General features: G+C 31.6%; 4 protein-coding genes, 2 long non-coding RNA genes and 1 pseudogene across 9 annotated transcripts; 6 read left to right on the top strand and 1 right to left on the bottom strand.

Moving 5' to 3' along the window:
• Nucleotides 1–12,194: 12,194 nt before the first annotated feature.
• LOC106356156 (UDP-glycosyltransferase 72D1) lies at nucleotides 12,195–14,087 on the top strand. Its single transcript, XM_013795966.3, has 2 exons — nucleotides 12,195–12,451; nucleotides 12,541–14,087. The coding sequence occupies exon 2, from the start codon at nucleotides 12,544–12,546 to the stop codon at nucleotides 13,975–13,977; it is 1,434 nt and encodes a 477-aa protein (XP_013651420.2). The 5' UTR covers nucleotides 12,195–12,451; nucleotides 12,541–12,543; the 3' UTR covers nucleotides 13,978–14,087.
• A 2,898-nt stretch (nucleotides 14,088–16,985) lies between these two features.
• LOC125576710 lies at nucleotides 16,986–19,940 on the top strand (annotated as a pseudogene).
• LOC111213937 lies at nucleotides 19,854–22,291 on the top strand. The gene is made up of 5 exons (XM_048737326.1): nucleotides 19,854–19,864; nucleotides 19,919–20,249; nucleotides 20,477–20,799; nucleotides 20,896–21,095; nucleotides 21,650–22,291. The coding sequence occupies exons 1-5, from the start codon at nucleotides 19,854–19,856 to the stop codon at nucleotides 22,246–22,248; spliced, it is 1,464 nt and encodes a 487-aa protein (XP_048593283.1). The 3' UTR covers nucleotides 22,249–22,291.
• A 4,990-nt stretch (nucleotides 22,292–27,281) lies between these two features.
• Nucleotides 27,282–28,671, top strand: LOC111213308 (geranylgeranyl pyrophosphate synthase 7, chloroplastic-like). The gene has a single exon (XM_022715033.2). It carries the CDS (start codon nucleotides 27,422–27,424, stop codon nucleotides 28,499–28,501), a length of 1,080 nt encoding a protein of 359 aa, XP_022570754.2. The 5' UTR covers nucleotides 27,282–27,421; the 3' UTR covers nucleotides 28,502–28,671.
• Nucleotides 28,672–37,358: 8,687 nt separating this feature from the next.
• On the bottom strand, nucleotides 37,359–39,081 carry LOC125576715. The gene is made up of 2 exons (XR_007315155.1): nucleotides 37,890–39,081; nucleotides 37,359–37,802 (listed from the first exon to the last, which is right to left on the bottom strand). It is a non-coding gene; the product is annotated as an uncharacterized LOC125576715 (long non-coding RNA).
• A 2,238-nt stretch (nucleotides 39,082–41,319) lies between these two features.
• On the top strand, nucleotides 41,320–43,549 carry LOC111213307 (UPF0496 protein At2g18630). 4 transcript variants are annotated; one of them, XM_048736504.1, is made up of 3 exons: nucleotides 41,320–41,689; nucleotides 41,885–43,066; nucleotides 43,333–43,549. In XM_048736504.1, coding segments are annotated over exons 2-3 (1,176 nt in total). In that variant the 5' UTR covers nucleotides 41,320–41,689; nucleotides 41,885–41,891; the 3' UTR covers nucleotides 43,334–43,549. The 4 variants fall into 4 exon arrangements, with proteins under 4 accessions (XP_048592461.1, XP_048592460.1, XP_048592459.1 ...); XM_048736503.1 differs by having other exon boundaries at nucleotides 43,328–43,549; XM_048736502.1 differs by having other exon boundaries at nucleotides 41,321–41,689; nucleotides 41,889–43,066; nucleotides 43,328–43,549.
• Nucleotides 43,550–66,628: 23,079 nt separating this feature from the next.
• LOC125576081 lies at nucleotides 66,629–68,541 on the top strand. The gene is made up of 4 exons (XR_007314597.1): nucleotides 66,629–67,146; nucleotides 67,385–67,462; nucleotides 67,632–67,786; nucleotides 67,988–68,541. It is a non-coding gene; the product is annotated as an uncharacterized LOC125576081 (long non-coding RNA).
• The last annotated feature ends 3,548 nt before the right edge of the window (nucleotides 68,542–72,089 follow it).

The following is a 72,089-nucleotide window of genomic DNA, read 5'->3' as shown; positions in this document are numbered from 1 at the left end:
GTTTTCGAAGATGAGGAAACCTGTGATCTCATTCAAATCCATCTCTAAGCGTAGGGCAAAGAAGGGTACAATTGAGACCGAAAGACTTTGGAGACTTGAGAGTCCAATTGATGTTACTGATGGAGAAGCTTTCTGCAGCAAAACGCCTTCACTACTATGACAGAGAACTCACATACTCTACTAGATGAGCGATGGGGGTCACAGGCTTCAATCCATGATCCTATCACTGAACAAACATAACCAATTGGAGGACACCCAGCTACAAACTCAGAGGCAACAAAACATCTTTTTGAAGAGCCTAAGAGCTGTGAGTAGGACCACCATAGCCAAGTAGACAAGTCTGAGACAATAGAATCCATAACCACAAAGACACAATTCCATGTAACAGCCTCGCAATGAGGTAATAAGGTGGTACTACAAAGAGTAACTTCCTCATACTGAGGTAAAGAGAACTTCACCCTGAAACTCCAAGGGTGTGTAACATCCTCAAAACGAGGTAAAGAGTTATTCCAGAACATCATGACATCTTACGACAGCTTGAAGTAAAGGAAATTGGATCCATCAATGGGTAACTAAGGTTTCCTTGTGAGAAAAGGCTTTGACTGATAATTGCACATAGCAGTAAAGAGATAGGGACTGTTCGTTTCAGCATCTTTCATCTCCATCCAGATGATTCATTTGTATGATCTATCCAGATGGTCCATTCAGATTTTTGTGACTGTTTGTTTGTATGTCCAGATAGCTCATCTAGATGAATCATCTAAATAGATTTTATGTTTGTTTGTTTTTATTTTCATCTCCATCCAAATGAGTTTAGTAAACAAATTACCGAAATACTCTTGTGTTGTTTTGGTTTTGGCGGAAAACATGTTTTACGGTTTTGGTGGAAAAACGAGTTTTGAGGTTTTGGCGTGAAAACACGTTTTTGTAGTTTTGGCATGAAACCACGTTTTTCGGGTTTCGCGGAAAATGTGTTTTGGCGGAAAATATGTTTTTGCGGTATTCGCGAGAAAATTCATTTTGGCGGGAAAATATGTTTTTGCAATTTTCGGGGGAAAATGCGTTTTGGCGGAAAAACACGTTTTGCAGTTTTGGCGGGAAATGCATTTTGATGAGAAAACATATTTTTTCGCTTTTGGCGGAAAAACTCATTTTGTGGTTTTGGCAGGAAAACGTATTTTTGTCTTTTTACGGGAAAATGCGTTTTTGGGTTTTGGCGTGAAAACGCGTTTTGTGATTTTGGCATAAAAACATGTTTTTGCGATATTTTGCGGGAAAACACGTATTTGCAATTTTGGCGAGAAAACACGTTTTTGCAATTTTGTTCGGAAATGCATATAATTAATTAAATTTTATTTCTCTTTTACTTTATAAATATATAATAATTTCACGTTTTTATTTTTTTATTAATTTTGAGTTATAACACAGTAATAATTTTTTTATGTAATATAGAATAGTTTTAGATTATAACACAAGAAATAATATTTTTAGATAATGATAATATGATGGACAAATTTAGTTGACCATTCAACACAATTAATAAATTTATTAAGAGTAATAATGATTTTAATCATTCTAATTTTTAACGTGAGAGCTTATAGAAAAAATCACTTCGAAAATAAGAAAAGCAGAATCAAATGTATCTATTAATTAGGCATGTCAAGCTAACCAGAATATCAAATATAGTACCAGACCAGTGGGAACATCAGCACCCTTAACTTAAGAGAAACTGAAGCAGCTTAGAGTTCTAATCATAGTTCTCTATTTGACGTGACGCGAATAATAAGCGTGTAATCATTGTCAAAAGCTAATACCTGTTGTGGGATATGCCATGTAGGCAGGAGTAGGAAGGTCAGCTAGGAAATCAACAGATAACAACAACAACAGAGGGAATGGGTTCCTCCGGCATCTAGGTAGAACCTTCCAGAAAACCGAGAAAGTAGGGCATTATATAGTAAAGCAGGACTAAAGAAAGGATCTTTGACTGTCCTAGAGAGCTGAAATAGATCGTACATTTCACCAACTTCCACTTCAATAGCTGCCAGAGAGAAGTAAAGTGAGAATATAGGTATTGCATTGGTCTGGGAAAGCCCTTTCTAGGGACCGGGGAAGCTTCATGGCATTTATCCTACTCTGTTGCCGGGGAGGATAGCTCCTTCGTTGACGAAAGGTGCTTCAGTGACCAATGTTGGTGCCATTTCTTCTCTTGGAGGAATGGTAGTTTTGTAGTGTGCTTTTAAACTCCAAAGCTCACACGGTGTGCCTTCCCATATATGTTGTCTTCACAGAAATAAAGAGATGACACCTTCTTACCATCAATGTACTTTTTTTCACCAGCAGTTTTAGCCCTTTTTGACTCATGTGGCTAACCTGTTGTACCACAGAGTAACTCGTAGTAGGGGATATATCTGAGAGTCAGATCTTGGACCCTATCCTCTCCGATAGATGATCTTGCTTGGGCCACTGAAGAAGAAGAATATTGAGGAATTGGACTTAGCATTCTATCTAATGCTTTGATTCATCTAAGCCCATTGACAAGCAGGAAGAAGAGAGGGAGGTTTTTTGGGATAACTATGATACTGAATCCAATAGAAAAACCCACGCCCGAGTTTCGAAAATAATAGTGTAGATAATGTGATATTTATAGAAATAATTTCAGAAAGTGATAGTGTTAGAAAATCTTATAATATATTTATGTTTTTTTATAATAATTTTAAATATTAATTATTTTAGGGAAGTACTAAATTATCTTTGTATCTTTGTAATCAAGATGGTTATAGAACTGAGGACTTTTGTAATGTTTTATAAGGCTTCTTTGAATAGGCTAATACTTTGTTTTAATATCTTAAAAAAGAAACTAGTATATAAATTAATTGTAAAATCATGCCGGACTGGTAAGCCACCAAAACATCGATTAGACCATCCGAGCTAAATAGACATATTTTAGTTTTTTTGTTAATGCTTATGGATAAACAAATTAGTTAAAAATACTTATTGGATAATCTTTTTTTTTATCATAATTTGGAAGCATATGGTTTAAATATTGAAACTTCTACAGATTGTTCTTTCAAAGAGAGATTGATTTTAAAAGATATACACTCAAATATATTTGGAGATAATTGGTTTATGGAACTATTTCTTTATGAGAATCGATACAAAAGAATTAGAAAACTTATTACAGTATTTTTTTTCAAAAATGGGAGAATTGTTATCAAACACACATAAATTGCTTAATGCGAATTGTTGAATATTTTCTAATATTGGTAACCAAAGAATTAAAAAAAAAATTGATAAATAGTTATTTGTGATCTGACATGTGTCATACAAAAGATTAAACAGCTTGATTTTTTTTATCAACTGAGACTGACATAATTAGAAATTATTTACATTAGTTTAATGAATGATTTGTAGAAAAAAACAAGAAAACTATATTTCTAGTGCTTTAAATCTACTGTTTTTTTTATAAAAACTTAATGTTATCCAACTTTATATGAAAAAGTATTTATTTTTATATTAATGTTTTGTAATTTTTGATAAAATAAATCAAATGTCATAGTTTTAAAATTAGATTAGAGCAGTGTAAAATGACAAACGTTACTGAGTATGACAAGTGATATTATGGTTTGACTGATAACTGTTTGAAAGGTAAATTAGTTGTGTAAAATGGAGGTGGGGAAACTTAATTTAGTTGTAACATGGACTCTATAGAAAATGGTTTGCAACATGGAATAGGAATGGGTATATTTAATTGTTTTTGTTTATATAGGTCAATGAGGAATGACTAAAACAAACGCCTTAATAATTATGTAAGTGGTAAGAAAATCGAAAATTGTATTATAAATTCCCAATTTCCCATCCAACCATCATACTACCTACATGAACGAAATATGCTTTTTTCTTTTGTAAACTGGCATAGCATATACTTATTTTTACGGGCCTGAGATACTTAGTTTCTTGTGGTGTCCAGAGCCATCTTTCTATTCTCCATGTAATAAGCAAGGCTCATCGATAAAAAAAAAAAACTCATTTGAATTAGATTACTGACGTTCACAATAACAAAATTGTTTGGAAATTGGATGTCATCACAACTATAAACCTTTAAATGATTGTGTAGATAACTTAAATAAATGGCACACATAGTAAGGAATGGTATTAGAAGACAAGAATAGATAAATGCGGTTATTATGGCAGTTAATGGCGATTGTATAAGCGATTGACTTTTCCTCTCTGTTGATAGAAGTCTGTTTCTGGACCTGGTCACGGGAGTAACAGTGTTTCCGGTGGTGCTCCTCTAATCTATACATCTACAAGATGATTTCAGTGTTGACATTGGCCATAGTTTTGGCCTTTTTCCAAAGATATGTAGATAGTGCTCTTTTTTTTTTTTTTGTAAAAATAGTGCTCTTTTATTTCTCATCTTCTAATCATGGGTGTTGATACATCATATTTTATGGGGTTTTGACTATGCAATACATCTTTATTTAGAGTTTTATGTATGTTTCGAATTTTTATCGAGTCATTGCAAGTTCAGTTACGTTTTGGATAAGTTTAGAAATTTTGGAGCACTTAGGAGCATAAAGAGAATTAGAGCTGAAAACATTAGGGTTGGGCAAAAACATGAATCTGAAGAACCGAATCCGATTCGAAAAAGTAGTACCGAATCCGAACCAAGATTGGTTAAATATCCGCATAGGTTCAAAATTTAGATATCTAAAGAACCATAACCAAACCCGCCCCAAACATAAGTATTTTGGATATCCAAATGTATCCGAAATATATTTATATATGTAAATACTAATATAAAAAATAGGGCAATTTTCTCAAATAGACTTTTTAAGTTTTTATCATAAAAACGACACTCAAAATCACCAAAATAGACCATTTTTATTTTGAAAATTTTTATTCTTTTAAATTTGAAATTCTATCCCCAAAATATCACCCCTTAACTCTAAACCCTAAGTATAGATTAGTTAACCCTTGGATATAAGTGCATATTTACTCTTTAATAAAACTTATTTTGGTCATTTTCTTTTTTGAAGTCTATTTTTGTGAAAATAAACTAAAAAAGGCTATCTATGGAAATTTCTCTAAAAAAACTATCCAAAATATCCCCTATATATTATTTGAGAAGCATTACAACTTCTTTTTGTAGCCACATGTCATCACTAGGTTGATTCTTAGAATCATTAGAGAAATATGTTGGTCCATCTAATTATATAATAAACTTTTTATTAAACTAACAATAAATTCATCATTAATGTACTTTATTATTTCCTTTAATAAAATTTACGAAATTACCTAATGTGGCTAAAATATATATGACAATTAATAATTTTGAATAATAAAGATTTGATAAAAAAAAGTAGTGTATCTTCTATCATATTTGTTTAATTTAAAACTATTAAATAAATTAAACAACCACAATAACCATATAATAAAAATTTAGATTTTTCTGTATATGTTATATTTTGAATTTTTAAAAACGACTGTAAATTACTAAAACTGTTAAAAACCTCACATTCAAATTTTGTGATCCATGGTTTAAAATTTCTGTTATGAAGAAATACAAATGATTACAAAATTATATAAGTAAAAAGTCTAATTTAACTAATTATTTTAATATATATATATATATATATCATTTTAAATTAAACTATAAACCATATAAAATACATAAATAATTTAGTTTCAAAATTTACTTTGAACAATTTTTTTGATAAAAGTTTTGAACGAATATTGACAACTTATTTTTAAAAAATATAAATTACTAAAACTATTAATCCCACAATAAAAATTTTGTTATGAGTAATTTAATTTTTTTTTACAAGATACAAATGATCAAAAAAATATATGAGTAGAAATCATCATTTAATAGACATTAATATTAAAAATATACTAAAATATACTATGTATGTTAGTATCATTTAAATTTAATTACATATCCTATCAAATATAAAAAAATATTTTTTGGATTAATAAAATTGATTTATATGTTCACACCAATTTAATTATATATCTAATACTTACTGACTTTTAATTATTCAAAATATATTTATTATTTTATAATATGTAAAAATATTTAATATATAAAATAATGTTTATATATAATGTTCATCCCGCGCAATGCGCGGGTCTTAACCTAGTATAAGATAATTCGAAGTTTTCCAAAATATTTGAAAATATATATAAATAGTCAAAATTAAATGTCTAAAATAGCTAAACAATACTCAAGTGCCAAAAATACTTGAAATATAAACTGATTATCTATCCAAATATTAAGGCCAAACCAATTTATATTTTAGTTTTAGGTATTTTGGCATACATTATTCAAATTTATATGTAATATATTATTTTGTTTTTTAATTTTGAGAAATTTAAAGTATATAATGAATTTAATTTGTTTTTAAATAATTTAAACGGGTTATCCGAACCTGAACTGAACCGGGACAGATTCAAACAGAGATTTATAAATATCCTAGTGGGTCTGATATCTTTAACCCCTAAAATTTGAATAGACCCGAATCAAAATTTAATGTGTAGCCGAACGCCCACCCCTAGAAAACATCGAGTCGGAGTTGAGATTTGGTCTGGTGTTGATCGACTCCATTATTGGTGTCGGTCGATACCCATTGTGCACAAGAGTTCCGACGAGTTTTTATTATGTTTCAAAAATTATAGTTTGACCGAGAAGTTTACCTTATTTGCAATTAAGTCCTTGATGTGTTTTAAACCTATATTTATTATTTTTGACCCATTGTTTAGGCTACGCTTTATTTTACACTTGGGGAGCAATTTGGAGAGACAAATCAAATCTCAGTAGAAAGAAGATTTCAAACTCTCTTATTACTCTCTTTGATTTATTAGTGCAGTTTATTTATACTATGACTTGTGTTTCTTCTATTATGTCTAAGTAATTCACCTGTTAGATTTATAGTTTTTCAAGAGTTTAGGATGAATTGTTAGATTGAATTGAATTGCTAAGGTAATCTTGTATTCTTCATCTGGATTGTTCTTAATGCTAAATTTGGATTGACAACCAGAAATCTATATTTTAGGATAATTGGTAGACCCAACAGTGTTATTGATTTATTGGTTTAGAAATTTGGTGAATTTATCAAACTTGTTCTTAATACTTCTCTGAACTGATTGAATTTGCAAAAATATTTGAAATTCTAGGATCTAGACATAGATAGTCTCTGCAACGAGAGTGGATTGCTTTAATTATTGTGATTTGAGTTCAAGAACAATTCTCCATAAATCCTTAGCAATTGTTGATCTGCAATTTTGATTCACATGTGAAATTCCTTGAGTCTAGTGTATTTCATATTTGAACCCATGTTTGAAACTACGCTAGGCGCTAGTCGGGCGGCAACCTCGGGCCTAGCGAGTTACTAAAAAATCGGAGATTAATCAGGATATACGCGGGGATTAGTTTTAATTATTATTTTATTTTATTAAAATATTTAATTTAAATATATAATATAAATAAATTAGAATATAATATTTTTCGTATGTTATTATTAAAATTTATATTTATTGGTTTTAACAAAAATTAATTGTTGGCAAAAATGAATATCATATAATTGAAACACAAATTAATGGAGGACTATATGTATATATAGAGACATATGAGTATTAAAACAAGTATTCGTTGTCTCCTAGTGGCTGAGACATTTGCTATTGTGCTGAACAACCCGGGATTCGATCTCTCTTAGTGCTTTTTATTTATTATTGTATTATTTCTTCTCCTTGGACAAAGTTCCACATCGCTTACGGGAAAAAAGAGAGGCAAAGTCTGACTCTATATATAGAATACACATACAATGCAAACTCAAGGTATATGGGCTTCGGATTTCCTAAGAGGCCTAATATAACACCTTCATAGTTTACCATTTAAACCTATTAAATTGGGCCGATTAATTTGTTAAATGACCGAATAATCAGTAATTGGGCCGAGTAATCGGTTTAACGGGCCGACTAATTGGCTAACGATTTTGTTGGCCATTTTCCTCGGAAGGTGTCCGAACAGCGATTAGCCGGGCGGCTAGGCGTCCGCGTTTTCGAACAGAGATCTGAACTAACAACCACTTTTGCTTTCTGTATTTTATTACTTTACATCTATTACTGTTTAGCTTAAATCAAATACTGAAGTCTATTAAGTGATCCAACGATCCGAAATTGGAGAGTATTTCATTGGGTTAATTTGAGCATATCAAATGTAATTGGTCTTTGTCTTGACAGTGATGATTACTGATCAAAATCTGGATACACATCGTGAGATCATCTCGATCATCATTAGCGATAAGTTTGACACCAGGGGCGGATCTACAGTGTGATGAACGGGGGCACGTGCCCCCGACTACTTTATAAAATCTATTCAACAACCAAGGGAACAACTCTGCTTTTGTAGACTAGTTGGTAAAGAAGCCCCACTGTTGACCTATTCTTCCATGGTTCGATACCACCCATCTTTATAATTACTTTTTTGTTTTCTCCACTTTGTTGTACAGTTAATTTGCTGTTTGACACGTTTACAGTCTACTTTTACTGTATCTTTCTTTACAAGTTATAACTTATATGCAGCATTTTTCCTTCTTCTTCCTTTTGTTTATTTGTTTTTCATAGTTTGTATATTATATTTTAGATATATTCATCTTTAGATTTCAAGTTTGGTGCCACATTTTAAGTATATTTTTATTATAACAAACATTCACAACTGCTAGTAAATAAATAAAACCAATTAATATTAAAATAATAAATTTATCTATTCATTTTTATTTCATATTTTAGAGTTTAGTTTATATAAAGATGATGATAAAACAGTTTATTTACAATTTTGACATATTGTTATATATATATATATATATATATATATATATATGTAAACTTCAAGGTTACTTTTCTATATATTTTCAAATTATTTTTGTGTAACAGAATTATTGTGATTAGTAACATTTGTGAAGAAGTGTAAGAATTCTTAAAGTTATTTTATAAAAATGTTTCATGTGTTCAAAAAGTTAGTGTAAATTATTTTCACAGATTATAGTTAGCTTACAATATTTTTAACAAATTATTATTTAATTATACTATATATAAAAATAATTTTAAATATATTTATTAATTATGTGCCCCCGTCAAATATCCGGTCTGGATCCGCCACTGTTTGACACATGACCATTTGGTATATACCGGTTATTAGAATTCTATCATGTTGTCGGTGTGGGACAATTCTACGGCAGTCCCGTTCAGATATTCTTTATCTTCGTGGCGGAAAGGTCTATTATGATGTCATTTTGACAAAATTTGGTCAAATATCGATTACATGATATTATTCGTCGCTGTAAATGGTGACTTAGCCGAAGAATTTGGGAACAAAACAAATTACAAGACTTGTTGAAAAATCTATATGTTAGATCATGAGTAGAAGAACAACTTCAGACGCTGTCGAAGAATCATTTTTTTTTTGACGTCAAACGTCCATTCTATTTACTCAAGCTTGAGGTGGTTTGGGTTGTAGAATTAAGAACTCACAAACACAAGTATTGCCTCACGAACACAAGTGTTATTCCTCAAATAAGAACTCTTCTTATTAACTCACAATGCTTAAGAAAACTCTCTCAAAAACTTAAGCTCTCAACTCTCACAAGTTATGCTACATATCAGCATCTCCTTATATATCTCTTAATTATCCTAACCTCATTAGGATTTACTCAACTTAATATTTCCTAATCTCTTATAGATAAACATAACATAACTTGTGTCTCAAGTAAACTTCAAGCTTATCCTTCATGGGTAACCAGACCGGAATATATTTTGATACAATATATTTAGTATCAAAACATGGATAAATATAATATCGCTGATATCATGGAAATCTCCATGGAAAAACAAAAGTATAGAAAGAAAGTGTATTGTCTTTTGTTATATGGCAATACTTATACAATTGTTGAAAATTGGTTTTCTAGATTTTAAATTTTTCGGTTGAATACTTTGGATTCTATACTGAAAATATTTATAGCTTTGGTTTTGGATGAGATCAATGGAATAAAACAAAGAAAATTAGTGTTTGTGATGTGACCAAGATTCGAAGTTCGCAAAAAATTAATAGAATTGATATTTTATTGATAAAAAGATTTTGGAAGGAATTTTCTCTTAAAAATTTACTTCATTTGAATTGATATTTTCAGTATAAATTCTATACTGAAAATATTTATAGCTTTGGTTTTTGATGAGATCAATGTAATATAACAAAGAAAATTAGTGTTTGTGATGTGACCAAGATTCGAAGTTCCCAAAAAATTAATAGAATTGATATTTTATTGATACAAAGATTTTGGAAAAAATTTTATCTTCAAAATTTACTTCATTTGACGATGTATTGTTGTCTTTAGACCATTAGCATTGGTAGTTTCTACATGATTTTTTAGGATAGTTTCTAACAATAAAAAATTATAAAAGAAGAGAAGTACGAGATATAATCCCTTCGTAAAGAACATCCGACACCATCTTGAGGTACTCTATTGACACATGTTAGTAATTCATTTTAGCTAAAACATAATTACGTAATCAGTTTCATTTTTTTTTAGATTTATGAGAGATTTGTGGAGTCTCTCACTACTAAATACTATTGATGCCCTTAGTCATTTTTATCGTGTTATTTGATGTTTTCTATTTTTAAATGTATTGTATATGCATTATCTTTTAAAAGTCTAACTAATAAATATATAAACAAAAAAAATAAAAACTTTAAGTGGTCGTTATTTTGTGGGGTGCGTTGATCTGTTGGAAACACGAGTAACATTATGAGAACTGAGAAGACATGTATGCTGGCTGCAAGCGCACGTCATCGTCACTCACTGCTTATGTGACCGAAAGAGTATGAAGCCGAGTGATTGACATGTAGTTTTAGAGTTGAATTACAATATGATTTATAGTTCGATGTAACTTGCAGTAAAAAGTATGTGGTAAAAACGGTAAGTTTATGTGGTAAGTTTTACAGTAAAAATAAAAATTATCATTTTATTAAAACTTGTGACTGGTAATATTTTTGATGTATAAGTTGCAGTATGAGTTCTGAATAAAAGAATTAAATATAAAAACAGAGAAATAAATATTTTCGTATTAAGCTATTTTTAAAATAAATAGAAATAATTTTTTAAAATAAGTATAAAAGTTTAAAAAATAATTTTCAGTATATATAATTTTCTAAGTATTATAATAACTACTAATAATATTTATTTTAATATCAATAATAAGTTAAATTAAATGAAATAATATTATTAGCATGAACTTTAAATTAAAAAAACCAAATAATAGAAAAAAATTACAAATGTTCGTGAAAATTAAAAAAACAATTATAGACCTTAAGCTTTCGGGTTTTGAGAATGGCCTGATACCACACTAACTTAGGTCAATATATATAGAATTTTGTGACTGGTGTTTTTTTTTTTGAATTATCAAATAGAATTTATGCTTCAGGTTTTGTATAATTGACTAAACATTTGAATAATTTAAAAAATTAGGAACAAGAAAGATTATAAAATCTTTGACTAGCATAAATTTAGGTAGAGTATTTATGGGACACTCAAATGGTTGTTCACGATTTTCTCTTGTTGTAAGAAGGTCTGTTCACGATTTTTTTTTTTAAAACGGAAAAATCAATTAAATTTGTAACTCAACTCTTAAAACATGGGATTTGGTTGATATAGGTTTATCTTTTGAGTTAGCAATTTTATAAAGGGTTTAAGTCAAAGTTGTAACTCAAGTACAACACATCTTAAATCAAACTTAAAATCAAAAAATTAAATTTAATGCATGATTGGTAACATTTTTGAGTTACAAGCTTAACTCAAACTTAATCAACCCTACCACATGTCACCAATCGTCTTTTCTTTGTTTCTTCTTCTTGCTCTGGACAAATCCGGAAACATCGGGACGCGTAGATTTTTTGTGTTATTTTAACTTTGTGTCTACAAAGTTAAGCTTCAGTCCAAAAGTCGGTATGCCCCTTAGTTTCAGGTCTCTTTAACATTACGTTGGGTCATATCATATGGGTAATAATTAACATGCATGTCACTTGTCAGTAACCCATATCGGATTCAATCCACGGTTTTGCATTTTAAGAGATAGATAAGTAGAGGTGCAATGGTACCAGCACTAATGCACTGGATCCCATCAGAACTCTGCAGTTGCTTGGACGAGAGTAGTATTAAGATGGGTGACTTCCTAGAAAATCTTCGTGTTACATTCTATATTATAAAAGTGTTTAAAAAAAAAGGAGGTAGATAAGTTTAGCATTTGCCGCTTTAAAAAAAAAACAAATTCTAAATTAAAATCAGTAATAAATACTCTATATCTCATATGAGCCCGTATATATAGATAGTCTATGGTCTTATCCCAGTTCATGCACCGCCATTGACAAGCAAGAAACAACTTCTAATATAAGGAAAAGGTAAGTCCTTTTATCTAATTAACGCCCTTGTACTATAACGATTTCTTTCGGTTTTCGTAATCATTATAACTAAACTTTCTAATGTTTAGGTCATGGAGCAGCCGCACGCGCTTCTAGTCGCTAGCCCTGGCTTAGGCCATCTCATCCCTATCCTCGAACTTGGAAACCGGCTCTCCTCTGTCCTCAACATCCGCGTTACAGTGCTCGCAGTAACATCCGGTTCCTCCTCCCTGGCCGAAACCGAGGCCATACGCGCAGTTGTTGCTAGGGGGACATGTGAAGTTACAGAATTACCCTCGGTTGATATAGACCACTTCGTGGAGCCAGATGCGACGGTGTTCACTAAAATTGTAGAAAAGATGCGAGCCACAAAGCCCGTGGTTCAAGACGCCGTCAAATTAATGACACAAAAACCGACGGTCATGATCGTTGACTTTCTTGGTACCGGAATGATGTCCATTGCCGATGATGTCGGCATGGCTAAGTACGTTTACGTCGCTTCCCACGCGTGGTTCTTGGCAGTGTTGGTGTACTTGCCCGTATTGGATAAGGTTGTGGAAGGGGAATACATTGATATCAAAGAGCCTATGAAAATTCCAGGTTGTAGACCGGTTGGAGCGGATGACATCATGGAAACAATGCTAGACCGGTCGAACCGACACTACCGAGAGTGTGTACGGTGTGGCGAGGAGATACCTATGAGCGATGGTGTTTTGGTGAATACTTGGGAGGAACTACAAGGAAATACTCTAGCCGCGCTTATGGAGGACGGAGAATTGAGCCGGGTTATGAAAGTACCGGTTTATGCTATTGGGCCAATTGTTAGGTCTAATGGGCCTACTAAAAAGCCTAATAGTATATTCGAGTGGTTAGACAAACAACGGGAAAGGTCAGTATTGTATGTGTGTTTAGGCAGTGGTGGAACGCTGTCTTTAGAGCAAACGATAGAACTTGCATGTGGATTAGAGTTAAGTGGTCAAAGTTTTCTGTGGGTTCTGCGTAAGCCCACTTCTTACCTAGGTGAAAGCTCGAACGATGATGATCTGGTAAGTGTCGGTCTACCGGAAGGTTTCTTGGATCGCACACGTGGTATGGGTCTTGTGGTCACCCAATGGGCACCACAAGTTGAGATCTTGAGCCATGGATCAATCGGTGGGTTCTTGTCTCATTGCGGCTGGAGCTCTGTGTTAGAGAGTTTAACTCAAGGAGTGCCAATAGTGGCTTGGCCTCTTTACGCAGAGCAATGGATGAATGCTACATTTCTGACTGAAGAGATCGGTGTAGCCGTTCGTACCTCGGAGTTACCGTCAAAGAGAGTGATCAGCCGAGAAGAAGTGGCGTCTTTGGTGAGAAAGGTTATGGGCGAAGAGGATGAAGAAGGACGGAAGGTAAGGGCTAAAGCTGAGGAAGTAAGGGTTAGCTCCGAACGAGCTTGGACTCAAGGTGGTTCGTCTCATAGTTCTCTCCTCGAATGGGCAAAACGATGTTGCCTTCTGTCATTCACAAATAATACAGTGTCAATTTAAAGGTGTTTGTCAAATTAAAGTTACTTTTAAATAATATGAATCATATGATGTTATACGAAGTATGCTTACCATCTGGCATTATGTAATTTCTTATGAATAAAATAATAAATTGAAAAGACTTGATTATTAACAAACTATTATGATTTATAATGTGATAGCTTTATAAAAAATGATACAAGAAAGTGGTGATTTTTACAATCTAATCCTATATTTATCAATTTTTATAATTCTTGAGAAATATCAAAAGTACTTTATGAAAATGCTAAAGTTTATTTTAAAATTACTTTTTCCGATAACAATAATTTTTTTTAATATAAATATAATACACAGAAATAAAAAAATATCTATCATTAAAGAGGTAGCATACATTTATACCTTTTAGATTTAATCAACATTTACTTATGCTTTATATTTAGTTAAACATTTTTTTTAATTTTGAATTGAATAAAAAATTTCAATTTTTTTTATAAGTTACTTATTTATTTAAATATTTATTTATATTTATAAAGTGATGGTGCTGACAAAAAAATAAGTGATGGTATAAGATTCTTTTATGAGGGATTTGCCAAATATTACTCAAAACTTGATTTTGATTGCAAAAGTATACCCAAACTTGAATCAAATGTAAAAGTAATCCAAAAGTCATGTGAAATTACAGTTAGTCCCTTGTGACCAAACAAAAAAACATAATTCATTTTTACGAATATAGCCCCGGAAAGCCTTCTGAGATATTGTACGTCGACGTCCGTGGAAGTCTTCTGGTATAGTGTCAAAAATAATTTTTGATTTTCAAAAATAAATTTTGAAAAAATAAATCGAACAAAAATAATAATAATAAAAATTTCGAGATTTAAAAAAGTATAATTCAAAAAAAACATTAAAAAATATATTTTTTTCTATTTTTTATTATTTTTATTTATTTATTTATTTATTATATATATAAAACAAGAGTATAAGAGTATTTTGCCTTTTAATGAAGAATGTATTTTTGAAAATATATCTTTAATGTTGGTAGACATGAATAATGGTACCAAGAAAGTGGTAAACATGAAAATTTCTTGTTATATCATTGTGTGTTTGATTGGTATTTGATCTTGTTGCATGGACTAGGAGCTAGGTTACCTTAGGGTTTAGAGTTGATGGGTAGAGTTTTTGGAATGTAAAATTTAGGATTCTAATAAATATATAAATAAATACTTAAAAATATTTTAAAAATAGTTTCAAAAATAATTTTTGATTTAAAAAAAATTGAAAAGAAAATCGAAAGAAAAATTTCAGAAAATAAAATGTAATAAAAAATTCGAATTTGATAATGTATAATTCGAAAACATTAAAAAAAATATTTTTTATATTTTTATATTTTATATTTTTTTTTAGTAGGTTGCAGGAGACATGAGTCTCCTATTCTTTATTTAGAACAAAAACAAAAGTTACAGGCAAACTTGCCAAGGTCTAGAGACCCCCTGAATATCCTCCAAAGAGATAGCACCAACACTATCAGGCACAACCTCAAAAACATGCAAACCCAATGATAAAGAATAAGCATAGTTAGCTAATCCATCTGCTAGACGATTAGCCTCCCTATACACATGCGACACCTTGACTAACCAGTCTCTTGATATGAAGCCATAGCACAAACGTACTAGGAATGACAGGGGATAATAGTCGTTAATCCCTGTCTGAAGAAAGCCCACCATACTCTCTGAGTACACTTCCAGTTATATTTTATATTTTTATCTTTTTATCAGCTACTCTTTTTAAATTTTTTATTTAAATAATTATTTATTATATATATAGAGAACAAAGGTATAAAAGTCTTTTGTCTTTAAATGAAGAATATATTTTTGAAAATGTCTCTTTAGTGGTGGTAAACATGAATAATAATACCAAAAAAATGGTAAACATGAAAATTTCTCAGTATATTATGGTGAGTTATATATGGAAAGGAAGAAATAATAAAGTTTTTGGATATTGATCCGAGTGATACTCTCAAATTACCAGAAGCGGAGTCGGTACTTTGGACTGAGGCACAAAGTTCTCTTGCACATGGAATTGATCAAACTCGCACACCAGTAACAGCGATAGTCTATCCCATGTTGATGGTGTTTTACGGATGGATCATGGAAAGATTAAGATAATTTTTCAAGACAAAGGTGGTATAGCACACTGGAAGGATTTGATGGTTTAATGGGTGTAAGGAATACACGTGCGAGTCAATCGCCACTTCATTTGGAGATGGAAGCTCTAATTTGGGCAATGGAATCCATGAGGAATCTACGATAGTTTTCTGTTACATTTGCAACGGATTGTTCTCAGTTGGTGAAGATGGTTTCGGAACCAGAAGAATGGTCAGCCTTTACAAGTAATTATTTAGAAGACATCAAGGTCTTGAAAAGAAGTTTCAACAGCTCAGAGCTCATTCATATACCACGGACGCAGAATTTAAGGGCGGACAGTCTAGCACGCAGTGCAAGAAGGCAAAACCGTCGTTTATTGTCCATATGGATACAGAGTTACCGGTTTGGTTTGCAGAATATATATGAGTCTATCTATGTTGTTGGCAAAAAAAAAATTGTGGTGTGTTTGATTGGGATTTGATCTTGTTTCATGGACAAGGTTACCTTAGGGTGGCTTAGGGTTAGTGAAATACAAAATTTAGAATTCCAATAAATATTTAAAATATAAAAAAAAACTAAAAAAATAGTTTAAAAATTAATTTTTCGATTTTCAATAATAAATTTTGAAAACAAAAAATTCAAAAAAATAAAATTTATAAAAAAGTTCAACTTTGAAAAAGTATAATACGAAAACATAAAAAAAAATATATTTATTATTATCTTTTTATTTAAATAATTATTTATGTTATTTATAGAAAACAAATGTATATGAGTCTTTTGTCATTTAATGAAAAAAATATTTTCGACAATTTTTTTTTAGTGGTGGTAAACATACGTGAAAAAATTTTCCGCTATGTTATGGTGTGTTTGATTGGGATTTTATCTTGTTTCATGGGCTACGTTACCTCTGGCATAGCAGTCAATGAGTTTGGACATGTAATTGTTTATTCATTTCTTCAATCGATTATAACGAATAGTTTTAAGGAGGGTGTGAGAGGTTTCAGATTTGGTTTATGGGGTCTCTCATTGGTACAATTGGAGCTATAAGTGGAACTGTCTTGGCAACATAATGGCTGGTCATAAGTTCTTAGGGATTCCAGGATGACGCTGCGCCTTTCTATTGAGTGCAACGTTGAGTGTGATGACTGGGCTTCTTGTTTTCCTCTTTGTCACTGAAGCAAGGAGAAAGAAAACTAGCAGCACCCTTTCTCATGATCATGAACGGTAGTATAAAGCTCTGCATAGTTTTTTTGTTTTTGTTTTTACATGAAAGCTCTGCATAGTTGATTATATATTTAGTACCAACATGACAACTACTTTTTGTTTATTTTGTTACATAATGTTTTGTAGAGGTCATGAACTTATGGTTCATAACGTGAAGAACTAAGATGCTGAAACATTGGATATTATGAGCTCGTTTTGGGAAGAATCGAGATTAGCCATAAAAGATGTAACCAAATTACGAACATTTCAAGTCATCGTGTTGCAGGGAGTCGTGGGTTCAGTGCCATGGACTGCAATGGTTTTTTCACAATGTAGTTCGAACTCATGGGTAAGTACTAAGTAGTAAGTATCTTAGATATATATATATTACTTGTTTCTAATGATAAATTCTTAACTGTGATTCCATTCTCATATTTGAAAAAAACAAACATATATTCTTATCTAAAAGAAATGTTCAACCAAACATAATAATTTTTATACCAAAGCAGTGGATAGGAATTTTTTTTTTTATCAAATTCATCTAACAAAATGTCAAGAACTTTATCTATAAGAGATGGGAAAACACACACACATATCTATATATATATATATATATATATATATATATATATATATCTAATCATGCGCTTATAAAGTAAAAAAAAAATATATTTACTTTTAATTTCCAGCTTTTGATCATAATCAAGCGGCAGCTTTGAGCGGGGTTTTCACCACAGGACATGCAATGGGATATTTAGTCGGAGGAATAGTTGTAGACAAGATGTGTCAGATATTTCAAAACTCAGGCAGAGTAATGTCCGCACAATTAATTTTTTTCATGGGAGCTATATCTATATTATTAAAGCAGAATCTTTCTTAAGATTATGTCTTTAATTTTTTCAATTAATTACAAAAATTGCTATTATCATTTTTGAAAATTTTAAATGGTTTTCGGCTACATTAATTGCACCAGTGAGAAAGAAATATTTTTTAAAACATTTACAAGCCCATTTTGGCAGTAAAAAAACTGGAATTTTCAAGCCCATTTTGACTTTATTAGAAACCAATTAGATTATAATCATTTTTACGTATACTTCAAAGAACTATACTAAAATCGATTTATGACATATATGATATTTACGTTGTATTAGCACTTTAGTCATGCCAAAAATCTGAATATAATTTTTTATTATTACTTTCCGTTTCTTTTTTTCTGGTAAAACCGTCGGAGAAGCTGGATTACTTGTGGGTGGATTTCATGAATTTATAGACAGAAGCTCATTTAAATACTTGATTTTTATTGACAAAAAAAATTAGAAAACCCATTTTAAAAACAGTAAAACATAAAATGGATTCAAATTTTTGTTTGTATTTCTTTTAATCACCTTTTAAAATATGCCACGAAAAGGATATTTGGAATTTATTAGTTTAGAATAAACTAAAAATATTAATACAAGGAACTCTTTTTAAAAAACAACTCTTCAGAATTACTTTGTATGACTATAAAACATCAACACTATTAAAAAAATTAGTTATCAAATAACACATAAGGTTACAATTAACAAATATTTAATTTTTAAAAGAAATAAATCCCGTGCTTTTAAAATGTGAATCATTATAAATATTATTATATTTATATCTCAATACATACCATTCTAAATATATAAAACAACTACTACACATATAACAAAAAAACAGTTATAAAAATATAAATTTTATAAATATAATATGTTATAAAATAATATATTTAAGAAAGAGATAATTATGCGTTTTGAAAACGCGGGTCAAAATCTAGTTCTCCGGCATTCTTAAAGTTAATTCCACAGTCTACCGACAGTTACTACATTTTTATGTTCACTCTTTCTAATGGGTCTCACATAACTTGGTGTGGACCAGCAACTAACTTTCCAATAATGGCCGAGATTGTTCCTCCTAAGCATCGAACCATGATCTATGCCTTTGATCGTGCACTCGAGGGTTCTTTGTCGTCATTTGGTGCTCCCTTGGTTGAGGTTATATCGGAAAAAAATGTTTGGGTTTGACTCAGATGGAACTGATGATATTAAAGATTCTGGTGGTGCGGCCGAGGCTTTGTCCAAGGGGATCTTGTCTATGATGGCTATCCCATTTGGATTGTGTTGTCTTTGTTACACACCGTCACATTTTATTTTCAAGAAAGATCTAAAAATGCTATAATTAAATCCAAGTTCAAGAGAAATGGAGATGATATGAAACTTATTATGATTTCGATTTTATTGTTGTATTTAATTATGATGAAAACATATTCCTATTTTATTATTGTAAAAAGACTGGATCTCTAGCTTTTATGATTTTTTATATAAAAATGGTATGATTTTATTGCCATATATAGAGGATTGCTGTTGACCAAATGGTCTAATTTTCAATAACAAAGTCAGAACTTGATGAGGAGAATTTTACTTTTGAGTGATTTTTATGGTTGGTACAGTAAAATTATTTTTGTTCTTAAGAAATAAACCCCAAATCCATCGAGAATTGTCTTCGTCTCTACTCATAGGTCGCCTTCATACAAAAACAATGAACATCAAGTTAGCAACTTTCAATTTTCTTACAGAAATCTAATTTGGTGATTGTTTGGTTAGTAACTTTGTCTGCGATTCACACAGTGTTTATCGAACAGGAAAGATTTATGGAATATCTATCTCTCTCATTCTCATCAACTTAGCCACACTGATGCAACGAGCAGACGAAAAACTCATTCCCTCGGTTGCCAAAGATGTGAAAGAAGCATTTAACGCAACCCTCTATGATATTGGATACCTCTCATTTATAAGAAACATTGTTCAAGGACTTGCCTCTCCTTTAGCTGGTTTATTGGTCGTTATTTATGACCGTCCGACAGTTTTCGCAGTCGGTTGTTTATGTTGGGTCCTATCAACTGTTGCAGTTGGAGCAAGCCACTTCTTCACCCAGGTTTTATTCGATTTACATATGGTGTTGAGATCAGATATTGGTTTAAATTTTTTCTCTGTTACATTATGAGTTTTTGCACAGAAGTTCATATTAACCTTTCAATGCAAAAATATAATATGCAAAAATATATTATGCAATAATTAAGACATGGTTGACACATAGACTATTAATATTATACATAACAGATATATATGTCTGATTGGGGCTAATATAATTTCCTGGACTAGGTTACCGTTGGTGTAGCAGTCAATGGGTTTGGACATGCAATTGTTTATCCAGTGCTTCAATCGATAATAGCGGATAGTTTTAAGGATAGTGCAAGAGGTTTTGGCTTTGGTTTATGGAATCTCATTGGTACGGTTGGAGCTATATGTGGAACCGTCCTACCAACTGTCATGGCTGGTCATGATTTCTTAGGAATCCCAGGATGGCGATGCGCCTTTATGTTGTTGGCAACAATGAGTGCGATGATTGGGGTTCTTGTGTTTCTATTTGCCACTGATCCAAGGAAAAGGAAAAATAGTAGCTTCGTTTCTCGTGATCATGAACGGTAGTATAAAGCTCTTTAATTTAATACAGCACCAACATGACAGAATCTTTTTTTTTGTCATTACGACCTTTAGTTTTGATGTTGTTATTTTTGTAGAGACGAACTTATGGTTCTTAAAGGGAAAAACTATGATGCTGCAACAATGGAGGTTATGAGCACGGTTTGGAAGGAATCCTGGGTGGCCATAAAAGATGTAACTAAGTTACAAACATTTCAGATCATCGTCTTGCAGGGAATCGTAGGTTTGGTGCCATGGAATGCAATGGTTTTCTGGACCATGTGGTTCGAACTCATTGGTATACGTCCCTTTTTATAGTTAATTTTATTTCTAATTACTATAAGATTCTAGACATGAAGGTCCATATATCTCTTACAACCAAGCATAAACCATTTTAAATCTACTTTTCTTTGGAAAGTAACATCTCCAACTAAACTTGAACATTTATACGAACCCTAGACTGAATAGGCCCCAAAACAACCAATCTCACATATATTCTATCTAAACTAACTGGTTCATTAAATCATTAACTACTTAAACTTTACATACACCATACCTTTATTTATACTACTAACCCAAAGGATATGAGAAATTTCTTTTATGATCAATTTATCTAATAGAAAGTATGTCATTTTCCAAACCAGTTTTCTATAATTTAGTTAAGCCAATAGTAATATCTTCTATAAGACAATATATTGATTCAATTTTTCTCAACAAACCTAAGTGAATGCAAACTAAACAAATCGAATAGAATAAACCTAAAATCCGTTCCGACTTTCCTCCCTATTCGACAATATTCTTATGAAACATGAACTCCAACTGCATGTTTCTCAAAATATTTTCACTTTTCAGGTTTTGATCACAATAAGACAGCATCTCTGAGCGGGATGTTCACAACGGGACAAGCAATAGGGTCTTTGGTTGGGGGAATAGTTGCAGACAAAATGTCTCGTATATTTCCAAACTCAGGGAGAGTAATGTGCGCACAATTCAGCGTTTTCATGGGAGCTATATTCTCCATTATTCTCTTAAGAATAATCCCACAGTCAACTAGCAGTTACTACATCTACTTGGTCATTCTTTTTCTAATGGGTCTTACCATAACTTGGTGTGGACCAGCCATTAACTCTCCAATTTTAGCTGAGATTGTTCCTCCTACGCATCGAACCATGATATATGCCTTTGATCGTGCACTCGAAGTGTCATTTTCATCGTTTGGTGCACCTTTGGTTGGAATTATGTCGGAGAAAGTATTCGGGTTTGACGCAAAAGGAATTGATAATATTAAAGACTCTGGCCGTGAGGCAGAGGCGTTGTCAAAGGGGATCATGTGGATGATGGCTGTTCCGTTTGTATTGTGTGGTCTTTGCTACACACCGTTACATTTTCTTTTTCGAAAAGACCGGAAAATTGATAGAACTCCGAGTTCAAGGGAAGCAGAGATTATATGATCATTAGTATGCTCGTCATCAGCATGTTTCAGCAATAAATCAGTGAAACAATCATGTTTGTATTACTTGGTTTTGACTTCTGATGTTTCTTATATTTTATTCAGAAAAATATTAATCATACTATTGGGATTAGCGTTTGTGAATGGGGTTTAGACTTAGGGCCTGACTGGTTCAAACGCAGCGGTTGCGGTTGCGGGAGTTTGTGGATGCGGACGATTGCGGTTTCGAGCGGTTTAAAGAGATTTGTACGACTGGTACTGCGGTTAAAAATTGGTGCGTTTGCGGGTGACTTATGACTGGCTAACTACCAAATGCGGTAACAGTCAAATAATAAATTAACAATATTTACATCTAATATAATTATAAAAATATCAAAAATCATAAAATTATAATAAATATAAAATTTATATTTAGAAAGTTATAATTTTAATTTTTAAAAAATTTATTGAAATTGTTTTTATTATAAAATTTATAATATTAATTAAAATATAATAGATATATTTTAATATTTTCATAATTTCAATTTTAAAATTTTTATTAAATATTTTTACTTTTGTATATATATTGTTTTTAAAAAAATAAAAAAATTTACCCTCCCACAACCGCAACCGCAAACGCTAGCTGGAGCCAGCTTTTGAATTTATGAGATTCAGAGCGGTTTGAAGCGGTTTAGAGCGATTTTGAGTGATTGTTGCAAACCGCCGACAACCGCTACCAACCGCAAAAGCTGCGTTTGCGGGTGGTAGCGGGAAAACCAGTCGCCCCCTTAGTCGACTGGCGTATGTTGTTTGAAATTAGTGATAGACTTGTTTTAATTCTCCGAAACGTAAAATTTGACATTTCTTTAGTTTGAATGATAGTCTATACATCAACTTATCCCTTTCTTGATTACAAGATGGTTTCGATGGATTGTTCATAATTTGTAAAGATGGTTTCGGAACCAGAAGAATGGTAAAAAAAAATTCAGATTTTGAAAGCAAGTTTCCTAAACTAACAGATCATTCATGTACTCCGGACGGAGAATTCAAGAGCGGATACTCTAGCATGTAGTTTTAGAAAACAACTGTCTTTCGTTATTCACATAAATGCGGAGTTACCAGTTTAGTTCACAAAGTCAGCATGAGTTTGTTTATGTTGATGACAAAAAAAATATTAATCAAGAAGCCATTTAAGAAAATAATCTTTAAAATGTAAGTTATTTAAAAAGGTGACATGCTGAGGTGGCAGCACCACAATCATTCTCAGCCCATTTAATAAGTTCTCCTTGTTTCGCTAAAAAAATTACATCAAATGTCATTAGCATCTAAACTTATAATTGGCGTGATTTTTTATGTTCTAATCAAAATAAATGTATCAGTATTCAGATTACAATATTTACGGTAGCACTCACAATTTTCCCGTGCTCATGCAGTATACAGACATTTACAAAATAATAAAATCATTGTAATTGGTTAACTTTTTATTTCTATTTTTTGATAAGTTTAACTTATTTTGTAGTTTATATATTAAAAAGACAAATATAATATTGTTTTAAATTATGTTATTTTGTTATATTAATTAAATATTTGATTTTGGGTATAATAATTTGGATCAGTTAAGTTATTTTTGGTATGTTGAGTTGTATATATTTTCCAATTAAATTTTAATTATACTAATTCAGATTATATATAATTAATTTTATTTTTTCAAATTTCAAAATATGTATTAAATAATTGACATATTTTGTTTTGGCTTTTAAAACCACGTCGATCATTATAGTTTTAGAACTTAATAGTAACCTAATTACTTTTATTAAATATCATATTCATAGGAAAACAATTTGCTAGTGGAATTAGATTTGAGATAATTACTTGTTTATTTTTATAGATATTGAAACATTCACGTAGTATTAGATTTGAGAATCTATAATTATGAAAAGAAACATTTTATGAAATTGTGATAGAATTTTTTAATAACAAGAGATTGAATAACTATCCAAAAATAAATATTATTTTAAAAAAATTATAATCAAGAGAAAAGAAATTTCTTTAGTTATTAAAGTAAATACTGATTTAGTAAATAAATTGACTTTTTCATATGAAAAACAAGTATTATATTTTAAATGAAAAATATTTAACTAAAGTTATTAACAATCGTATAAAAACGTTCTTAAACAAAAAGTATCCAGAAATTTTTATGAAAGTGAGATTTTTATAAAAGGAAATTCATTTTTTTAAAAGTCACATGTTTTAAATATCAAAAAATCACTATATTTTTGTTTTAAGATTTTTTTGATACTAAATTCCTATATGATATATGATTTTATAAAATATATTAAGAAAAACGAAAATATAAATAGAAAATATTAGTAATGGAAATTAGTAAATATAGCTTATTAAATTGAGATTTATATAAAATGAAATTTCTTTTTGTCAAATTACATGTTTTAAATATAAAAATCGCTATGTATTTTTACTTTTAAGATATTTCCTTTTTGATACTAATTTTTTTTATACTAAATTTCTTTATGATATTGATATGATTATATATATATATATATATATAAACGAAAATAAAAATAGTTTATAGATATTTTCCTTTTTTATTTAAAAAACAAAATATTCATAAAAACTAAAATAGAAATTTTGATAATGGCAATTAAAAAATAGTATTAATTCATTAAGGTTAACAATGTAATAAGCCATTGTGAGAATTAACGTGAACGCGACACATAAGAAATTGACTTCTCAAATAGTATTATAGCGATTTACCTTATGTAAAATAAAAACCATTAATATGGCTCACATATGTAATATACAAGCCGGGGTCGTATATCAGATAATTTCGTTTTCTTTTATCATTCCCACTAAACTGAATAATTTTGAGCATAGAACCCCATCTTCTCACCTCCAAATATGTGTATATTTTGGTGAAACGCAGTTTGGAATCATTCATAACTTGTAAATTGTCACCCCATGGGATAATGATCAACAAGTTTTTGGTTTTTAAAAATTTTAAAAGCTTATTAACGGAGGCCTACTAAGCAGCTATGTTAGTATATTTGTTTTGAATTACATGTTCTTCAGTTGCTGATTTTTGAACCGTACCGATTTTAAATTCGAGTCTTGGATTGAAAAATTAAGTTAACCATAATTCTAAACCATAATTTTTGATCACATCCTAAATGAGAATGTGACACAGTCATTAATACATGTTTTTCATATCTTTCATTTTAGGACATGTTATATATAGTTCTACCAATTTTAGGAGGTGTTATTGGTTTATATATTTTGATTGATTTAGAAATCTATATAGTATTTATAAATCCAAGTAAAATATATAAATCTGGAGGTTTTCCCTCGGATTTGAGTTTTTGTATTTCTAACTAAAAAATCCAAACAAATTCATTCAAATCCATTATAAAATCAAATATATCACTGAATCCGTACGATTGAATAACACTTGATTTGATATAGAATTTATGAATCATTAAACCAATAACACATGATTTTAATACATATTTGAAAATCAATAATCAATAACACTAGATTTAGTTTGGATTTGCAAATCCATTAAAATACAACAACTAATAACCCCTACTTAAACTTACGAAAATATTTTCATTTTGAAAATTTTAAAAGTTGTTGTGAATAACCTATAACTTGCTTTATACGAAACTGCATTTATATAAAAATATATGGGATTTCATGATGCACAAACAATTTCATATGGTTATGGAAATAAGCAAAATATTAATTATAGTTTCTATATGTGAAATTATTAGTTGATTCCGAATTTAAATCTTTTATTTCGTGCAGTTCAATGAAAGAATCTCTTATATATTAAAAGATGAGCATTGCAATTAATGCATTCACACCAATATTGACACGTGTCGTTTAGAGAGACACTCTCACATATTTGTTTCTTTATTTTCCATCTTTTGGAGCATATTGTCATTTTTTTATGTGATCTTCTTAACGAGTTTTTGATTATAAACTAATCTAAGGATTGAAACATTTTCTAAACAGTTTGTAATCTTCTTCACACCTTCCAGGTTTCAACATATCTCATCAGATATCAGGTGATGACAATTTTTATAGATAAAAAGGATTATAAATTGCAAACTAAGATGAAAACAACTTTGTTTTAAGACAAAATAAAGAAATCCAACACATCTGTTAGTCAACTGAACATAGAAATCTTATCTTCCTTCTTCGCATGGCCTACTCGACGATCCATCTAGGTTATTCTCGGCGAGGTTCTTGAGATAGGGACTTTAGCCGTGGACAAGCATCACACAAACCGAGATGAAAAGAATTGTGTTTCTCGACCGAACCTGTGAGAAATCCAACGCATCCGATAGTCCATTGTTGAAGTCTTGAAAAGGAGAAGAGAACCTGTAAGTTTCTGTTCATTAGATTGGCTTTGTGGGGCGACTTCTTTTGCATCTTTGTGTGTAGCTGTTGATTATTACTGTCAAAAAGAGAACTCTTCTCCCATTGTTTCGTCAAGCTTAGAATTATCGTTATTACAAACTACTGCAGTTCACGAACTCTTCTCCCCTTTCTTTCGTCAAGCTCATGAACACAAATGATAACATTTTTACATTGACAATGATAATAATTTTACGTTTGCATAGCTGGCCAGTACACTCTTACCTACCAGATTAGGATTATTTATGGGACTTTTCTTTATACTATTAGCAAATTAATTATTTGTAGGCGACTTTTTCTTTAGTATTTGTTTTAAATTCATTTATTTAATTACTAAAAATCTAAATCTAAATTAAGCACTTCTATATGAAGTTAAGATTTTTAAAAAGATCAATACTGACAGAAATGGATCAGATCAGATTTCAAATGGCTTACCAAATTATTATTATTTCCAGCTAACCGATTGGTTTTAAAGAGATTTTTTTCTCAAATCAAAAATTTATCAGATCTCTGACATGTAAATTCGTCATAGTATGCATACCTGTTAAGATAAGAAAATGAAACATAAAAGGTAAGGAAAAGACAACGTGATTATGCGAAAATCAAATAAAGCGAAAATCTATTAAAACATTAGTAAATTAGATTTTCTCATATCATCATCATCATCGTCATCTCTCATTGTCCACCACCTCCGTACCCACACATTCCATTACCCAACCCAAAAATCTCATTCACTGTTAACTCCAATTCCAATTGAAGCCATGTCAAGTGTGAAGCTAAGCTCTTGTGTACATCATCACTCTGTCAGAAAATCTGGATCCGTACCCGGGTCCAACATATGCTTTCTCAAAACCCCACCGTTCCTTCTCCGTCAAAAGTTCACGGCGTTATCAGTCGTCAGAGAAGAGAGTAACGCCAGTATCATCCACCAAGAGGAAGCACAAAGCCTCAGCTTCGATTTCATGTCTTACATGATCGGCAAAGCTAGCGCCGTCAACCAAGCTCTCGACTCCGCCGTCTCCCTCCGAGAACCGGTCAAGATCCACGAGGCGATGCGTTACTCTCTCCTCGCCGGCGGGAAGCGAGTGAGACCTGTTCTCTGCATCGCCGCGTGCGAGCTGGTCGGCGGCGAAGAATCCGTCGCGTTGCCGGCGGCTTGCGCGGTGGAGATGATCCACACGATGTCGCTGATCCACGACGATCTCCCGTGTATGGACAACGACGACCTCCGCCGCGGAAAACCCACCAACCACAAAGTGTTCGGCGAAGACGTCGCGGTTTTGGCCGGCGACGCGCTTTTATCGTTCGCGTTTGAGCACTTGGCGTCGACGTCGGGGGTGGCTCCGGCGAGGGTGGTTAGAGCGATCGGGGAGCTAGCGAGAGCCGTTGGATCAGAAGGGCTTGTGGCGGGTCAGATTGTGGATATCAGCAGCGAAGGTATGGACTCAAACGACGTCGGATTAGAGCTTCTTGAGTTTATCCACGTTCACAAAACGGCGGTTTTGCTGGAGGCGGCGACGGTGTTAGGAGCGATCGTTGGCGGTGGGTCTGATGAAGAGATCGAGAAGCTGAGGAAGTTTGCGAGATGCATTGGTTTGATGTTTCAGGTGGTTGATGATATATTGGATGTGACGAAGTCGTCGGAGGAGTTGGGGAAAACCGCCGGAAAAGATTTGATCGCCGATAAGCTGACGTATCCGAAGTTGATGGGTCTCGAGAAGTCAAAGGAGTTTGCGGAGAGGTTGATGAGAGATGCTCAAGAACAGCTTCAAGGATTTGATTCCAAAAAGGTTGAACCTTTATTGGCTTTGGCTAATTACATTGCTAAAAGACAAAACTAGTTCAACTGTGAATGTTTTCATTGTTGTTTAATATTCTCCGACAAAGGATTAAGAAACTCTAGATCCTCTAAGAAAAGTTGATGTGAACATTATGATGATCCGTGCTTGCTTATAGTTTGTAACAGTCCTATGTTGGTTATAAAGATTGTGGAAGTCTTTTTACTTTTGAAGAGGAATCTTTTGTGTTCGTCGGTGATATATGTTACAACTTACAACCCGATACTGAATCAGATAAAAGTCCAACCATGAAGAAGGCTTAGTTACGGTTCAGACATGATAGTTTGGTGTTTGAACTCAGAGCTGATACTACAAGAGGACCCATTAATGGTTATAAAACTTGTATGTTTTTGAATTTTGGAAGAGAATATTTGTATATTTTGTATTTTTGTGTGGGGATGATCTGATTACAAAGTAGAAGATCCCATAAAGATGTTAAATGGTAAGATCTTGAAGGCACGTTGATGATGTGTTGTGTTGTGTTGTGAGATTCTCAAATCGACATTTTGGATTTGCGGGTGGTTGGATTAATCAATATTATCGTTTCTGTTGGGGTCCATAAACCAACATAGACATAATTGCATCTTAATCATGTGTCGTATTGGATAGTTGTTGGAATTCAATATTCAAAGGAAATATTATAGAAAGTGATGTTATGTAGATTACCAAAAAAAAAAAAAAGTGATGTTATGTAGGTTTGTTCAAAAACAAAAAAGTGATGTTATGTAGATTTTTAAGAGAGGAATGCGTGAGGAGAAAAATTGATGACATGATATAAAATAATTTCTAGTTAATATGAAACTAGGTGACCGGTCCGCACCCTGTGCGGACATAAGAATATGATCGGTCTGCATCATGTGTTCTCTCTCGGTCCGTACCTCAGGAGAGGGAACACAGTAACGCCAGTATGAAGAGGCAGATATTGTGTGTATGTATAATTGCAACGTCACAAAATATTTTGTGTGTTTACGAAGATACTTTCATTCAAAAAATAAAATAAATAGTGTATAGTTTTAGAAGTAACATATTTTATATTATCATTAATTAGAATTTTATTGTATATGTTTCGTAATTCTTTATTTTAGGTGAATAATATTATTTTTCCATAAATAATAAACAAACATTTATGTAGACATATTAAAAGAAAATATAATAAAAATCAAAATATTATCGATAAATAATATAAATTATGAAGTACATTTCTCGATAAAGAAAGCAAATTCAATTAGAAACTTGCAAAAAAAAGTAAATAAATTTTGTAAGCAATTTGACGGGTTAACATTATTTGATAGATTTATAAATTTCTAAATTTTATTGAACATGAAATAATATTAAATTGACATACCGTCATCGGTCTCCTAACTCATCACAACCCATCTAGCAAATACAAAAATAAATAATTGCAACAGTTTATTCATTTTAAAATTTGTATTTGAAAAAAAGTAGATTAAAATTACGTACCGTGACTACGAAATATTCTGAAAAACTTGTTTGTAGACAACATTCAATATTTTTGTCTGCGGCTTCCCTTTTTTACCAGTTATTAGGATTTTTAATCCAGATCTCGACTTAACTCTTGAAAGTGAAACTTTGCCTTGCATTTTGTAAGCATTTTATAAATTATTTTAAAATTATGATAAATTTATTCTTTAAACAACGATAAATAATTTAAAAATAATATTAATAAACATTTTTAGATTTTGTAATATTTAAAATAGTTATTATATAATTATATTCGAACATAATTCATCAAGTAGAGTATAAAACTATTATAATTATCTTATATATAATTTCGTTCATTGTATTTTATAGTTTATAAATATTAAAAGTAATAAATAAAACATTATTAATCTTCCTATAATACTTCCAAGGTAAAGTGGGTGGCAGAGTCGATGAAAGAGGGTGGCAGAGTCGATTCATCAAGTAGCATATAATACTTCCAAGGCAAAGTGGGTGGCAGAGTCGATGAAAGATGAGGAGCCTTTGCGTCTAAACACATTTTTCTTAGCACACAAGCAGCATCGTCGTAATACCTTAATCGTATGAGAGGAAAGATTTGTGAATAATACTTTAAAGAATGAAAAGAGAATGTTTGTATTTTAAGATCTTGGGTGTCTCATATATATATATAGTCGATTTATTTCTCATATTAATGACGCATAATATTTTGCACAATAAATAATGAAATCGTTTAAAGAAAGATATTAAATGTGTATTGTCAAAAAATGATTTGCATATGCTATGATTTTAACTTGCGCAAATAATCCATATTAGAAAGGTAAGTTATTAAAAACAAACAACCTAATTATAAACATTAAAATATTTTGTAAGCAATGTAATAAATATGATATCACCATACGCAAGTTTACCGTTTGAATAATAAGGAAAATTTTTAATATTTGTCTTAATTCTAAATCTTGCCCAAAGGTAAACTAAATCGATAATATTTAATGATTTCAACTTACGCAAGTAATCCATATTGTGAATAAGTGATTTGCATATTTAATGATTTCAACTTGCACAAGTAATCCATATTAGAAAGGTAAGTTATTAAAAACAAATTTTGTCAATAAGTTATTTGCATATTTAATGATTTCAACTTGCGCAAGTAATCCATATTAGAAAGGTAAGTTATTAAAAACAAACAACCTAATTAGTAGGGGTGGGCACTTTACCCGATATCCGAAGTGGCACCCGAACCCGATCCGAAAATGCATGTCAAGTTTTTTATTTAAAAAATTAACAAAAACTTACATCCAAATTTTTTTTAAAAATAACTAAATTAATGCCTTTTTAGTTTTATATTTTATGTTAAAATCTATTAACCATTCAATCTATTAAAAATAAAAAATTAGTTAACTGAAAGTTATATTTTTAAATATAAGAAACTTGAGAAATGAATTTTTTTTTTTTTCAAAATCTAAATATCCGAATCCGATCTGAAATAATCGAATCCAAACTAAAAATATCCGAACCCGACCCGAAGCATTAACTGAAATAACCCGACCCTGAATCCATAAATAATATAAATTATGATGTACATTTCTCGATAAAGAAAGCAAATTCAATTAGAAACGTGCAAAAAATTAAATAAATTTTGTAAGCAATTTGACGGGTTAACATTATTTGATAGATTTATAAATTTCTAAATTTTATTGAACATGAAATAATATTAAATTGACATACCGTCATCGGTCTCCTAACTCATCACAACTCATCTGGCAAATACAAAAAATAAATAATTGTAACAGTTTATATATTTTAAAATTTGTATTTGAAAAACGTAGATTAAAATTACGTATCGTGACTACGGAGTATTCTGAAAAATTTGTTTGTAGACAACATTCAATGTTTTTGTCTTCGGCTTCCCTTCTTTACCAGTTATTAGGATTTTTAATCCAGATCTCCACTTAACTCTTGAAAGTGTAACTTTGCCTTGCATTTTGTAAGCATTTTATAAATTATTTTAAAATTATGATAAATTTATTCTTTAAACAATGATAAATAATTAAAAAATAATATTAATAAACATTTTTGGATTTTGTAATATTTAAAATTATTATATAATTATATTCGAACACAGTTCATCAAGTAGAGGATAAAACTATTATAATTATCTTATATAAAATTTCGTTCATTTTATTTTATAGGTTATATATATTAAAAGTAATAAATAAAACATTATTAGTCTTTCAATAATTTCGAGAATAGTTTCCATAAATTGTTATTTTTAATATTCGTTAGATTATATGGCAAGTGATGTTAAACGTCAATAAGTTAAACAATTCTTCCATATTTGAAAAACATATATATATATATATAACAATGACAAATTAAATGGTAGAGTATATAAACACCTGTTTTCTACCAGCGTGAGTTAGAACACCGCCGTATTTAAGAATCATTAGGGCCTCTACAGGTCTTTATTCTTCGCATTCACCATCCCACTTCAGCGGCTTTAGTTGAACCTTCCTGTATATCCGTGAGAAATTTCCTCCTTGCGCCATTCCAAAAGGTTTTCTGCTGTGAGAAAATGACCTCATGAATTAAATAAAAAATGCATAATGTTAGCTTACTTATAAGATAGTATATTCAACAAAAAAAAATGATATAAGATAATATTACTAAATGATACTCCCTCTGTTTTTTAAAGATGGATGTTTTAGGAAAATATTTTGTTTCTAAAAGATGTATTTTTTTATGTTTTCAAAGCATATTTTGTCAACTAATAATGAAAAATTGTGTGTTTCAAAAATATTAATTACATTTCTTTTAATCCTATTGGTTTAAAAATATAAGAAATATAAAGTTGCAAAAAACTATGCATTAATAACTAAGTTTTAATATGGTTTCTTAATAAGTGTGAAAATCCTAGAACATTTATCTTTAAAAAACAGAGGGAGTACTATGTAATACTTTCCCGGACAATATTCAACAAAGAAAGAGAAAGTAATAAAGAACCTCTTTAAGAACTGCTTTAATTTGGCGAAGCTTCTCAGCATGTTCAATCAAGGTTTTCTGGATCACTATCACTCTCACGACCTGGTCTATATATAAAAAAAGGAAGACCATATTGTCGTTACCAGTATTCAACACATGAAAAAGATAGATCAGACATGCTTTTTGGAGACAAGACACAAAGAGGTGAGTTCAGGGTTCTAAAGATGAGGAGCCATTGCGTCTAAACACATTTATCTTAGCACACAACCAGCATTGTCGTAATACCTTAATAGTATGAGATGAGATATTTGTGAATAATACTTTAAAGAATGAAAAGAGAATGTTTGTATTTTAAGACCTTAGGTGTCTCCTATATATATACAGTCGATTTATTCTCATATTAATGATTTTAATATTTTGCACAATAAATAATAAAATCGTTTAAAGAAAGATATTAAATGTGTATTGTCAAAAAATGATTTGCATATGATATGATTTTAACTTGCGCAAGTAATCCATATTAGAAAGGTAAGTTATTAAAAACAAGCAACCTAATTAGAAACATTAAAATATTTTGTAAGCAATATAATAAATATGATATCAACATGCGCAAGTTTACCGTTTGAATAATAAGGAAAGTTTTTAATATTTGTCTTAATTCTAAATCTTGCCCAATGGTAAACTAAATCGATAAAATTTAATGTATTCAACTTGCGCAAGTAATCCATATTGTGAATAAGTGATTTGCATATTTAATGATTTCAACTTGCGCAAGTAATCTATATTAGAAAGGTAAGTTATTAAAAACAAATTTTGTCAATAAATTATTTGCATATTTAATTATTTCAACTTGCGCAAGTAATCTATATTAGAAAGGTAAGTTATTAAAAACAAACAACCTAATTAGTAGGGATGAGCACTTTACCCGATATCCGAAGTGGCACACGAACCCGATCCGAAAAACCCGAACTGAAATCCGAACCGAAGTAGCGAAATATCCGAACGGGTATTGAATAAGGAGAGATTGGATACCTGAACCCGAACGGATAATACCCGAACCCGAATGGATATCCGAAGATAACCGAACATATGTATAATTAACCTTATATTTTTAGTTTACATCTCTCATTTTATATAAAATATTTATATTGATACTACACATACTTTAAGTTCATATGATATACATACAATTACGAAAAAATGATTTGCTACTCACTTAAAATGCATGTCAAGTTTTTTATTTAAAAAATTAACAAAAAGTTACATCCGAAATTTAAAAAAAATAACTAAATTAATGCCTTTTAGTTTTAAAATGTTATGTCTAAATCTATTAACTATTCAATCTATTAAAAATAAAAAATTAGTTAACTGAAAGTTATATTTTTAAATATAAGAAACTTGAGAAATGAAAATTTTAATTTTTTTTTCAAAATCTAAATATCCGAACCAGATCCGAAATAACCGAATCCGAACTAAAAATACCCAAACTCGACCCGAGTACAGAAATACCCGAACGGGTTCTACACCTCTATACCGAAATACCCGAAAATCCGAAATACCCGACCCGAACCCGAACGGGTACCCAAGGCTAAACTAAATCGATAATTATTATCCCCTAGCTATATATGGGCTTAACGAAATCAACAATAGTTTTGGGCTTGTCTACATAAGTGATTGATTAAAATAAATGAAAAAAAAATTCAAAAAATCCAGCCAATAGAATTATAACGTTTTTCCTGAGAAGTTCTATATGAGTGTCACCTCAGCAAAAATCACTAAAGTGACTTCTATTTTAATGTATAGGGGGATTTTCAACTCATGGTATCATTTTGAAAATTTCCATACGAAAAAATAGATATGTATTTCTTATTTAATTTGTAATTAGATAAAAAAAGAAACAGTTTTTTTATTAAATGCTGTAATTAGATTAAACTTTCTTTGTATGTCTTTCATTATTTTAGATAATAAAAAATTGACACTAAGTTACCAGCCCATGAACTCATATTTTGTTCATTACAAATTTGAAAAGAAAAGTTCGTATTTGAAAAATTGAACAATTTAAACAAATCCAATACATCACATTGTGTAATTTTTTTAAAATATAAATTGGCTGTGTTTTTTACAAAATGATTGTCAGTTATACTAAAAATAACTCATCACATGATCAAACATAAATAATACTAATGTACCAAAAGGCTCAAACCAATGTAATCAAAAATATGTGATTAACAAATGATTAACTATAGTTGACAAAGAAATATTAACTATATTTTTTTTGAAGTGGGTTGTAAAAGTCCGGCTAACCAATATTAGAAACGAAATTGTATGGTAACCATAAAAAAAAACTATAATTCACTCAGTAACCATAACAAGACCATAGTTAGAATATAGTGTGTATTTTATATAATATTATAATAACTATCCCTAAACAACAATAATCGTTGATCTACTTCTTCTACATCTTTTTGATTTTCTTTCCTCATCTCAATTTATTTTATATGTAACTTCCAAATGTACATATAACTGAATCAAATGTTTATACAAAAATATACATATTTTTAACATATACCATATTTTAAAATATTCCAAACACATAAATTTTCACGAAATATATATATATATATATATATTTAAAAAAAAAATTATAGCACTATTCTATATTATTTGTTTAGATAACACTCTTCTCTGCTTTCTTATTTTTCATCCTCTTTTCCTTTTTTTTTGAGCAACAAACATACTTATATTAGGAATTGGGTTCAGCCCAATCATGGGTCATATTGCAAGTGCAGATTTTGCCACTAAATCCGCAGGCCCATTAAGGGTTCTTGGAACGAAAGAAAAGTAAACAAAACTGAAAAGAGATAAAAGAGCTTCGACGTCCGAGAGAATTCCGTAGAGATTCTTCGGTTTTGAAGTCGAAACGATGGCTTTGATTAGCCCAAGGGAGTCTGAACGTAGCCAGATTTTGTTGTAGCCAAGTTGAATGGCGTGCGAGAGCGCAGCACGGATCGCCAGAGCTTCTGCTTGGAGAGCAGATTGGATCCCAGTGTGCGATTAGGAGCCCTGTTGCAATTGAGAGTCTTGAAACGTGAAGATCCATCCCAGCCCCGCCGCTTTTGTGATCGGATTCCAAGCTGCATCTGAGTTGCATACAATCGTGTCAGGGGGAATCGAAATCATCGGAGTTTGGGATATCGAGGTGGGGGTGGTTTGAGTACTGGAGGGATCTCCTTCGGCCCTTATCCATTCTTGCGCGTTTGAGAGTGCTTTGGAGATCACAACCGTCGGAGTTGAAGACCGTGATTCGAAAATTCGTTGGTTCCGAGCCGTCCATATTATCCAGATGATCCAGAAGAAAATGTCTCCCATGAATCCCGTTGGTGGTAGGCAGGTCCAATGCAATGAGGCTTCCAGCGCCGAGACGAATTCTGTGCAGGATACAGAGTCAAATCGCGTTTTTATCGGGGCTAGCTCCCAGACTTGCGTAGCGAAAGGGCAGTGTAGGAAGAGGTGAACTACTGATTCGTAGTCTCCGCAGTGGGGACAGTTAGCGCTGTGATGTACTCCTTTTCTCTACAGGTTATCACCAGTGGGGATGGCGTTATGGAGGATCTTCCATATCAGAAGTTTCTGCTTTGTCGGGCATTTGACATTCCATATCATCTTATTCCAGTTCAGGGAAGCTGTAGCTGTCGGCAGGAGTGGCTTGTTTGGATTACTCTCAGAAGCTGCTGCATACCCCGATCGTGCTGAGTACGTTCCTGATGTTGCTGGATACCACACATAGGAGTCTGGCGCTCCACTCTCACTTGGTTTCATCCTCTTTTCCATATGCTCTTTTTCCTCTCTTTTTCTCCTCTTTCTTTTCTTCTTCATGCCTCCTCTTCTTTTTTTTCATCCTCATTTTTCTCCTTTTTCTCCTTTTTCTCCTCTTTAATTTATCGTTTTTTTTGCTTCACCTCTATTTCTTCTTCAGTCCCTTCCGCCTATAATATCCACCACCATCACCACTAGTTATTATATAATAGCCAGCTTTTTCTTCTTCATCATTTTCGTTAGTTCCATTTTTTTTCACTGTCGTTAGATATTATACATAACTGAAAAGGATGAACAATTTGCCATTTTTATTCTATTTTATTTTAAACTTGTAGAATAAATTTGTAACACAACATATATTGTGTTTATTGTTATTCTACTTGTAACATCCACCACAATTATTACAGGTTGTTTCATCATCGTTATCAGCATTTTCATCACCATCGTCGCCATCAATTGTTTTCTCTTCTATTCCAATGTTTTCTTTAAAACATCATGTATTAACAACCATAATCAATTGTTCTATACTATTCCTGTTATAGATGTAGCATAGTATATTTTAATAAAGGCTCATTTGGGTGAATAACCAAAACAAGAATGTAAATTAGGTAAGTGGACATTTTTTTTATTAATTGGCAAACCAGGAGAAAGAACTGCATGGAAAGTCTATATTATCCTTGTTGCAATCGAATGAATCCATCTCTATTTTACCTGCTACCGGCTTCTTCTACTTCAAAAACCTCTTCTTCAGCTTCTTCTATTTCTCTCTCTTCTTCCCCGGCGACGAAGCTTGCCTCTGACTACTCTTCTCCGGCGATCCACAAAGCTTTCTATTTTCCGACGCCGTTGGTTCACCATCCTCCGGCTAGAAAAGGCGACTTCACCACCTCGTTTTCCTCACTTCCACTTTTTATGGCTCTCTTCTCCTCAAATGCTCCTCCGACCAAGAGACGCCTCCTCGTGTCTCAATCGCCGACAAGAACACGACAGATCCGGGCTCACGCGAGTGGATTCCACATAAACCTAAGAACTTGAGAATCTTGCTGTCCTGAAAGATCATCACCAGACCCTAGTCAGCAAACAAACAAACAAGAAGTACTTGCTTTCTCTAAGATAAGCAGAACAAAGTTGAGACCTTTTCCTCTTCAAGATTGTTGGATCCAAAAATCTGAATCATATCTTCCCCTTCCTATGTCGTTAAACTTTCTCTTATACATTTTAACAGGTGGAACACTCATTGGAATATTTCCAGAAAACTAAAAATAAAATTGCAAAATTCGAACAAATAACCAATTCACATACACAAGTCTGATCTTTGTTCTTGAAAAGGAGGAACCTTTGTTGAAAAAAACCGAGACATCACAACATAATTCTCATTTTAAAAGGAAATGAGAGAAAAGCCCCATTACCTATTGAGATAACTCAGAACATAAACAATATCTTTTCCACTGAAGATTCAAGAAACCTGAAATCTGTTTTTCATTGTTCTGATTCTTTTGAAAAAAATCAAACCCCCAATAACTCAAGTATTGTTGTCCTCGGGTTTCTCTGGAAACAGAACGGAGAAGAAACAAAAAAAAGAGTGGAAAACGCTTCACCTCTATTTTCAACTGCTAGAAAGACGCATCACATCTGTTTTTTTTCATCGTGAAGTTTTCCCTTAAGACACTGTAGTTACAGACTATCATATAAATGTAAGAAGAAAAATGAGATATGAAGATTTCAGAGAGTTTTAACATGAGATGGAGAAAAAAACATTCAGAGATGAGAAATTTTTTTTGAGATTGAGACATAAAGAGGTTAGTAACGCAAAAGAGGATGAGTTTGGTTTAATAATGGCTATAGATAAGTTTTTACAGTTTTGATGTGTGTAATAATGGCTACAGATAAATGAAAAGGAAGAGGATGAGTGGAGCCTTTTTTCGATTTCATAGGAGAATTTTTTTTGTCAAACAAATCTATACTTCAGATTAAGTTTTTAACAAGGAGAGAGACGAAATGGTAGTGGTAAAGATGGGGTACCGGTTTGGTCAGTACTACACCTAAGTCTAAATATAGGGACATATTCGTATTAATAAAAAATGTACAGTCTCCATGTCCATTTACCTAATATCAACTCATAATTTGTATATCTACCGCAAATTCCCTTTAATAAATCTGTTTTGATGCACGCCACGCGCTAGAAGAAGCATTTGGTCCATTTATGTGTGAAATTGTCACATCCAAACTCCACTTTATTATATGGTCAATTGGTGAATATTATTTTCATTATGGTTACCCCACAAATTCACGCATATTAGAAATGTCATTCCAAGAAGAAAACTGTTTCGTTTTAGTTTACCCGATCCAATCTAATTTATCTAATATATTTTAGTTAGTTTGTAATGGTTAAATTGGCTATACCTTAAAGAAAACATCTACGTAGAAACAGAAAGACATAAACATTTCAACCTAGCAGCCGCAAGAGAAAAAAAAATGGTTTTCTGATTCACCTACTTCGAGCATCGTCAACACTATGAAAGGGTTTCTAGTGTCTCTTAGTAGTCTTAATCGGTGAAACTGAAGTGTTTAGAAGGCTTGGGTTGGATAAAAGTTGTTGTTTGGTACCAAATATGCTGTCTTTGTGTCTTGCTCTGCGTTGCACGGAAGTTTCGTCGGACGTCCGCTTCCCGCTTTGGAACCGGAATCCCGGAATAGGAATCGGAACCTTGTGGAAGCTTACGTAATCTCGCTTCCAAAACGCTTCTAAAATATTCTTTTTAAAAACATGTTCGAAGCTTATGATTCCGTTTTGGAATCACGCTTCCATTCCTTAAAAAAACACAATGTCTTATATCAATAAAAATATAAAATTATAGTTTTAGTTTATATAAAATCAAAATTTTAATAGTATTGAATAGAGAGAATAGAAATATACAATTATTAAAATTAACACTATAAATTATCTTTACGCATTGAGGGTTTTAATAAAAAGATAATCATATATTCAAATATATTATGTCAATTAATTATAAAGTATTAAAAATAATTAATATAATAATTTATTTTAAATTTAATTTATGTGTATTTTCACAGTTAAATATGAAATCGTTTTGAAATTATTATAAATGAATAAATGCTTTATTTTAAATTTAAATCATATAATTTTTAGTTCTAGATTTTTAAATATCTTATATATGTATGTGTATATATGTATATGGATACGCTTCCAACACGTACCCGCTTCCTAACCATTTTAAAAATCTCGCTTCCGCTCTTCCATACGCTTCCGCTTCCACGTATCCGATTCGGTTTCCATGTAACATAACTCTTGCTTAATGGCTTAACCCGATCCAAACTTTTTTCTGGTGCGCGGTGCAAGCTCATACCAGCTCTGATATGGAGTGATATGTCTTTCAATGGATTTGGTGAAGCGGTGGTCAAGTGCGGCTTTTGTGGATGGTGAGGTCCTCTATTATGCTTATATCTCTCCTGTTATGGTTTGTTTAAGGGTTCTCGACTTTGTCTTGCCGTGTTGAACCTTCACTTGCGTTACTATGGTTCCGAAGGCACTTGCTTAGCGAATCTTAGATACGTAGATTCGTTACGTAGATTCTCAATGGAATTTGGTAGCTTTCAGTTTCATGTTTCGTTATTGGTGAGAATGCCTCTTTGTTCTCCTCTGGTAGCGACGGGTTTGGGCTCAAGGCTTGTCTTCATGGTCTTATTCGTGTCTCCTTGGTGCATTCACTTCATGTCTTCACTTTCCGCTCGCATTTACAAAAAAAAAAAATTGCCAACTGTGAATTTACCATTTAACCATACAAAAGTGTAAGAAAAGTTTAGTGTCTCTCTTCTGACTTGTTACATAATCGGTAATTATTTTTTAATTGAGAAAATCGATGGGCCCATGAATTTCAGTTCTGAAGCTTTCAACCATCGATATTTTGTCTTTGTTAAACATAAAATCAGGGTTTTAAAAAGAAAGTATAAGAAATATTGAAAATTAATAAATATTTTTTTTGAAAAATATAAATAAATTTAGAATATATAAGAAATGTTTCTAATGGACCATTACGTATAGAAAATATGTCATTTTTATCAGTATAAAATGACCAAAAAAATTTAGATAATAAATTTAGTTAAATCAATAAAATGGTAAAAAAAACAAAAGTTTATAACATTATAAGGATAAAATTTATAAAGAAATTAAAAAACGCTGATTGCCTATTACCAACTCTAAATATAGAGTGCTTTTACTGCTATAAGTAGTCCACTCACATTTGTTCAATAATCTGATCTACTAGTAGATCAAAAAAAGTTGTAATATCATAGAAAAAAACACACTACGTATGCGTTATTTTGTTGAAACTTCACATGTAATGATGTGCTCCACTTTGGCATCCTTCACCTTCCATTTAAACTATAAAAGTCGTAAGTTAATCAATTCTAGATGTTACAAAAAAAAAAAAAAAAAAAAAAAATCAATTCTAGATGGGAAAATCGGTGGGCCCACCATGGATTTTAGTTTTCAAGACTCAACCACTGATTTAATTATTGTCTCTTTGTTCAGACACAACAGAAAGAAAAAGGGAATCTACTACTACATATTTTCAGTTTCTTCTTTAATTCCTCTCCTTTCATTCTTTCTTTTTCTTTCTTTCGTTCTTTCAGTATTGGACTTGCCATCGATGAGTCCGTCAAGACCGAGTTGAGAGCAGTGCAAGGCTTTCTCACACTGTCTAAAACCGCGTGAGAAATAGTCTTCCTCCTCTGATCTCTCCTTTTCTCTCTCTCTTTACCTTCCGATTCTCCCTATCTTCCCCAAGCGTACAAGCTAACTACTTCTCTTCCAGACACACAAAGCTCTCTTCACCTTCTATAAAAACTCCACCTTTGTTGTTTCAGACAATCTCTGCTTTCAATCGCATTTTCATTACCAAAGTCATCTTCCAGGTAAAGCTCTCTCTCTCTCTCCTCTCTCTTTGATGTCGGTTACAATTTTAGATTGCTCCGCAAGATTCGGTTTAAAGTTTGTTGCTTTAAGCTATAAATCAAATACCCATTTCAATTGCGTTACTTCTCTAGTCTCTGTTTACTTCTAATCTAAGATCTTTCTTTCTCTTCTCTTGCTCTTACAACCTTAATAAGGAAGAGAATGATGGGAGGAAAGTGTAGCAAAGGCAAGAAGAAGGAGGAAACTTGGGGGTCACCTTCAACACCAGTCCAGATCAAAATCAACTCAGCTTACACAGAGCACTTGACCTCTTACGAAACAGCTTGCAGCGAAGATCCAAAGCTCGAGTCTTTCGACTCGTCTCTCCACGAACGAACCACCCGAGTCATCAACAAGCTCGCTTCAGGCGTGGAGATCAAATCCTTATCCTTCGATTCCCTCAGAGAGGTGACGCAATGCCTTCTAGACATGAACCAAGACGTGGTCAAAGTCATTTTACAGGACAAAGAGGACATATGGAACAACCAAGACCTTTTCGGTCTCGTCAACTTGTACTTCGAAAGCACCGCCAAGACTATGGACTTCTGCTCTGAGCTCGAGGGTTGTCTCAACCGCGCGAAGAGAAGCCAAGTCATTATTCAGTTCGCTGTTAAACTGTTCGAGGAAGAGGAGGAGGATGGTAATAACGAGGATAGAAAGTATGAGAAGACTCTCGAGGAGCTTAAGAGGTTTAAGTTGGCTGGTGATCCTTTTACTAAAGAGTTCTTCCATCTTTTCGATTCGGTGCATAAACATCAGGTCATGATGCTTGACGAGCTTCATAAGCTGAAGAGGAGACTCGATAAGAAGCTTAAGAACATCAAAACATGGAGGAGAGTGTCCAACATGGTGTTTGTGACCGCGTTCGTCTCTGTGCTCATCTTCTCGGTGGTGGCGGCCGCCGTGGCTGCGCCGCCTGTGGTGGCGGCTATAGCCGGTGCGTTGGCGGTTCCTGTAGGGTCTGTTGGGAAGTGGTGCAACTCTCTTTGGACCAAGTATGAGAAAGTGGTGAAAGGGCAGAAGGAGATCGTTACGTCGGTTAGGATCGGGACTTACATATCGGTTAAGGAGATGGATAATATAAGCGTGCTTGTGCGTAGAGTGGAAGTGGAGATTGAGTCTCTGTTGAAGAACGCTGAGTTTGCTGTTGCTGAGGAGAATGGTGTGAGGCTTGCGATGGATGAGATCAAGAAGAAGCTTGATGTGTTTACTGATACCATTGAAGAGCTAAGGGAGCATGCGGATAAGTATTGTAGGGATGTGACAAAGGCGAGGACTGTGATTCTGCAGAGGATAATTCGCTACCCTACTGGTTCAACGACTGAAGAAGCTACTTGGTAAGATTCTTAAAGCTTAGCTCCATAACTAGGAAATTAAATTTATTGTTGATGCGCCTTGAATGTGGTATGACTGGCTAGCATTAGTTAGATGTAGACGACGTAGCTTATTTGGTGAACCACGTTAAATTTTTGCGTAGTTTTACTTACTTTCTGGTTTATTCATCTGTTTTCTGCATTCTTCTAGCATCTTTAATAACACTTATGATATATGAATTTGGTTGGACTGAGTTTCTTTTGTGTGTTTTGATTGATGATCAGGACAGAAATGTTGTCGTGAGAAGACGGATTCGAATTCGTGGTTGGCTTTGGAGATTTTTGGTTTGTTTTCTTTAGCACAAGTATTATGGACAGCTAAAGATTTGTTACTTAAGTTATCAAAAGAAAAAAAAATGTATTAATTGTAGTAGTTGCCATGAGGTTTGCTGAATGCATTTACTTAAATACTTTAAAGATTTTATGCGATTGACTTTGGATTTTATAGATCAATCTTGTATTTAGATATAAGTTTATAGTGGTATTTTGGAGGATTAATAAGCTGGATCATTATTCAACCAATCAATGCTAATAAAAATTAAGACGTGAAGAGTTTGTTGATGAAAAAGTTTAGTCTCTCACAAGTCACAACTCACGAGGAACATTGTTGTATATGAAACATTTATTGTTTTTACATCATATGAAACATTGTTTATTCCGTCTTAACATTTTAGTATAAAGCAAAAAACTGATATTTAGAAGTCAACTGAATGGTTTGGTCGATGTAATGATTGGTCTTGTTCAACAGCAGTTGACTAGTTAATCAAAAGACCGAGTCTCCTCAACAGCAGTTTACTTTATACAGCTTTGATAAAGTAAAAGTAGAGACTATAAGTTTTTCCTTTCGAGTACATATTACATTTTGGTTTTTAGTTTTCACAGTCTAGTGCAAAATCACTAACATCCCATGCATTGCATCCATGGTTCAGTCCATGCGTTATTGCTAAAGTTGGTTAGGTATCTCTTCTAAAGTTGGCTTGAACGTGTCTGGGTTTATGCTTTTAGTATTTGGGCCTTGGGGCCATGCAAATATTAGTGATGAACAGCGAAAGATATGTTAAGTTCTATAAAAAAAAAAAAGAGAGGACAGCTTTAATTAATGCTAGTAGTTGCCCTGAGGTAGGTCTGGGCATCCGGGTCCTCGGGTCGGGTTCGGGTCGGATCCGGGTCCGGGTCTTTCGGGTCCTGAAAATTTAGACCCATATAGGTACCTATAATTTTTCGGGTCGGTTCCGGGTCGGATCTTGTAGGGTCTGGGTCGGTTCGGATCTATAATTCAAATACCTGTAAAATACCCATAAATTTTCGTATCCATATCGGGTCCGGGTTGAGTCCGAATATTTAAAATCTGAAATACATGATATATCCAAACTCACTTAAATTTAATCAATATTTGTAATATATATTTAATTATTTACAAAATAGCTTAAATTAAACTATTAATAATTAACATAAAACATTTTTAAACTCTAAATTTTATATTTTAAAACTTCATATTACTTAAAAATGTTACTACATAATAATAAATATTGTTAACAAAAGATATTTCAACTAGATAAAAAATAATATATATATAAAATATAACATAAAAATAAATCATAGTTTTGAATATACATGTTTTTAAGTCGGGTACAAGTTGGTTCTTATCGGGTCGGGTCTATTCGGATCGGTTCTTTTCGGGTCCGAATCTATTCGGGTCGGTTCTTTTCGGGTCCGGGTCTATTCGGGTAAAAGAAATTTAGACCCAAAAGGTACTTATAAACTTTCGGTCCGGGTTTGGGTCGGGTATTTTTAGACCGGTTCCGGGTCGGGTCTTCGGATCCAGGTTAAAATGCCCAGGCCTACCCTGAGGTAACCTCTGCTCAATGCATTGATTAAAATACTTTATAAATATTTTATGCGAATTGTTTTGGATTTTATATATTAATCAATCTTGTATTTAGATATACGTTTATGAATGTCTCTGTGTTTAGTCTTAGGTTGGAGAACTCATAAGCTGGATCCTTTTATCCATTTTAAACATGTTTCCTCTATCAACGTTTCCACTGGGCGGCTAGGGCTTCCAAGGCGATAGGGTTGGCAATGTCACAGATCGAAATCTTCCATTGAGGATTCGATCTCCACCTGATCGGTACGTTCTTCGGCGTACTGATTCCCACTTCGACGATTACTCGCGCACCGGTGATCCGACGATCTCTGCTTCTGGGTCCATTTTGCTGCCGTCTCCCCCACGCTTTCTGCGAGACACGACGGTCACCGAATCACCATTCTTCTGATTGATACGATCCTTGTCGTAGAGGTCATTTGAGTGGTTCAACAGGGCTGTCTTCTCTGACTTGGCACGGTTTCGTTGCTCTGGTTCGTTAAAACGACACAGAGTCAGTGTTTGCTCTGTTTCTAGTCGTCTCTGATCTGGTTGGACTCGTACGGTCTGATCTCTCTCACTGCGACCAAAAGTCGCAGACATAGGTCTTGTTCTTTCTTGATCCTAGCATTCTCGAATGGGATCGTTTCAACGTAATAAATCCAGCCATTGGATTGATATTAAAGGCAAAGGGATCCTGTATGATGAGGATGATGCACCGATCAAGTTAACTGATCAAGACACTCCTCAAAATATTACGGAATTCCAGTTATCTCTGATTGGAAAGATTCTGAACCCGAAGAAACAAAATGTCGAAAAGCTCCTTCAGAAAATGCCATCGCAATGGGGCATGGAGGACCGTATTACCGCTAACGATTTGGGTAATGGAAAGTTTCTTTTGAACTTTACCACAGAGGACGATCTCAACTCTGTCCTTCGACAGGGCCCGTTCCACTTCAACTTTTGCATGTTTGTGCTGGTTCGATGGGAACCTATTGTCCATGATGATTACCCTTGGATAATCCCTTTCTGGACCCGATTGATTGGTGTTCCACTACACCTGTGGACGGTTAATAATCTGAAGGGGATAGGAGCTCGGTTGGGACATGTTCATCAGGACCAAATTGAGTTAATGGAAGCGAGGATGCTCATTGATATTGATACTCGTCGGCCGCTGAAGTTCGCAAGGAAGGCTGAATCTCCGGAAGGGGATGAGGTTACAATTGAGATCAAATACGAGATGTTATTTAAGCATTGTTCTACTTGTGGATTGCTTTCCCACGAGAAGGAGTACTGTCCCTCTCTGACCCTCAGGCTAGGATTAATCCGCCAGGTAACCGCCCTGGTGTCTTTGCAAGGGTACAGGTGCCAGACGCACGGTCGAGGTACAAGCCTGTCAAGAAGGAGCCTGTGTTGAGAACACAAACTGCTCACCCATACAGTGAGCACAAGGTGCGCCAGTTCAATGATTCAAGATATGGCAACAGTGACAGGAGCAGCCGGGGTGATAGCAGTCTTGTTGCTTATTCACGGGAAGGCAACAGCGGTCATGTTGATAGGATCATTAGGCGCCGGGATGATCACACACGGAGCAGTCGCTATGGGGGTTCGCGGGTTGGTACCGGGCCTTATGACCGCTACAGACGTGATGGAAACAGTGGTGTAGCATGGAGGGAGAAGAGGGTGCAGCCTCGCCAAGGAACAGAGGTTGTTGTGCGTCAGGGCTTGGATGCTGTACCTGTTGGGAAAGATAGTGTCTCTTATGGACATACATCTACACACAGTAAGGCTTTAACACTTCCTGATTGCAAGAGCTCCGAGAGCAAGATCAGTGAAGAAACTCATGGTAACCGGCGATTAGCTAGTACTATTGTTACACCGTCCCGGATTGACCGCGAGAGAGAAGAGAACGTCACAAAACGCCCCAAAGTATCACCCCGGGTTTTATCTTTTGAATCACTGAGTGATAAGGAGCCGGATATGGGTGATGGAGAGGACCGGATCATCGACGCGCTAACTGATATGGATATTGCGGACAAACAAGATGGTGGACTGATGGATTGCGACGTCCAGAATGACGATCTGATGGGGTTAGAGCTGGCGGAGATGGAGGAGAAAACAGCACATACCAAGTCGGCTGGTAGAGCTCTGAGAGGCAGCAAGCATGGCTCCAAGATGAGTGCTCCTTTGGGTATTCAGAATAATAAATTTGGGATTCTCCATCGGGGATCTCCACACAAGCGTTCATCTTCGTCTCATGATACCCGCACTGTTGGAAAAAAGGGGAGATCAAGACATCATAATCTCAGGTCGAAGGAACAAAAATCTGGGTTATCCAAAAATGAGGGTTCGATGGGGTCCAAGAACCCATCCCCCACCCATCAATGAAGACACTCAGTTGGAACTGTCGAGGGATTGGAAACGACCTCACAGTTCGACGCCTAAAGGAGATGTGTCAGAAGCATCGCCCAGGACTTGTGTTCCTTACTGAGACGAAGAATAGGAGGCAGATGTTGCAAAACATTCAAGCCGATTTAGGATTTGATCAGTTGTTTACCGTTGATCCACTTGGACTCAGCGGAGGTTTAGCTTTATTTTTTATGGATGATTTTCAAGTTAATGTTTTATTTTCGAATAACAGAATGATTGACATTGAGGCAGTCATTGATGGAATAAAAGTTTTCATGACGTTTGTTTATGGAGACCCTGTTTTGGAACGACGAGAGCAAGTTTGGGAACGTCTTACGCGTTTCTCAACAACTAGAAATGGACCTTGGTTCATGATAGGTGACTTCAATGAAATTACAGGTCATAATGAAAAGGAAGGAGGGAGACAGCGACCTGATAGCTCGTTTCTACCCTTTAAACAAATGCTTACGGATTGTGGGATGCTAGAGTTTCCTTTTACGGGAGACATGCTTTCATGGGTAGGGAAGAGAGCAGGACATGTCACTGTTCGATGTCGCCTAGACAGAGCAGTAGGAAATGCTGATTGGCATGAGAAGTTCCCACATTCTAATGTTAAGTACATGAGGTTATGGGGGTCGGATCATCGTCCGATTCTCGCTGATATACTCAAAAAGCCAACGAGGAGGTCGAAAAAATTTAAATTCGATAGAAGATGGCTAGATAACGAGGAGCTAAGGCAAGTCATTTTAGAGGGATGGAAGTCCCCTGACCTCCCACCGGATGCAAATATAATGGAACATATCTCTAGCTGTCGGAAAGCCTTGAGTGATTGGAGGAGACAACATAACATTAACTCTGCCAAGTTAGGGGAGGAACTAAAGGAGAAGGTCGAGGCCTTATACGCAGATGATAATGCGACAACGGAGCAAATTGCAACAGGGTTGAAGGAACTTTCTGATGCTCTTAAGGCAGAAGAAATGTTCTGGAAACAGAAGAGTAGAGTGTTTTGGTTGCGAGAGGGGGACAAGAATACAAAATATTTTCATGCCTTGACGAAGCTACGGCGAGCACGGAATAAGATCACGCAGCTATTGGATGCAGATGGTAACATAGTTGAGGATGAGGAAGGTCTGGTAGCCATTGCGACTAGCTATTTTAGACAAATCTTTGAGTCGTCTATTCCAGAAGATATTGAAGAGGCGCTATCAGAAGTTTCCACGACGATCACATGTGATATGAATGACAGCCTCACGGCTCCCGTTTCCGAATGGGATGTCAAACTAGCTCTGTTTGCCATGTATCCAGACAAGGCACCCGGACCAGATGGGATGACTGCACTTTTTTATCAGAAGTTCTGGGATATAGTTAAGGAGGATTTGACTCTTATGGTTAATAAATTCCTCTTTGAAGGGCATATCGCCAATGGGTTGAACGATACAAATATTTGTCTTATCCCAAAGACAACAAAGCCTAATGATATGGCCCAATTCAGACCCATAAGTTTGTGTAATGTCAGCTATAAGATCGTCTCTAAGGTCTTATGCCAGAGACTAAAGAGAGTGTTACCCGGTTTGATATCAGAAACCTAGTCAGCCTTTGTTGCGGGGAGACAGATATCAGATAATATCATGATTGCACAAGAAATGTTCCATGCCCTGCGAACCAAACCGAGTGGACGTAATAAGAGGATGGCCATCAAAACAGACATGAGTAAAGCATATGATAGGATGGAATGGTCGTTTATCGAAGCTGTGATGCGGAAGATGGGATTTTCTGAAACATGGGTCACTTGGATTATGAGATGCATTACGTCGGTAAAATACAAGGTTCTTATAAATGGTCAACCAAGAGGGAACATTGTCCCAGGTAGAGGTCTACGACAAGGAGATCCTTTGTCTCCTTTCATTTTTATTCTGTGCACGGAAGCGCTCGTGAGCCTTCTCAATCATGCAGAGAACCAAGGGAAGATAACGGGGATGCGCGTCACACGCGCATGTCCTTCGGTATCCCACCTTCTCTTTGCTGATGATAGCCTTTTCTTCTGTAAGGCGGAGCCCCGTGAATGTGAAGAAGTAATGAAAGCAGTCAGGACATATGGCAAAGCATCTGGACAATGTATTAATTTCGATAAATCCTCGTTACTCTTTGGTAAGAGGATTAATGCAGCTACTAGGCAAGAGATCAAAGTTGTACTTGGAATTCATAATGATGGTGGGATGGGGAAGTACTTAGAAATTCCAGAGGATATCAGTGGATCCAAATGTAAACTTTTTGCATTTCTTAAGGACAACTTGATGCATAGAGTAAACGGGTGGACTGGTAGATGGCTCTCAAAAGGGGGGAAGGAGGTAATGATCAAGTCCATTCTACTCGCTCTCCCGACATACGTCATGTCGACATTTTTGCTTCCATTAGAGATTTGTGAGAACCTCGCTAGTGCCATTGCACAATTCTGGTGGAGTTTGAATCCCCCTAAAAGAGGCATACACTGGTCGAAATGGGAAAAAGTTTGTTTACCAAAAGAGGAAGGAGGAATTGGGTTCAGATTGATTCATGAGTTCAATTTGGCACTACTGGCAAAACAATTATGGAGATTGATACAGTACCCTGATTCACTCGTTGCCAGAGTGTTGAAGGGTAGATATTATAGGATGACCTCGCCATTGCGAGCAGTCTCTTCAAGCAGTCCATCATATGTGTGGACAAGCATCTCCGCCTCACGGAAACTACTTCTCCTGGGGATCAGACAGAAGATTCATTCTGGCTATGAAGTTAGGGCGTGGGAGGATCCATGGATCCCAACAAGACCTGCTAGACCAGCTATACCTGTAGCGCCTGTGATGAACCCGAACATGAGAGTTAGTGATTTCATTAACCAGGACTCGAAGGAATGGGAGGAAGGGACGTTAGAGAACTATGTCCATCCGGGTGATATACCGCTCATTCGCAGTATGGCCATAAGCTCTACTCATCGTCGAGATTCTTTCTGCTGGGAATACACGAGGAATGGACAATACACAGTTAAGTCTGGATATTGGGTTGCTCAAAATCTGCTGAAGTTAGATGAGGAAAAGCTGATACTGGAACCAAGTATCACTAAACTTCAAGCCTTTGCTTGGAAGTTGAAAGCGCCTAGGAAGATATGTCATTTAATATGGCAGGTGATAACGGGTCAGATGGCAGTAACGAGAAATCTAGTGAGAAGAAATATGTGTTGTGATAACTACTGTCCGAGGTGTGGGGAGGCAGAGGAATCTGTAACTCATGCCATATTTGAATGCCCTCCTGCTCTGCAAGCATGGTCCTTATCGACAACTCCTACAAGCCCAGGCATATTTCCAGCGTCAAGTGTCTACACAAACATGGACTATCTATTCTGGAGGAAAAAGAATATCATAGCATTAGACCAAGACAGAGATCCTTATCCTTGGATAATATGGTATATATGGAAGGCTCGTAATGATAAGCTCTTCAGGGGAATAGACAGAGATCCTTTGGAGGTAGTCCGATATGCAGAAAGCGAATGCCAAGCCTGGTTTAGTGCAAACGAGTTGATACCACCGGTAGTGCAAGACAACAACAATGAGGAAAACCAAGTCTTAAGCTTGGGTAATATTTGCCTCCTGGATGGATCATGGACAGCTTCCGATAGATTCAGTGGATGCGGATGGGCTTGGATGGATAGCGGGGAGAACATACAACTTTTGGGTACACGAAACTTCAGTCGATGTGAATCAGCATTGCATTCTGAGATAGAAGCACTGCGCTGCGCGATGGAGAACATGCTTCAATACTCGCCATGTCAGAGCTTTGGAACAGACTGCAAGGAGCTGATTGCTATGATAAATGAACGCCAAGATTTGCGACAGAATTGGAGAAGATAGAGACGCTGCAGATTTGCTTTCCGGACTTCAAAATCATACATGTTCCACGAGTGTGCAATCAGTTTTCAGACTTTTTAGCTAAGACTGCTAGGACATTTCGGAGAGAGTTACTTTTTATTGGTTATTCTATTCCGGTCTGGTTACCCAGACCACCTCAAGCATGAGTAATAGAATGGCTGTTCGACGTCAAAAAAAAAAAAAAAAAAGCTGGATCCTTAAAGTATCATTCAATTAATGTTGATATAAAAAATTAAGACGTGAAGAGCTGGTTGATGAAGAAGATTAGTCCCTCACACAACTCATAAGGGACATTTTTAATACTGAAACATTGTTTATTCCGTCTTAAGCAATATTTTAGTATAAAGCATACTAGATTTTGATCTGCGCTTAACGCGGAACCTATTTATTTGTCAAAATATACTAAACACACATATAAAATATACATTTTTATATATTTTTATCTTTCAATATTCATAATTTATATTTTCTATGAACATATAAATAGAAAACTTACATTTTTGTATTTTAATTATTTTAATTATTTATTTTGACTTATATTGTAATCTCTATTTATCTTTCAACCAACACTTAGTGTATTCATTATTTTTAACTGAATTATTTAAATTAGATGAAATCAATATTTTTATATCTATTTTAAATTTGCGGTTTCACCGAACCCGGTGGCTTGTATATAAACATATTAGATATAATAAAAACTAATAATTAAAATTTTGTTAAAATCTCAAAAAGTCGTTATCAACCCAGTATCTGATAATATGCAACCAAAACAATTTTTGAAATAAAGAACTAAAATTAGTTGGATGTCTTTCAAAATTAACTTTAAAATAATCATTTTAATTATTTATTATCTTATTTTTATCATTATTACTAATTTTTTATAAAAGTTACTTAATCAAAAGCTGAATGTGAAAACATAAATTTCACATTTTATTGCATTTTATAAATAAAATATGTATTTATATTTTATATTATATTTTATATTACATTTTATATTATATCTTGTGATTTATTTATATGTATATAATAAATTTTATAATTATTTTTTTTATGAATCAACTACAATCAATCCAATAAACTGTGAATCCAAGAAGTAACTCGGTTTAAAGTATCAACTGAATTAAAAATATTAGATGAAATTAGTTTATTCAATTTGTACAGTTTTTAAAATATAATAATTTACGTATTAATTTGAGATTCATTGTCTTAGAAATCATAACTTAACTATATGCCACGGTGTGTAAGTTTCAATTTTTTCGAAAAAATAATTTTTATAAACAATCTTTATATTCCAACGTATAAATGATGGGGGTCTCTCACAAAGAGATGCATGCAATATTTATATGGAATGATTATGGGTAGTTAGTTAGATATTATCCATAAATATCTTTAAGATAATTAATGTTGTTATACATAAATATAAGAATAGCATGACACTGTAATTTAAAAAAAAAAACTAAAGGCAGAATCCTAATAAAGATTTTGCTTTAATAGTATAGATAACTGTTTTATAGAAGTCAATTGGCTCGATGGTCGATGTGATGGTTAGCCATAGGAATTCGGTTCTCAGTTCGGTTTCGGTTCAATTTTTTCGGTTTTTAGGTTTAGAAGTTTATGATCCGTTCGGGTATTTAGAAATTTTGATTTGGTTCGGTTTTCGGTTCATTTGGGGTAACAAAGTTGAGAACTGGCTTATATCTGAAGTAATTTCGAATCTCATTCGGTTCTAATTTTTTGGTTAATTTGAGTTAAAAAGACAAAAATTGATTTTTTTGGATTAATATTAGATTTTTTAGATTTTCAAATTAAAATTCAAAGATAATGATGAATATTCTGGATAAAAAAAACATTCTGATAATTCATTTTTTTTTTGGGTATTTTAACATATAAATAATATTTTAAAATTTTTTGATTATTTTAAAACTAAATATAATTAATATTTATTAATATATAAACTATATTATATAAATGCGTATCCATTCAGTTCTTTGTTTGGTTTCGGTTTAGTTTCAATTCGGTTCTGATTTTTTAATTGTAGAGATATATGATCCACTAGTATAATTGACGGGATCCAAACCAGAACGAAGCCTTATTTTCCGTTCGATTCGGTTTTTTTAGGTCCAGATAAATATGCCCAGGCCTAGTTGGTCTTATTCAACAATAGTCGACTGATTAACTAAAAGACCAAGTCACCTTGGTTTGATTCTTGAAGATTTATTCATTATTTTCGTTTTGTACTTTGTAATGATATACTACTTTGATAAATTTAAAGTACAAACCCTTGTGATGATTAGCTGGGTTTTAACTCAATACTTTATTTATTTTTAAATTGTTAATCCTAACCAATTATGGTATAGTTTTATTTTAAAGTTAAAGCATAGCTACAACATCTACAATTCTTTTTCATGTTTTATTTTTTCTCTTAAAGCAACTATTAAACTGATTTAAAAGTTGTAGTTTTTTTTTACAGAAAAATAACAATACAACTATAATAATAAAAACTACGGAATAAATTCTACGACCAAACTTTTACATCTACCGTGCAACCTATCATACTCATATAAAGTTTTACTTTTAGGCTATAACTAGTGATCAAATGAATCAAAAAGAATATTACATTTTTTTAAATTCGTAAAAATCTTTTACCATTTGAAAAAAATATTTTTTCCTCTTAATTCTTTCTCTTTTTTTTTATTATAGATTAAATTTCTTTCTCATTAAATTTGATAAAAAAATAATCATTCTTCATTATTTTTACAATTGATTCATATTTGTTTTTTTTTTCTATTTGTTCTTGGTGTTCTCATGATAGTTACCAGTTAGACGTTTAGAGCATGACTGGTTTTCTCACTAGCACCCACAAACGCAGCTTTTGCGGTTGTTCGCATTTTGAATCAATCAATAAAAACGCTATAAATCGCTTCAAACCGCTCTGAACCTCTTAAATTCAAAAGTTGGTTCCAGATAGCGTTTGCGGTTGCAGGAGAGTAAATTTTTTTTACAAAAAGCTATATAAATATAAAAATAAACATTCAATTAAATTTTAAAATTGAAATAATAGCAAAACTAAAAGATAATATTCTGTATAACTTTTAAAAAAATTAATAGTATAATTTATAAATAGAAAGTTTATGTTTATTATAATAATATGATTTTTTTAGTATTTTTATAATGATACAAAATGTATATATGGTTGATATATTATTTACCCACTGATGCGTTTGGTGGTTAGTGAGTCATAAGTATCTCGCAAACGCACCAATTTCTAACCGTTGTACCAGTCGTATAAATTTCTTAGTAATGCTTAAAACCGCAACCACCCGTTTCCGCAAACGTCTGCAACCGCTGTGATTACACCAGTCAGGGCCTTAGTCTTTTTATTTTCAGTTTCACATAGTATAGTGCAAAATCACAGCTTGACATCCTCTGCATCCATGGTTCAATCCATTTGTTACTCGAATTGGCTAAATGGTATCTAAAGTTGGGTAGGACGTTTTTAGTTTTATGCTTTAGCATTTGGGCCTTAGGACATGAAAAATTAAAACCTTTTCCTTGTATTTATTTACAGTTCTCTTAGATTATAGAAAATATTAGAATGGCCTATTTAAAATTTACGAATTAAGGCCTAGAAGTGTATTTAGCTGCCACTATATAGAATGTATGTTTTTATTAGGCCCTATTCAGTTTTGTATTCAGAAAAAAAAAAGCTGGCTACAAAAACTTATTAGACACCATTGATCATGGTGTCTAATAAGTTATACCTACTATTGGATTTGAACCAATGACTCCTGCTGTATGAAAGCAATACTCTAACCACTGAGTTAAGTAGGTTATTTATCATCGTAAAGAGAAGGCACGGGGATACTTATCACATCGATAGGATTATAAATCCAATATTATTTCTAAGCAATACCAATAAACAACGAGATAAAAGAGATATAATGTTCGATCATATAATATTAATCTTGACAAGAAATTATCTACATGATAAGATAAAATGTGGATCATAAACACAAGGGCTATAGCTCAGTTAGGTAGAGCACCTCGTTTACACGTGCGCCAAAGTTTTTCAGAGGAGTCCACCACGCAATCAAACCAATTGATTGATCTTATTAATAAATCGATGTCTTACTCCATGACTTTTTTTTAGGAAAAAGAGGAGAACAATAGCCTGACATTAGGTCATATTAAAGTACCCCATTTCGGTAGGGAATTAATAGAACCCATCATTGATTTGAGATATTGATAGGGTGAATACCCAGTCTACTTAATGCTAGGCAGAATGAGTATAAGGAACTCAAAAATGATCTTTTCGTCCTATGAACCTTAAGGTGTAGCCTCCTGCATTGTTCATTTGAACACTAATGTACCAGCATCTACATGTTACATTTAAATATAATATTTATAATGTTTTCTTTAATTTATTTATAATGTTTAGAGTAACTAAATAATCGAGATGTAAAAATATATAGAGTTTGAATGCAAGATTTGCATTTTAAAATCTAAAAGGTTTAAAAACTTTCAAAACAAATACCTATTAAAATTGCAAAATCATTGTTTTCCTGCCAACGAAAATGTTTCTGCCAAAAATATAAAATCAGATTTTTTCGCCAAACCATAAAATTGAGTTTTCGCCAAAATTCAAAATCAATTTCAAACAAAACGAAAAAAAAATTGAGTTTTCACGCCAAACCGAAAAATCAATTTTTTGTTGCAAAAACAGTAAAATTAGATTTTTTTTCTACCAAAACCACAAATCATGTTATTCCATTAAAATCGTTAAGTTGGGGTTTCCCGTCATAATCGCAAAATCATTGTTTTTCCACTAAAACGACAAAATCAAAAATTTCCAATGAAACGAAATAGTTGAATTTTCCACCAAAAGGATAAAATCAGGTTTTCCACCAAAATGAAAAATCTAGCTTTCTAGGAAAAAACCGCAAAATCGTTTTTGTCAAAATCGCAAAATCAAGATTTGATTTCCTCCAACACCACAATTCATGTATTTCCGCCAAAATCATAAAGTCAAGTTTTTCCTCTTAAACCGAAAATCGAGTTTTCCGTCCAAGCCAAAAAATTTGTTTTTCCCGCTAAAACAATAAATCTAATTTTCTTGCCAAATAACAAAATCGGGTTTCTCCCAAAATGGAAAATAGGTTTAAAAGCCAAAATCGCAAAATTATTTTTTTCCAACAAAACCACAAAATTGAAATTTTCAACCAATACGAAATTCAAGTTTTATCGCCAAAATCGCAAAATCGAGTTTTCCGTCAAAATCACAAAGTTGGATTCATGTATAATTATTATTGTGTTAAAAATATAGCTTAAATATTTCTTCAGATATAATTATTATTTCACTATTGATAATTAAATCATGCATTTTTAGTATTTTAACTAGCTTGTAGCATTGAAATGCTAAGATATTGTTCATTTGAACATTATTGTACCAGAATCTACATGTTAAAAGTGGAAAAAAGTTGTAAAAACTTTCAATACAAATACCTATTAAAACTGTAAAAACATTTCAATACAAATACCTATTAAAACTGCAAAAATATTTCCTACCAACGAGAAAATTACGTTTTTTTTTTTGCCAAAACTATAAAATCAGGGTTTCGCCAAACCACTAAATTGAGCTATTCGCCAAAATGGCAAAATCAATATCCATCAAACGACAAATTAATTTTTCACGCCAAACCGAAAATTGATTTTTTGTTGCAAAAACTATAAAATTAGACTTTTCTACCAAATCCTCAAATCATGTTTTTCGTTAAAACGTTAAGTTTGGTTTTTCCATCAAAACGACAAAATTAGATTTTTTTTTTCCACTAAAACAACAAAGTCAGAAATTTCCATTGAAACGGAATAGTTGAATTTTTCACGAAAATGATGAAATCAGGTTTTCCACCAAAACGGCAAATCTAGTTTTCTAGGTAAAACCGCAAAATCAATTTTTTTTTCAAAACAAGATATAAGCCTATTGTGTTGCAACGGGTTTTGTTTGATCTTTTAATTTAATAGAAACCATAAAATAATAAATCATTTTATTATAGTTTTATGATTGTTTTTTGCATATGTTGTTTGAGATTTATTTTATAATTGAAATCCGTTTACACACATAAGTTTAAGTTACTATTTGTATTTTATAATCATGGTACATAGATGAATTGTTATAAACTTTTGTACTTAGGATTAGAAAAAATACTATACCTAAAAAATTAAACACAACCCGAAAGAAGAAATTGAATGAAAAGTAAAAAAAAAATGAAGTCTTATGTACTAATTTAATGTTTTATTAAATAAGTCTTTAAATTTTTTATTTTGTTAGGATTTTTTTTAAAAGGAAAACATTTTATTTTATAAATCTTCTTTGTATTTACAATTAAAAAATAAAAAATATATTAAATACTCTTTTAAAATTTTGTTTAAGATTTTAGAAAAGGAAAATTACTGTCATATAACCTATTACAATTATCTTCTCTTTAGAATTTCAGAAAAATATAAATTGCTATCAAATAATTATTTTTAGTTATTATAAATAAATTTAAACCTATTTTTACAATTCATATTAATACTAATTTTACACTTTTTTTATTAATTAAATAGTTTTTAGTATCATGTTCATCATCAAATACTCTATTAAAAATACTATCAAATAAAATTTTACAATTCTCTTTTGGTTAGGCCTTAAAAATATGATACAAATTTCTTTTGTTTAGGATTTTTTTTTATAAAAAAGGAAATAAATATCAAATATTCTTTTACAGTTTCTTAGGATTTTAGAAAAGGAAATTAATATTACATAATCATTTGCAATTATATTTTGTCTAGGATTTAGAAAAATAAAATTTCTATCAAATAATTATTTCTAGTTTATATTAGATATTTTTTAAAAGTTTCCATTTTCAAAATTCGGTTTTTTCAATATCACTAATATTTTTACAATTTTCTTGTTAATTAAATAACTGTTACTATCATTTTTATCATTAATTTTTTTAAGTAAAAATTACTATTAAATAAAATATTACAATTTTCTCTGGTCAGGATTTTTTTTTATTAAAAGGAAAAAATTTTAGTTGATTAAGATTAGATAATAATTTTTTATTAGAAATCTCTTTTATTTAGGATTTTAGGAAAAGAAGAAGTTATTTTCACATAATGGCAGTTTTTATTGACACATTCACAATCTAATTTTTTTAATTGACATATGTCACAATCAAATCGGTTGAAATATTTGAAGTTAATTTTGGTTTAGATTTTTAACACAAAATTATTAAAAAGTAAAGTTAGTTAATTATAAGAAAAATAAGATTATTTTTACATTTTTATTTTATTTATACTTTTAAAAAGGAAATTAATAATTTTATAACTAGTGCTTCTTTTAGATTTTATACAACTATTTTATTTTTAATAGGAAAAAATTTTGTTTAGTTATTTATATATTTTGTCTTATACATGCAAATACATATTCATCATATTCACACATACTCATGTACAACAGCAACATCAAAATTAAAAGTTATGTTGGCATCATAAGATGTAATAAGAATAATAAAAAGTTGAGTTGTATCAAGAAATTAAAAGAAAATACTCAGGTAATACTTTTCATGTAAATATGATTTCGTTTTGAAAATATAATATGTGGAAGCTTAAACCTAAATATAGGTGTGAAATATTTGTAGCTATTTTTGGTCATAATGTTTTAGCGGACAGCTATGTATTAAAAAAATAAAGTTAGTTACTTATAAGAAAATAATTAGAGTATTTATACAATTTTCTTTTAATTAATCCTTTAAAAAAGTAAGATTATTTATTTAAAAGTTATTTTTTTCAATATCAGTAATATTTTTACAATTTGTTTTGTTAAATTAATAATTGTTACTATCATGTTTATCAAGAAAAGTATTATTACTACTTATAAAAAATAATAAGAGTACTTTTACAATTCTCGTGATTGTTACTAAATTCGTTTTTTTTTCTATATCACTAATATTTTGACAATTTTTTTTTGTTAATTATCTATTAAAAAGGAAGTTTTCTAGAAACAGCTACTATTAAATAACTTTTGAAATTAATTCTTACTATTAAATAATTTTAAAGATTCGTTTTTATTATCTTAGCATACATATATTTAATCATGAGAGATTTTAACACATGTCTATATATTAAAAGGAAAATCACTATCATATAATTATTTGCTTAATAATTAAAAAAAGAAAATTATTATTAAATAATTTATTGTTACCTTTTTACAAATCGTTTTTTGTTATTATCTAATTATACATATTTTTAATAAAAAAATAGATTAACATACATCACAATCTTAAATACATAATTGCCACGTTTCACAATTGTGTTAATTAGATGTGAAATATTTGTTCCTATTTTTGGTCATAATTGTTTAACATACATTTATCTATTAAAAATGAAAGTAAGTTATTTATAAGAAAATAATGAGAGTACTTTTACTATTTTCTTTTAATTAGGCTTTTAAAAAAGTAATACTATTTATTTTTAAGTTAGTTTTGCTTCATGTTTTTCATTAAATAATTTATTGCACTTGTAGGACTTTACAATTCGTTTTTGTTTTAACAATGATATTTATCTTTTATAATTCTCTATCTTTAGTATCTTTTAAAACAAACATTATAATAAAAATAATAATAATAAAACTATTAAATAAAATTTTTAACTAATTTTTAAGAAAATTCGTTTTTATTATTTTAGTATATATATGTTTTTGACTATGAGATAGTTTAACACATATCACATTTTTAAATATGTAACTCACATGTGTCACAATCATGTTAATCATCAACATCAAGAACCAAGTTTTATATAATAAGATAATAATAATAATAATGATACTATTAAATAATATTTATAATTAATTTTTATGAAATTTTTTTATTATTTAGTATATATATATATTTGATTATGGGATAGTTTAACACTTATCACATTTTTAAATATATAACTGACATGTGCACAATCATGTTAATTAAAGTTTTTGAAGAACCAAGCTCAATATAATTTTTTATAATTATATTTTCATTAAAAATGTAGAAAATAAAAAATTATATTAAACAATTTTTTTTAAATTTGTTTTTTTAGGATTTTGAAAAAGGAAAATTTATATAAACATTACTATTAAATATTTTATAAAAAAATTTTTTACTATTAAATAATTTTTAAAAGTAGTTTTTTTCAAAATTCATTTTTATTATCTTATTATATATATTTTTAACCATTATATATTAAACACATGTCACAATGTTAGAAGAAAAATTATTATCAAATAATCTTTTGATTAGGATTTAAAAAAAAAGTTACGGTTAAATAATATTTATAATTACTTTTTAATAAAATTTGTTTTCGTTAGTATCTTAGTATGTATATTTTTAATTATGAGATAGATTAACACATGTCACAATCTTAAAATATATAATTACCATGTGTCACGATCATGTTAATTAACAAATTTGAAGAACTAACCTTTATATAATAAGATTGCAAAATCAGATTTTTTTTCCTCCAACACCACAAATCATGTATTTCTGCCAAAACCCTAAGGTTAAGTTTTTCCTCTAAATCTGGAAAATCGAGTTTTTCGTCAAAGCCACAAAATTGAAACTTTCCACAAAAATGAAAATCAAGTTTTCTCGCCAAAGTCACAAAATCGAGTTTTCCGTCAAAATCACAAAATTGGATTCATATATAATAATAATTATTTTACAAATATAGCTTACATATTTCGTCAGAGATAATTTTTATTTCACTATTGATAATTAAATAAGAATTTTTAGTATTTTAACTAGCTAGTAGCACTCAAATGCTTTGATATTGTTCATTTGAACACTATTGTACCAGCATCTACATGTTAGATTTAAATATAATATTTAGAATAACTAATACTCGAGATGTAAAAAAAAAATAGAGCTTGAATGCAAGATTTGCATCTCAAAATCTAAAAGGTTTAAAAACTTTCAATACAAATACCTATTAAAACTACAAAATCAAAAATTTCCTACCAACGAGAAATTAAGTTTTTTTTTGCCAAAACTAACAAACCATAAAATTGAACTTTTCACCAAAATGGCAAAATCAATTTCCATCAAAAAAGACAAATTGAGTTTTCACACCAAACCAAAAATCAATGTTTTGTTGTAAAAACTGTAAAATCAGATATTTTTTCTACCAAAACCACAAATCATGTTTTTCCGTTAAAATCGTTAAGTTGATTTTTTTGTCAAAACCGAAAAAACAGATTTTTCCCACTAAAACAACAAAATCAAAATATTCCACTGAAACAGAATAGTTGAATTTTTCACCAAAATGATAAAATCAGATTTTCTACCAAAACGACAAATCTAGTTTTCTAGGGAAAACCGCAAAACCAATTGTTTTGTCAAAATTGAAAATCAGATTTTCTCCGCCAACACCACAAATCATTTATTTCCGCCAAACCATAAAGTCGAGTTTTTCCTTTAAAACCAAATATCGAGTATTTCCGTCAAAATCACAAAATTAGATTTTTCCACTAAAATAACAATTCTGCTTTTCTTGGCAAAATAACAAACTCGGGTTTCTCCCCAAATGGAAAACTAGATTTTACAGCCAAAATGGCAAAACTGAATTTTTCCACGAAAACCACAAAACTGAAAATTTTCACCAAAATGAAAATCAAGTTTTATAGCCAAAATTGCAAAATCGAGTTTTTCGTCAAAACCGCAAAATTTAATTCATATATAATAATTATTGTGTTATAAATATGGTTTAAACATATTTCTTCAGACATAATTATTGTATCATCTATTCTATTAAAACAACAGTGTGACCTATTGATAAAAGTTATGTCCAATAATTATTTCAACAATATATACTTAAAAAATACTAACTGCATCAAAATGTATATTATGGATGTAACCGCTACTTTACTTGCATAATAATCGGGATAGCATCAAAATCAAAATCGTCACTCAATAACTGCATCAACGTGTCTTTGTATAACAGGAACTGAGGCAGTTGAATTATCAACGTGTCTTTGTATAACACGAACATTTGAGGCAGTATAATGCATCTAAAAATCAAATCAGTATTGAATGAACATTTTACGGTTCACAACCCTGATTTTCGGGTCTATTTCGAATCATTTTGTGGGTACAACTATCCCTTATATATTAAAATAGAAGCATTGTAATAAATGTATTCACACTATAATAGACACGTGGCAGCTTCACAATGATTTGATAATAAATATGTTAACGCGTTCACACTATATTCATAAATGTGTTCACACTATGTACTTTGCGTTTTTTTAAATATAAAACTCACATAAATAGTTCCAATAAAACTCTGAATTTTTCGGTTCGAATAAAAATAGATAACGAATCAAAAGTCAAACTATATATATATATATATATATTATTTTATTGTTTATGGATAAATTTAAGCAAAATATTCATAAATTTTGATTCGATTCGTTATTCGTTTTGATTTGAACCAAAAAATCTGGATATCCGTAACTCTACGAAACAAATCAAATACTAAAATACAATATCCAAAAAAGAAGCAAATCACAAATACCATTTAGGAACATATATCTAATTCGATATGTTATATGGATTTATATACATATATGTAAAGAATTATATATATATATATATGTTATATATATTATACTTTATATCAGTTTTACAATATTTTATGAATTAAATTTATTATATTAGGTACTAGAATTTAAAAAAGTTAAATAATGTTTTATTTTTGTAATAAAATGTTATTATTAAAATTTTCAATTATTTTAAAAATTTTATTTTATTTTATTTACGGATCAAATCAGATATTCTTTAAAATTCTAAAACATTTCGGATATCTGAGTCACCGAATCTAGGTGGCTAAAGATCGAATCGACACGAATGCTTCCAAATACTCAGATATTTGATCTGTGCCCACTCCTATTTACAGATACAATTTTATTTTCTTTATATGAAAAAATGACTAGTGGCAAAGCCTTTTTTATTTTAAATTAATTTTATTTTTACTTTTCATTTATTATTTTGAACAAAAAAATCATTTAATATTAATTAACAATATCTTTATATATTTGTCAACTATTTGTATATACTTTTTACATACATACATGTGAGCACATTGTAACTAAGTATTCACCACAACTGAAATATCTAATTTTTTTGAAAGTTGAAATATTTTTTCTTAATGTTTCTTTCACTACCGACAAAATTGTAGTGAAATGATTTGTCTTAATAGTTTTTTTTTCTTAAACTATTATCTGTTTAAAAACTATAATATGAAACTATTGGTTCGACATGACGACTATCTAAAATTCATAATATAAAAACAAACAAATAATATTAATTTTTCGTTTCTACCGGGAAAAACCAAAAAAATCAAACATTTTAACCGAATAAACGAAAATGAATGTTAATTTAAAATAATAGTTATATTTTAGAAGATTAAAAACCAAAAAAAAACTTAAAACCGAACCAATATCCAGATTAAACAGATTTAATATCTTTTTATTAAAAATAACGAAACTAATAATCACATTCCGCGCAAGGCGCGGGTTATTACCTAGTTTTTTTATTAAATAGGTTAATAACGCAAAATGTTATTAAATGCAAGAAATAGCTTGATTTTGTTCAAATTTGATTACACAATTGAAATTTCTATCAAATACAGTAGAACCTCTGTAAATTAATACTCGATAAATTAATAATCTCCATAAATTAATAAATTTTACCGGTCTCAACTTGGGCCGGTTGAAAATTTGACATAAATCGATAAAATAATAATATAATATTTTTTAAGAAAATTCTATGTAAATATATGGTCCCATTAAAATTATAAATTAATAATTTACTAGATTCTGACCCGTCCTTTAAAGGACGGGTATATTTTTTGTTTTAATTTTTTGAAAAATTTAATTTTTATATTTGTGTTATTTTGTAATCATATCATGTTTAATATTAATTTAATTTATACACTTGTCTCATATGCATTTTAGAAGTTATTTTAAAAGTTTATTCCTAAAATTTGCAACATATTATATTTTCTTAATAGTTACATAACAAAATTAGTCAAGAATATTTATCCAAAAAACCGACTTGGAATCGACCCAAAAATCAAAATCTCATACTCTGTTAGACCTGGCCTATATACTCGAATGGCTCTTATACTGTTATATCCGAATACTAATATCAAATCCAACCCGCACCGAAAACCGAATAACTTTTTTTAAAAATGTTTGAAAATTTTAATTTTTAATATTTCTATTATATATATATATATATATATATATGTAAATGAGTTAATATGGTCTTCACTAACTTTAAATTAAATCACATTTAATAAATATTTTTAGTCGAATAGCCTATTTAGAACCTGTTAAACTAAATGAGTTTATATGAATATTAATTTCTATTCAAAGTCCACTTATAAAAATTTAATGTCATTAATAATCCATTTCACGAGTAATAAATATAATCGTAACTACATTAATAAGAAAATATAATATGTGATGGAATTTCAAAGGGCGGATAAAATTTATCATTGTCCAAGTTTCCGTTATTTTTTTGTGATGGAATATTATTTATGAAAATGTAACATCAGTAAATATATTTTGAAACATCACATGTATTTATCCCTAAATAATAATGTGATCGAACAGTGTATTTGAAAACATATATATTTACTTTGGGTTTGTAAAAACTCCATATAATTTACAGGCCTCGTACTTATATCCATTTATTAAATTTGGGTTTGTACAAACTGCATATAACTTATAAACCTGGTAAACCTATGTGTTATGTATATTCATTTATATATATTGTAACCGTCACTATGTATCCGGAGTAGTGGGGGTGGATTCCGCTTACTGAGGAAATAAAATTTCGTATATTATCAAAAAGTGAACAAATATACGAACAGAATATATATTGATAGGTGGATCCAGTGCCTAATACACCAAGACTAAATAGTTGGACACAACATATATCAATGGGTCATGATCCTAATTTAATAGTATTGATATGTATACCTACTTTATATAAGTAAGAACCTATTATTATATTATTGTTTTTATATTCACAATGAAATTATCTTTATATTTATTTAACACTTAATATATTTTTGATGAGAATTAGTGATATTAGATCTAAAATCATATTTAAGTTATATGCAATATATATTATATACACCAAATAATATAATAAAAGTAATATAAATATCAAATTTCAAAAAATAATAATTAATTCTATACACTAAAATCAAATATTTTATTTTTTTAGAATAAATATATCTTAAAATAAAAAATATAAATTAGAAGTTTTTTGTAAATTAATATCTCTATAAATTAATAAAATTTCAAAGTTTTGACATTATTAATTTATAGAGATTCTATTGTATATTGCATATCATTCAAAACCCTGATTACATATTCAATAATAAAAACTATATTCATTAGAAAATTATGTTTACAATAATTTTCACAAATATAACGCTTCTTTGTAACATTTAAATGTAGATACACAAGCAAACAATTAAAATTTATATCAAATAAAATTATTAATTATACACCTCTTACATTGGGTCAAAATTTACAAAACTTATTTTTAATTACATAAGAAATTAGTAATAATAAATTCATATAAACCATTATATATGAAATCAAATCATGAAAATTGAATGAGAAACATATAATTTTATATATTTTATTACTAAAAAAATTATACTATACTTTACTATTAAAAATCACTATTTAGGAATAAAGTACAAAATTAATGTGTGAAATGGCTACGATACAAGTGTATAGTTATGTAATATCACAAATTCAATAAAATTATCAAAACGTTTTACTAATAATTTAAAAAAATATTATACACAAACATATAAATTAAAGTTTTTAACATATAAGAAAAAATTACAAAAAACGGGCATACATGCATATCATTACGAGAAACGAGCATATGCCGGATCAACTTTTAAATTTTTATTATTTTATAAAATAGATTTTGATTAAGTTTTATACAAAAATATGATTACAAAAAATACACAAATATGATTATAAAGAAAAATATAAATATAAAAATTAAATTTCTAAAAAAAAAAATCAAAACAAAAAATATACCCGCCCTTTTAAGGGCGGGTCAAAATCTAGTTATCTATATATATAAAGAGGAATTTTCTCTCACCTCCTGCTGCCACGTCAGCATTTAGGAATGAGTGTTTTGTGCCACGTGTCACTTCAAAAAAATCCTGCGAAAATGCTGGTCCTTTACATTTGCTGGGCTTTTACGTAGATATGCTTGGTTTTCAATTTCATATGGGCTTTTTGCAAAATTTCGAGCCCAGCCAAATAGTACGTTACTTCCTCTTCTCGCCTTCGATTTTCTTAGAGTTGCAGCTGTAAGTTATCTAGAACTTAAACACACCGTCTAGCTCACCATAACGTTTTCAGCTTGCATTAATATGTGCAGCTTTTATGTGGCTAACTTAATCCTCCACTCCCAAGCGTTCAATCAACCTAATCGCAATCTAGGCGTAGTCTGTTCAGCTTACCTATTACGACAACGGTGAATTTCGTCATTATGAATCGACAATCTATATATAAATTTGTCAGATTCTTGACGTGAAATTCATCAGTTCCTCTCCCTCAATCATTATAATCAATTTCTCTCTCGATGGTTTAGTTTCCCTTCTTCTCATCGCTGCTATATTGCATGGATCAATTTTGTTTGTAATGCATCTCTAATCTTTTTTGATGTATTTTTCCCGGAGTTTCTTCCCTGCCTTGACTAAGATCGTCGGGACTCTCGATCCTAAATCCTGATCCGTCGAAACTCTCTCTGGTTAGTGACTTACTTTTCTAACATGATTCGTATTTTCCTCACTGATATTTATATTACTCTAAACAGTGGCCCGATTCGATTCTCCGACACTGAATCAATATTAAAAAAAAGCCTCTTCTATTGTCATTACCATTATTTAATGTGCTTGCCAACGTTCGTTCACTATGAGAATGAGATGATATCATATAGCTAATCAATGATTTGGTGAGTTTGCTTATATTTCATGTTGATGTTTCAGGAAGTGAAGAAAGGAGATACTATCTTTGTTGGACAATACCTATTCACTGGTACTGAAACAACTTCAGTTTGGCTTTAGGTAAAAAATAAATAAATAGAAGCTAATGAATGGTCTCTATGTTGAAGTCTTAGACAGTTGAATCTATATTTGTTTAAAAATAAAAAAAGAGTCGATAGAATTTTTCAAATACTCTCTTCTTCCTCTGTTCTTCTCATTCTTGGTTTGTTTTCTTGACTGTAAATCACAGAAAGTATACGTAAATTATTGGGTCCTCTTTTTCAATGGTGGAAGCAAATCCATGATCGCATCGAACACTGTCATGACCACTCTGTCATGGAGATTGACGATGAAGAAATCTCTTGGATCACCAATCGTCCTGCTGTTCATCTGGAGATGGGGAAGGTATAGTCTTAATGAATTAATAGAAACCTTATATCAATTGTGTTTTATAAGGCAGAGATTTGAATCACTTACATTAGTTTAACAAAATCACAATAATTATTTCTGAACAACAAAACAAAATCTATCTTAAGCAGCAACGTCTTGATCGTTTGAAAAAAGACCATAGGCTGATGTGATCTTCATATTTTGTTCAACGTTCAGATAAAGCTGAGGCTCTGGAGGGTGAGATGGTTGGGAAGGAGCCTGAGGTAGAGAAGAAAAGAGAACCGGAGCCGGAGTTTGAAAAACAGAAGGAGAAGAAGCATACAACTTTGAAGGAGAAAGAGATGGAGAATACTGCGTACAAGGATTTCGAAACTGCTATCAATAAGAGAGATACAGAAACAGGAAGAGGTGAAGCGTTTAAAGAGGGAGGCTGCTAAGGTAGAGAGGAAGCACATAGAAAAAATAAGAAGAGGAGGCCCGGGAGTGCGCAAAGCGTCAAGCTGCAAGGAGAGAAGCTACTAGACTGAGAATGAGCCAAGAGAAGGTACTTCCTCTTGACGGATCTGAGAAAGGACCTGATGCTACACATGCTACAACAGTCAGCAGAAGTTATTTGATTCTTTGTCGATGCTAGATCAATTCTCTGGATAAGTTCTTTGAAACAGCATAAACATATACACATTACATTTATACATGGATGAATTAGAAAACCTGTTTTATGTAATGCGTCTCAGAACATTTGTGAAAATATAATGATGAGGTTTGAAACAGTTAAATACGTACCAAATGTTTTCATTACAAGCAGATCGAGAAATTCAGCCGTTTCGTTTGCTCATCCGCCATGTTCGTGTTGCATGCTTCTTCATGACTCTTGATTTACCAAGCTCGCATTCAAGTTTTTACGTTACTATAATACCTTGTTCTACCACACATGGCATGCTTAGCTTTTAAAAGTTTAACTTACGACTTTCTTGACATCTACCTTATTAAACATGATACCTATTAAAATTAGGGGTGTTTAATTTGGTATAACAGAACCAATTAAAACCAAACTGAAAAGAAAAAGTAGTTTAGATATAGTATAGTGAATAATATAAGAATCCCTATAGTTTAGTATATAAACCGATCAAGTCGAATAAACTAAATAAACATATTAATTAAAATATAGTAGTATAACTACATCTTAAATTATATAATTTAATTAATAATATATACATAATTTATTTTATTGCTATGATCTTCCTTTTTAAAATGTTGATTTTAGTAATTTTATATTTTATTTTATGTAAAAAATTATTTTTTTTCATTTTTATCAAATTAAATAAAACGTAGCTTTTACTTTTTTTGTTGACATATATTATGGTATTATCAATATTTTATTTTTTTTAATTTATGAAAGTTATTATTAATATGTTAAATTATGGCTTTATCAAATATTTTAAAATTATGGTATAATCAATTTAATATGTTTATTAATGATTTTTATAGTAAAATAAAACATAAAATATCATACTTAAAAAGTTTAAAAATGTCTTCATGTTTTAGTAAAACTGATATCTATTTCACAAAAAAAAAATATAAAAAAATATATTTATGGTTTTTGGTATATACTGAATAAACTAAAAATCGACAGCATATAAACCAAACCAAAGTAAATATAATTTTAATAGGATAGCTATTTTTTATAAACTAAGATACCAAAATAGAACCAAATCCGGATTAAACATCTCTTATTAAAATGGAATACAACTAAGCTGCTTAAAAAATCTCACAAATATGGTATTAGAAGTTAAAGATTTGGAGATCTTGACTAACAAGCAAATACTCACACCATACTGACAAGAAAAAGGTACAAATATATACAACCTTATTTTCCAGTACAAAAACCCTCAAACACAATTCACCAACCCAATCAATAACACCTCTTAAGTCTTAACACACGTTGAACCCAACGCTTCTTACGGGTCGAGGGTAATACATCCAATCAAAATAGGAACTTTACACTAATCTTCGCAGGGTAATCTTCGTAAGAGCTTAAACCACCCATTTTTAAAACATATATTAGCAAGTGTTCAAACTTCAAGTTTGTGACTTCAGTAATAAACATTACCAAATGTCTCTTCTTAGTACGCATAGACTCATACTATGTGCGAAATGTATTTAAGGTCCTCACACTCTTTGTTAACTATACGAAAAACATCATATTGCTAACAGTGTATTCAATACACTATTTTCACTGTGATTGGCAACTGTTCTTTAAGAATCAATACTTTCAAACTCTAACCCACGCCGCAAACAACATTTGTTACCAAATACAGAAAAATAAATAAATAATAAATAGTCTATATTACGCGCGGACCAACCACTAGTTGATAGTATAAATCATGCATTTTTAGCATTTTAACTAGCTAGTAGCATTCAAATGTTATTATAAAATTAAAACACAAACAACTTAGACTATATCTTGATATAACTATTAAAAATAAAAATGAATAATATTTGGATACACGATTCAGATGTTGTATTCAGATGCTACATATAGATGTTGCATCCAAATACAAAAAAAAACGATATGACTTGCTTAGTTTGTTAAATATTATGGGGTTTTGGATGTGTAGATGTGTATTTTTAGGCGAAACCGATATCATGTAAATGTTTTCTTTGGATTATTGGAGAGTGGACCTTTTTGAGTGCCATTTTAACATATGACTTCTGAAATTTCTATTAGATATCATTTTGGGTTTTAACCAGTATTATACCAACTGATCGTTGATTTTGGCCATGTCATTTTTAAGCACAAGTTTAAAAGTTTTCAGTTTTGATAAATAAATATGAAAGAAGTGGTGCTTTATAAAAATGTTAGATCCACAAAAGGTTTTCAATTTCAACCACCTGAAACAACAGTCCGATACACGTCGCAAGTCTCCTTATTTTCTCAACCTCTTTCTCCAAACCACCTCCAATAACCACTCTAGTAACCGCCGATGCTTCAAGCAGCGAACCGGTTTTATGAACGTGAATAAACTCAAGTTCCTCTACTCCGGCGTCGCTTTGATCCAACCCTTCACCGCTCAAGTCCATTGCTTGTCCCGCCACGAGTCCATTCGTTCCAATAGACTCCGCTAGCTCTTTAACGACACGTACCGTTCTCTCATGTGACACGTCAGTTCCGTCAAATTCTCGAAAGCTTGAGCTACGAGTGCACCGTCGGAGAGAATGGCCACGCTTTCTGCGGAGAGATCGTCGTTGTCCTAGTGAATCGTTGCAAATACAAAAAACGTGTCATGTCCTATAACGAAAGAAGAGAAACAGATACCCTCCCAGGTTTTCATCAAACTCAAAAGGTTTTGTGTTTCATGTGTGATCATTATCGTTCTATCATTTGTTCTAGTGGAGGATTTAATGTTGTAAGAGAGATTCAATCCATGCATAGTGGCTTAACGTTAATAATGTTTTATACTATAACTTACGGGGTTTTTATTATTAATAGATCGAAAAAGCTAAGCCACGACTCAAACTTTAGCATAATGTATTCTCTATTCACATCCACGTCATCATAACCCATATTCAAATATGAAATGTGTGTATACGGTTGTCAGTGCAAGGTTATGAAGCAAACGTGGCCACAAGCTAATCGCTGGAAAATAAATGGCTAAAAGCCGCAAAATGCTCTCGATGTGCAAAAGTGTTGACTTTCTTTTGCGTTTTGACAAGCTTGTGTATGGAGTGTTGGAAATGGAAATTGAAAGAGGAAAGTGACCTAATTGATCTATTCTATCCTATCATGAGATGAATGACCACATTTTGTGCCAATAACTTTTTAGTTGAAAGACAATGAATATTCGTGATATATTGATATTAGAATTTAAATAGAACAATACTGATAATTATTCAAAAAGTGATCTCACAAAATATAAACTATCAAAGCGACTAGGGGACATACAATGATACAAACCCTACTCTTCCCGTGACATTTATTAACTTCACCCGTCAATGCAGAAAACTTTAAGCAGTCGACACTCGACATTAAACACCTATATACATATACTTACATGATTATTCAAATGTATATACACATGACATGTATGATGAACATTGGTATCCCAAAAAAGTCAGGAAATCAAGATATCAATTTCCTTTTCTTTTTGGATTTTCTCTTACCAATTTTCTTACTTTTCAGTTTTCAAATGTTTACAAACCGTAGTAAATACTTATGTATGTTGTTGTTTTTGTTACTTTACTACACCGTAGTAAATACTTAATAATAACAAAATCTCTACATTTATTTATGTATTTATATGTTTTTTTACTATTAGAA

Source organism: Brassica napus, chromosome A7 (assembly GCF_020379485.1).
Source record: "Brassica napus cultivar Da-Ae chromosome A7, Da-Ae, whole genome shotgun sequence".
Lineage (NCBI taxonomy): Eukaryota > Viridiplantae > Streptophyta > Magnoliopsida > Brassicales > Brassicaceae > Brassica > Brassica napus.
Note: the sequence above shows the minus strand (reverse complement) of the source record. Positions and strands in the feature narration are given on the sequence as shown.

What these genes read in the sequence shown, in the direction of transcription:
- LOC106356156 (XM_013795966.3), top strand. Translation starts at nt 12,544, where the DNA reads ATGGAGCAGCCGCACGCGCTTCTAGTCGCTAGCCCTGGCTTAGGCCAT.
- LOC111213937 (XM_048737326.1), top strand. An exon ending in CAAGCCACTTCTTCACCCAG is followed by an intron (nt 20,250 to 20,476) that starts GTTTTATTCGAT and finishes TTCCTGGACTAG; the next exon opens with GTTACCGTTGGTGTAGCAGT. An exon ending in CATGTGGTTCGAACTCATTG is followed by an intron (nt 21,096 to 21,649) that starts GTATACGTCCCT and finishes TTCACTTTTCAG; the next exon opens with GTTTTGATCACAATAAGACA.
- LOC111213308 (XM_022715033.2), top strand. Translation starts at nt 27,422, where the DNA reads ATGTCAAGTGTGAAGCTAAGCTCTTGTGTACATCATCACTCTGTCAGA.
- LOC111213307 (XM_048736503.1), top strand. Translation starts at nt 41,892, where the DNA reads ATGATGGGAGGAAAGTGTAGCAAAGGCAAGAAGAAGGAGGAAACTTGG.